Source organism: Microcaecilia unicolor, chromosome 9 (assembly GCF_901765095.1).
Source record: "Microcaecilia unicolor chromosome 9, aMicUni1.1, whole genome shotgun sequence".
In the NCBI taxonomy this organism is placed as follows: Eukaryota; Metazoa; Chordata; class Amphibia; order Gymnophiona; family Siphonopidae; genus Microcaecilia; species Microcaecilia unicolor.
This window is the reverse complement of record NC_044039.1, coordinates 7,380,577-7,452,665: the sequence shown is the minus strand read 5'-3', so window position 1 is coordinate 7,452,665 and position 72,089 is coordinate 7,380,577. Positions and strand designations below refer to the sequence as shown.

Below are 72,089 nucleotides of genomic sequence, written 5' to 3'. Positions count from 1 at the left end.
AAGGTGCAACCCTCCAAAAATAAGTCTTGCTGCAGTGTTCTGTAACACTAGTTTGTATTGAAACTTAACAGATATATCAGCGTAGAGGACATTGCGGTATAACCCCAGATAACATTGAAGCTTGAACCATTGTTTAAAATTGTTCTTTTTTAAAATATGAATGATTCAAAATAAAATAATAGAAGAGTTAAATGGCGAAAATAAAGTTTTTGGCTTCGCTTTGAGCCTAATTGATAATCCAACACCTATAAACGAAAAAAGTCTAACATCTGATGTTGCCTTCACCTGTAGAATCCATGAAACGTATCAAGTCGTGCACCTCAATAGTATCCAGGGAAAACAGTATCCTCACCCAACAAGAGGCCTTGCAGATGGGCTAGTATGCTTTGAAGGTCATGGGACACCTGAAAATAGAGCGAGGAGCAAGAAATAGTATAGCAAAATAAGAAAACAATGAAAAATGTACCAGCTACGCAAGGTAGTGGTTGTAAAAGGCCAATAGATGGCACTACTATACCACACAATCTCTCAGTAAGCATAAATATTCCATAGCGTAGATGAGTCTTGACAAATGCACAAGGTGATGTACATTGGAAAGAATGATGTGACTCATAGTCAACTGATGCTAGGATCCACCTTGGGGGATCAGCACACAAGAAAAGGATCTAGGTATTGTATAAAATATGCTGAAATCTGCTCAGTGTGCAGCGGGAGCCAGAAAGCAAACAGGATGCTATGAATTATTAGGAAAGGGATGGTAAATAATGCCTCTGTATCACTCCATGGTGCGACGTCACCTTGAGTACTGCGTTCAGTTCTGGTTGCCATATCTCAAAAAAGATATAGCGGAATTAAAGAAAAGGTTCAAAAAAGAGCGACCAAAATAATAAAGGTGATGGAACTCCTCCCATGTGAGGTCAGGCTAAAGAGGTTGGGACTCTTCAGCTTGGAAAAGAGATGGATGAGGGGAGATATGATTGAGGTCTACAAAATCCTGAGCGGTGTAGAACGAGTAGAAGTGGATCGATTTTTTTATGGTTTTCAAAAATACAAAGACTAGGGGACACTCAATGAAGTTACATGGAAACACTTTTAAAACAAATATTTTTTCACTCAACGAATAGTTAAGCTCTGGAACTCTTTGCCGGAGGATGTGGTAACAGCAGTTATCGTATCTGGGTTCAAATAAGGTTTGGATAATTTCTGAAGGAAAAGTCCATAGTCTGCTATTAAGACAAACACTTGCCCTGGACTTGTAGCATGGAGCGTTGCTACTCTTTGGGATTCCGGAATGCTGCCACAATGTGGGTTTCTCCCAGGTACTTGTGACTCGGATTGGCCACCGTTGGAAACAGGATATTGGGCTAGATGGACCATTGGTCTGACCCAGTATGGCTATTCTTATGTCTGGGCAATAGTGATTGATTTTTTAACAATAAGAAAATGAGGTTTATCGTGGGAGTGAAATGTGCAGTGCTCAGACCACTCTTTCATTCATTTATTCCATGTGTGCATAGTTGCCAAAACATATGACTGTGTTTTCTGTGGCCACATGCACATTTTCTTATTCAGGGATGAACTAAATCAGTGGTTTTCTGAGACTGTGAATTCAGTTAATACATGGTAAAACTTTGCTCTCGGGAGCCCTTCATAGACTGATGCAAAGTGTGCTATTGGCAAAAAGATAACAGTTAGTTTGAATCAGGAATAATCTGGTTATCAGCACCTACAATAGTAAAACATTAAAGGACATTTGATTGGCTTTCTTTACCAAAAGGCTTAAGTTTATGCAAGAGCGTTTGAACAAACTTTGATAAGCTTCTCATTAGTTCAGAACCTACCCCCACCTCTCCCTGGCAGCCTCTTGCAATGGAGTCCGATTCAAGTTACTAGGAAATGCCGAGGTTGGCTGCAGGTTTCATTTAGGACTATTCAGGTCACCAGGAAACGAAGTACCGTGTTTCCCCGAAAATAAGACACTGTCTTATATTAATTTTTGCCCCCCAAAATGCGCTAGGTCTTATTTTCAGGGGCTGTCTTATTTTTCGGGGAAACATCGGGGTTGGATCGGGGTTGGCCCGCTCGCCCTCCGTTGCTCCCAGAACTAACCTTAAATGCCTCCTTTCACCTTTGCAGCAAGCAGCAACAGGGCAAGCCACTCCTTCCTTCCGTGTCCCGCCCTCGCCTGATGTAACGTCCGTGAGGGCGGGGCACGGAAGGAAGGAGAGGTCTGCCCTGCTGCTGCTTGCTGCGAAGGTGAAAGGAGGCGTTTAAGGTTAGTTCCGGGAGTGACGGAGGGTGGGTAGAGGGGGGCCCGGCGACCTCAGGTGGGGGGGGCGGCCTTGTCTGGCTCTCGGCGGCCCTCCTTTCAAACAAAAATTTGCTAGGTCTTACTTTCGGGGGAGGCCTTATATCTACCAATTCAGGAAAACCTCTACTAGGTCTTATTTTCGGGGAAACAGGGTAGTTCCACAGTTTATTACTGTGCCTGACATGGCCATGTTTTGCCTAATGAGGCTGCATCAGGGGTCAGTTGAGGTTTGTAAAGCACAGGAACAGCATGAGAAAAGTCTTCCAACATAAAGGAATGAACTAACCACTATGTAAATGCCTCTCTCAGAAAATGAGGGCAGGGAACCCTAGCTGTCACTGAAACTTTCTTGTGCTTTGAAAACATCCACTGACTCCTGATGCAGCCTTGTTAGGCGAAAGGTGGTCATGTCAGGCACAGTAATAAACTGTGGAACTCATGTTTTTTTTTAATTTGTTGTATTTGTATCCCACGTTTTCCCACCTATTTGTAGACTCAATGTGGCTTACATAGTACCAGAGAGGCCATTGCAGGCTCCGGTGTGAACAAATACAGGGTGATGTTGTGGTAAGATCAAGTTCACATGGCACAGCTACATTAGGGAATCGGAGAACGGAAGAGTTGTGTTATGTCCATTACGTTCTTTAGTTTGGTTGTGTTGCAGAGATTAGGCATTTAAGTTGGATTGGTAGGGTCTGCCTTTTTAAACAGGTTGGTTTTTAGTGATTTCCGGAAGTTTAGGTGGTCATATGTCGTTTTCAAGGCTTTTGGTAATGCGTTCCACAGTTGTGTGCTTATGTAGGAAAAACTAGATGCGTAAGTTGTTTTGCATTTAAGTCCTTGGCAGCTTGGGTAGTGCAGATTTAGATAAGATCGTGTTGATTCGAATGTATTTCTAATTCATAAGTCGATCAAGTCTGTCATGTAACTCGGGGCTTCTCCGTAGATGATTTTGTGAACCAGGGTGCAGATTTTGAAGGCGATGCGTTCTTTGACTGGGAGCCAGTGTAGTTTTTCACGGAGGGGTTTTGCGCTTTCAAATCGCATTTTACCAAATATAAGCCTAGCTGCCGTGTTTTGAGCGGTCTGAAGTTTCTTTAAGGTTTGTTCTTTACATCCCGCATAAATTCCATTGCAGTAATCTAAGTGGCTTAGTACCATTGATTGTATCAGGTTGCGAAATGTTTCCCTCGGGAGGAATTGCTACACGCGTTTGAGTTTCCACCTTGAGTGGAACATTTTCTTTGTTGTGGATGCCACTTGGCTCTCTAGTGTTAAGTTACGGTCCATTGTAACGCCGAGGATTTTCAAGCTATCTGAGATAGGAAGGGTGTGATCTAGGGTGTTGATACTTGTGGGGATGTCGCACTGTGTTGTGATGAGAGGATGAGACAATGAGTTTTTTCTTTATTGAGTTTTAGTTGAAATGCATTTGCCCATGAATCCATGATGTTCAGGCCGAGCTTGATTTCGTTGGTGATTTCTGTCAGTTTGTAAGGAATGTATATTGTGACATCGTCTGCATATATGAAAGGGTTAAGGCCATGGTTGGATAAGGACTTGGCAAGTGGGGTCATCATTAAGTTGAATAGGATCGGTGATAGCGGTGATCCTTGCGGTACTTCACAGTCTGCTTTCCACGGTGATGGCTGGTTCGGGGGGGGGGGGGGAGGTGAGAAGGACTTGCAGTGGCAGCAGCGGAGTAGGGTGGGGGGAGCAGGGCCACGGTTTTGGTTTCTGCAGAAGATGCACAGGCATTTTCCAGTGCTAAATCCAAAACCAAAGCTGAAATTTAGTCGGCCTCTAGTTTATTTATTTTGGAAACTACATTGGTAATACCAAGCCCAGTGGGACTTTCTTTGTTTTTGGCTCCAGCTTCCTGAGCCATTGCACCTTTACTGCAAGGGGAAGAGGCTTGGCTTTATCTGACTCAGGAAAGAGCTCTCTGGCTAACAAAGCCCACTGCACCTGGACAGAGCAGGAAGGAAGTGCATCTCACAGAGCCCACACAGCTGCTGCATTTGCACCAAGTGAAAGCTGGAACAGAAAACTTGCTCAAAACTGATTCATACAAAGAAGCAAGGGGAGGAAGAGTAACAAGAGCAGTGGCGTAGTCACAGGTGGGCCTGGGTGGGCCAGGGCCCACCCACTTAGAGCTCAGGCCCACCCAACAGTAGCACACATTTAACGGTAGCTGGTGGGGATCTCAAGCTCTGCCAGCTGAAGCCTTCCTCCTAATGGTAACGAAAACGCTACTCTCCATGATACCGGCACCTGCGCCTGCTCAGTTTTCAGCGCATGCCTGCTGTAGACTGCCAAGGTGGAAAGAAGCATTTTCCTGCCAGCTGAGATATATTTTTGATGGTTGGGGGGGGGGAGAGAACACTTGGTGCCCACCCACCTCTTGCCTAGGCCCACCCAAAATCTGTTGTCTGGCTACGCCCCTGAACAAGAGAAACCCTGAAGAAAAGGAAAAGGCCAGCGGAAGGTCCCAGGAGAATCAACAGGACAGAGAACCTGAGTAACTGTGTGCCCATCGGGGCGTGAACCACCTACAAGGACTACAGGCTCAGAGAGCCCTACTACCTTATAGAGAAACCCACCAAAGACTAGAAGTGAAACTACTTTGATATGCTACTTCAATTCAATTCAAAGTGGGTCTTATATACCGCTGAAATCTCCTATCTAGGGTCCAGTGCGGTTTACAATTAGATTACTTGGCTGGTGACATTGTAGCAGAGTTTAAGCCTATAAGGGGAAAGAGAAAGGCATGTAACAGCTGAGTAAGAGCATCTCAGGGAGTAGGACGGAAGTGATTAATCGCATGAGGGTTCTGGGAATAGTTAGGTTTTTGGCTTCTTCCTGAAGCTAAGATAGTTGACAGTCCTGATGTCTGTAGGGAGAGAGTTCCAGAGGGAGGTTCCTAGCACAGGGAAGAGTGAGCTAAAATTCTTCAGAAATCGGATTCCCTTGTAAGAGTGAGAGGATAAGAGCAGTTGATCTGTATTGAAACTGGCTATCACTAATACACTAATACAGCACCAAGACTCATCTCTGGCAGATCACGTTTTGAGAGTGCAACTCCTCTCCGTGCAAGACTGCACTGGCTCCCAATCAAAGAACGTATCAATTTCAAAGCCCAGACTTTAATCCACAAGATAATACAAGGAGAATCTCCAAACTATATGATAAATCTGGTCGACCTTCCAGCAAGAAACATGTCTGTATCCTCACGAAAGTACCTCAACCTGCACTACCCCAGCTGTAAAGGTCTCAAGTACAAAACTTATTATGGATCCAATTTCTCCTTCCTGGGAAACCGTTTATGGAATGCTCTCCCTAGACCTATCCGAGCAATCCATGACCACCTACCATTCAGAAAAGCACTAAAAACCCATCTATTCAAACAAGCCTACCCAAAAGACCCAGATTAATCTCATGAACCCATCTACCTTACATATACTGAAGAGAAAACGACATTGACCCAGAATCTATCTCCCACCGTACCCTCCTCTCTCTGTCACCTTTCTCTACCTACCTACCCATCCATCCTTCTATTATGTTATACTTAATTTCCTACTTTACATAACAAAATTCTGTGTTACCTATTACTATGTAAGCCGCATTGAGCCTGCTTTTAGTGGGAAAGTGCGGGATACAAATATAATAAATAAATAATGTTGAAATGTTGATTAGGAGGGTGGATGATAATGTGAAAGACAATACAAGCAGCTTTGAACTTGACTAGACTGAAGGTGCCCCATGTTTTTTCTGGTTTATCCAAGTTTAAGTAAACCTTTTGGTTTAGAACTGCCACTTCTGGCCTCATGGACTGACTGAGGGGCCCATTTACTATGTGCGCCAAATTGGACTCACCACCCGGTTACCGCGTGGCCCTTGCGGTAATTTCAGTTTTGGTGCGTGTCCTCTATGCACGTCTGAAATATATTTTTTATTTTCTGGCGTGCATAACAGACGTCCGCAAAGCGGCATTTGACGCACACAGGTCATTACCACCCGGATTCTTTGCCGCAAGGTCAATGGCTGGCGGTAAAGTCATTCCTGAATCTTCACTTCCCTAGCTGTAAAGGACTAAAATACAGATTAACACATGCGTCCAGTTTTTCTTACATCAGCGCGCAGCTGTGGAGCGCATTGCCACTTGACTTGAAAACAATTTACGACCTAATCAACTTTCGTAAATCACTCAAGACTTATCTCTTCAACAAGGCAAACCACAACGATCCATAATAGGAACTGTAATGCATCTTACTTACCTGATATTCTGAATATTTTCTTTATATATCTGATTGCTTAATTCTATTATGTTATCCATGTTCTTTATGTAATACCGATTGTATCTTTTAATCTGGAATGGCGAATGCCATGACAGAACATTGTAAGCCACATTGAGCCTGCAAATAGGTGGGAAAATGTGGGATACAAATGCAACAAATAAATAAAAAAATAAATAAAGTCTCAGACCCAAAATGGGCGCGTGGGAATTTTGATTTTGACGCATGTCCATTTTCGGCAAAAAAAAAGGCCGTTTTTTACAGGCGCGCTAAAAAATGGATCGACACGCACCCAAAACCCACGCCTACACTACTGCAAGCCATTTTTCAGCGCACCTTTTTAAAAGGACTCCCTTAATGCTGAGTGAGTGGATTACTGAGCTAGTTGGCCTCCCAGTGAAGCTGGGCCCAGCCCTGTCCTCCCTACAAACAGTAACAAAACATATTAAATTAACCCACTTGATGCTCAGCCGGGCAAGAAAGGGTTAACATTGTGACTCTGGGCAAGTCACTTAACCTTCCATTGCCCCATGTAAGCTGCATTGAGCCTGCCATGAGTGGGAAAGCGCAGGGTACAAATGTAACAAAAATAAAATAGATACTATTGGAGATTCTACATGGAATGTTGCTACTATTGGAGATTCTACATGGAATGTTGCTATTCCATGTAGAAGGCTGTGCAGGCTTCTGTTTCTGTGAGTCTGACGTCCTGCACATACGTGCAGGACGTCAGACTCACAGAAGCAGAAGCCTGCGCGGCCACATTGGTGATCTGCAAGGGCCGACTTCTACATGGAATGTTGCTAGTGGAATAGCAACATTCCATGTAGAATCTCCAATAGTAGCAACAGTGGAGGAGTGGCCTAGTGGTTAGGGTGGTGGACTTTGGTCCTGGGGAACTGAGGAACTGAGTTCAATTCCCACTTCAGGCACAGGCAGCTCCTTGTGACTTTGAGCAAGTCACTTAACCCACCATTGCCCCATGTAAGCCGCATTGAGCCTGCCATGAGTGGGAAAGTGCAGGGTACAAATGTAACAAAAATAAAATAGATACTATTGGAGATTCTACATGGAATGTTGCTACTATTGGAGATTCTACATGGAATGTTGCTATTCCACTAGCAACATTCCATGTAGAAGGCTGCGCAGGCTTCTGTTTCTGTGAGTCTGACGTCCTGCATGTACGTGCAGGACGTCAGACTCACAGAAGCAGAAGCCTGCGCGGCCACATTGGTGATCTGCAAGGGCCGACTTCTACATGGAGTGTTGCTAGTGGAATAGCAACATTCCATGTAGAATCTCAAATAGTAGCAACAGTGGAGGAGTGGCCTAGTGGTTAGGGTGGTGGACCTTGGTCCTGAGGAACTGAGCTCGATTCCCACTTCAGGCACAGGCAGCTCCTTGTGACTCTGGGCAAATCACTTAACCCTCCATTGCCCCATGTAAGCCGCATTGAGCCTGCCATGAGTGGGATAGCGCAGGGTAGAAATGTAACAAAAATAAAATATATCTTAAAGTAAACAGGAAGCTGGGGAGACTTTAATAATCTAGAGAGGTGACACCGGTATTAGTAGTGCTTATATTCCTTCTAGGTCCCTTTTTGTTTGTTTCATTTTAATGTCAAAGGCTGAACAATCCTGATACTTTTGAAATTTCCTTTTAAGTGTCCTGACACTGTTTCTCTATTATGTGCTTATGTCTGAAAGAATCATTCCCGACTTCAATGTCTTAGCTGAATAAAAAACTCTGAGGATGAATCAGGAGCTATAAGGGAGCCAACAGGTTTGACCAGACTGAGTCAACCAGAGACTTCGCAAGGGTGTTGGCCAAGATCTTCAATTAACAAAAGTTGGCAATAATAACAGACAGAGTTATTATTTCACGTTTTGTTCTTGTGCCAAAAGACCGCTTGGAATTGGAGACTTTTGGGGAAAGCCCTTTAGTGCACTGCAGAGCAGCAGTTCATAGCGGAAGCTTCTGGAAAAATGAACTTCGACTATGAGCCGCTGCTCACACCGCATTAGCTCTGAGAAGAAGAGAGCTTTGAACACCCTACGGACTATTAGCATTAAATGTGTAAAGCCTGGCACACTTATGGACCCCTGACGCAGGCATGTAGGGTCATCTTGAGTGTCTGAATAATTTGGCATTTTTGGACATCATAATAAATCTTTGAACCCTGGTTATTTGTCACTTCTGCCCCTGGTTGACACTACTGTTCATCTTTTTTTATTTTTATTTATAGCAGTTTTAATTTTACAAGCACTAAAATAACTTGCCAGAAATACAGACAAAATAATACAAGAATTATTTCAATCAGGTAATTCTATACTCTTCCTTAGACCACAAAATAGGGAGAGTGAAACAAGATAAGGAGATCAATTAAACAACAGTAAACAAAGAAAACGTGGTATTAACCTGATTATCCCCAGTTATTATTTATCTGAATCATTATTCCACATTGATCGTCTGGTTGGCTTCTTCAAACCCCAAAACAGTGTATAAATTTATTTAATTGGAAACATACTTATTGTCCAATATTAGTGAAAATAATACAACTGATTTCATTTTTTTCTCTTTTAAAACCAGAAATTTAACAATACAAACACTTGAGTCTCTAATCCAATTCCCACTGATTAAGGTAATCCCAGTTTCACAGGCTTCATTTCTTTTGAACACATATACTAAGAGGAATCATTTCAGAGGAAAAAACTTTAGGAGTCATACCCGGGACTCTGGGAAAACAAGAATCTCGATATTAATCATCTGTAATAATATTCATTTTGTTCAAATATTTCTGGTCGATTATCATCTTCAAAATCTTAACCATTTCCTACTCCTGTAGAACTTCATTTGCCGTATCAATTTTTCATTCCCAAAGGATTTGATTAGATTATCCATGTGGCTCACTAATTAGATTATATCGGAAGCAAACTTATTTACTACCACCGTTAGGTCCTGGAGCGCCTTCCAGATGATATTCAATGTAACCTCCACGGGAGCTAAAAACTCCAAGCTGATAGCTCTTGCGGGTTTAGGAGTGGCACCGCCGACACGGGTTCAGCTGTAAACCACTTCCGTTTCAGCATACACTCCTAACTCACTCCTCCACTCCTTTGGACATGGTGGTTAAATGATTCGGGAGCGATGAAGTTGTTTCCAGGTCCAAGAGCGTCGACGCTCCTTTTCCAGCGCTAATCAAAGGACTCACCAACCCAGTCATCTGTGGGCAGCTCGTCACGCAGCGGTCCCACACTTGCTGCACAGGGGACAAAACCCGATTGTCCCCTTTCTACTGTTCATCTTTGTCTTTCTTTGAGGACCTCACTTTCTTTGCTTTCATCCATCGGGAAGCCATGACTGTAACAGAATTTAAATGTCTTAGAGAAGATTCATTTAGGTTTGTTTTTTTTGCCCTTGCAGGTTTGGCAATTATTTTCTGTGCACTGATTTTAACACAGTTGGACCTATTATAGGGGTTCTTTTACTAAGGTTAGCAGAAAAATGGCCTGCGGTAGTATAGGCGCAGGTTTTGGGCGCGTGCAGAATAATTTTTCAGCGCACCTGTTAAAAAAAGGCCTTTTTAAAATTTTCGCCGAAAATGGACAAGCAGCAAAATGAAAATTGCCGCGCATCCATTTTGGGTCTGAGATCTTACCGCCAGCCATTGACCTAGTGGTAACGTTTCACACGGGAACCGGGCAGTAATGACCTACATGTGCCAAATGCTACCTGGCACGCATCCTGGATGCGCAGCGAAAATGAAATTACCACAAGAGCCACACTACAGCGCTGCGTAACCCTAGTAGCGCTTTAGAAATGTTAAGTAGTAGTAGTAGTGGTAGCCATGCGGTAACTCCATTTTGGTGCGCATTGGGCATTGCGTAGACGCTTACGCGGCTTAGTAAAAGGGCCCCATAATGCTTTATTTTATTTATTTATTTATTATCACATTTATATCCCACATTTTCCTAACTGTGTCAGGCTCAATGTGGCTTACATCACACCGTCATGGCAAACGCCAGTCCAGTGAATTAAACTAATACAAGATATAACCTACATAAGAAATTGCGGAAAGGACAGGGAAGGAACAAAAGGAACTGGAAAACCAGGGGAAAAGAAGGAAGGGTGAGTGAGCCCAGAATTGTCATTAGATTGATGCCTGTCTAGAAGTGAGACACAGGTTGAGTCCTTGTGGTAGGCTCTTCCAAATAAGAAGGTCTTGAGAGATTTCCTGAAATTTAGATGGTTTTGGATGGATTTTAAGAGTTGGGCTGTCAGGTAAAAGTTTGAAGAATTTGCCGCACGTTCAAAATGCTGCTGCTGCTAAGTTCTTGATTTTTTTTTTAGGACCCAAGGATCATGTGTCTCCCATATGTTCCTCTCTCCATTGGCTTCCCATAACCAGTCTTACCCAATTTAAATGACTGATTTTAGGCTTTACAACATTGCTTCAGATGTGGCCTCTTATGGATAAGATAGTCATTCACCTGCTCATGCCTTGTGGTCTCAGGCCAGTCAGTTTTTCTACTTGTACAAGTTATATCTCCATCTGGGGTGAACATTTCACATATGATGCTTTGTAGAGAACTATGTTTCACTTTTCAGTGGAATACAATTTACCCATATGGAATGAATAAATGTGTTGAGTGGCTTTGTTGATATTGTTTTCTATTTGCTGGACGTGATTTCATCACCAGCGATGCCGGGCTTATTTAAGTTTGGCGTGTTTTTTTTTGTCAGTTGGTGTTGTTTAACACTGACTATGCCGTGATGTGGGCTTGGAGACTCCTCCGGTAGCCATGAGAGAGTCTCGGGTTTGATGGCTGAGCTTGGCTTCTGCTTCTCTGCCTGGCCAGGGGTTGGAAATGCAGCCACAGCAGGTTTGAAAATTTGATGATTATCATGGATTGTTTGTTAAATATTCTTTAAATTAATGAGAAGTTTTGTTTAATGCTGGGACATTAGTTACATATTAATGTCCAAATTCTATATATGGTGCCTAGAGTTATCTGCATTAAATTGGGCGTGTGCCCAATTTAACATGCATAACTTAATTGAACAATGAGCCAATCAGCACAGATAATTGATGATCACAACCAATTATCAGCACTAATTGGACCTAATTAGGATTTACACACATATCATCATATTCTATAATGATCTGCACATAAATCCTAATGCATCTAGGGGTCCTTGTACAAAGGCGCGCTGAAAATGGTTTGCGGTAGCGTAGGCGTGGGTTTTGGCCGTGCCGATCCATTTTTCAGTGCGCCTGTAAAAAAAGGCCTGGTCCCCCCCCCCCCCCCCCCGAAAACAGATGTGTGTTAAAATCAAAACTCTGACTCCTCTATTTTTCTACTGTTTGATTGCGACTCCTGCTATGTATAATTAATCTAAGAGAAATTTTGATTTAATTTTAAATTTAAGCGAGCCTTCTTCGGAGTAGCCCCCACACTCTGGAATGCATTGCCTGAAAGGCTCTGCCTAACGCAAGACTACTTCTACTTTAGGAAGCAGGTGAAAGCTTGGCTCTTTAACCAAGCCTTTAACGGAAGAAGTAACTAACTTGTTAGTCTCACTCACACACACAAGGATTGACTCGGGCTGCACATACTGCAGCGGGACATGTTTATCCACTCCTACCCTAGCTGAGATAATATTTAACCATCTCTCTGACCTCATGTGCAACTTTCTTCAAATCAATCACCTTACTTTCTAATTCTTCCTACTTTCTTACCCATCTATATGTTTCAACTTTGCCTTATCCTTCACTACCAATTAGAATGTTCTAGTACATATTACGTTGTCATTGCAAGCAGAATACCATGCCATACTTTGTATTGTTACTTGAATATTTTTACTGCTGTAATTGTCTATTGCTCATGTTTGATTTATTCTTACTGTACACCGCCTTGAGTGAATTCCTTCAAAAAGGCGATAAATAAATCCTACAGAAACATAGGATATTTCCTTATGTATAAAATTAGACCACAAGATATATTTATTCGAACAAAGAACCTGAACCCCCCAAAAAAAGCTGTCAAAAGAAAATACGCAATGCAGTGTTAGATTTTATTTTGAAACTGGAGTCAGAGTCGGTGCACTTTTTTTTTTATTTATTATTTATTCATTTAAACAATATTTACAAGAAACATCTTGCTTAGGAAAGTGTCATATAACTAGGAACTGTTATAAAAGGAAAATACTCTCAAAAACAAGCATATAAATCTATACACTTTCAAATTTATAAGACACTCAAGTCCATAATGGGAGATCCAAGATTTCAGGTAATCTAAGGGGAGAATTATAATATAGGAAAAAAGTTGCTGGGTAAATCCTTCTCTGCTAAGAAATTATACATTATTCTTTAAAGCTTCTCCATTTTAACTGAGGCTACTAATGCTGACAGATGTTCAGGTTCAGTAAATACATATTTCTTCCCCCCTAGCCTTACTATGCACTTGCAGGGGTACCTTAAAAAGAAGGCACCCCCCAAGTGCAGAATTTCTGGCTTAAGGAGTAAGAATTGTTTCCTCCGTCGACGTGTCTCCTTGCAGACATCAGGAAATAACAATATTTTGAGACCCAAAAAAGGGTTCTCTTTATTACGGAAAAAAAGGCGGAAGATCCAATTCTTATCAGGTAGTAGGGCGACAGTCGCTACCAAAGTAGCGGCTGTGACCAATTCAGAGTCAGAAGTCTCAAGCAAAAGAGAAACGTCAATAGGTTTTTCAGTCTCTTGATTCAAGTTCCTTTCTGGGACATAATAAACTTGGGGAAAGGGTGGAAAGTCCTTTTCCTGAACATTCAAATTTTCACGGAAATAACGTTTCAACATATCAAGAGGAAGAACATTTGGAATCCTAGGAAAGTTAACAAATCTCAGGTTATGATTTTTGGTATAATTGTCAAAAACCTCTGTTTTCCGCCTGAGATTAGTTACATCTTTTACCATCAAAGTTTGTAACGTTTCCATCTTCATAACCCTTTGATCAATTTTTTCCATTTTTTCATTTAAAACTTTAAACTCTTCCTCTTTTTTTTTCAGGTCACTTTCAATAGTCTTTACTCTTGGTAAAAACTCTTCAGTTTGCTTAAGAAAACATTGTCCCAGGTTGGACATTAAATCCCACAGAGTATCTAAAGTCACATTCTTTGGCTTGGCCACTAACTCTTTAGGAAGTTCAAACCTTACTGAAGACTGTAAATCTGCTGCACTTCGACCCTCAGTTTCTCTCTCCTCAATAAGTGGTGATGATATGGGCAAACTTCCCTCCATTCCTTCCCCCGATGGTGAAGACGCTTTTCCCCGAGGTTCTTCCGGGTCCCCTACTCCTTCCGAGGGAGACCCCGTCGGGTCAAAGAGGAAGGAACTGGCACCAAGCGGTTGAGGAGCAGGAGTGCGTGCAGCGGGGCTTAAAGTTGTTTCCAGTCTGGGGGAAGCCAATATCTCCCGTTCGCCGGCGTTCCCGATCGGAGGCGTTCCGCCTTCTTGTATAAGTTCCCATGGCCTCATGAATTGATCCAGAGGACCAGGTAACGGGGATGAATGCGGGGAAGCTCTGCCCGCGATTTTCCCTCGACGTTTAGGCATCGTAGGAGCGAGGTCTAAGGCGTCCTAGCAGGGCGCAGCCATCTTGGATCTGAGTCGGTGCACTTTTATTGACTCCAACTCCACCCGAAATTGCTTCCGACTTCAGTTCCTTCCACATTTGCTTCCAACTCCAATTCCTCAGCCCTGGCTGTGACTGGAGCCATCCACAGATTTCAGCGGTATTTATCTAGATAATGTTACTGAAGATCATTGCAGACCACCCCGGAGGAGCCAGGAGTTAGCTGGAGCCTGACAATGTGCAACACCCATATCCGGATAACTTAGGATAGAAAAACAGCTATGGTATTCAGATTGTTATACAGATAATGGCACTGATTTTCATCATTATCTAGATAACGCCAGCAGTTGCCATCAGACCTGGATTTTCATACCCATTCTATGCATATTGGCCGGCACAGAATATTATGGAATATGTTTATCCTTATTAAAATTGTAAGTGATGCACTGTTTAAATATTGATTTCCAGCATCTTCCTGGGATAGGTGACCACTCAAGGAAACCTCTTATCAAAGGGAAAAACCCCTTTGGTGGTGAGCCACTGGCAGACTGGCTGTTCACCCTGTCAACCAGCTCTTATCACCTCTCGCTTAGACTATTGCAACTTGCTTCTCACAGGTCTCCCACTTAGCCATCTCTCTCCTCTTCAATCTGTTCAAAATTCTGCTGCACGACTAATATTCCGCCAGTGTCATTATGCTCATATTAGCCCTCTTCTCAAGTCACTTCACTGGCTTCCTATCCGTTTCCGCATACAATTCAAACTCCTCTTATTGACCTATAAGTGCATTCACTCTGCAGCTCCTCAGTACCTCTCCACTCTCATCTCTCCCTACATTCCTCCCCGGGAACTCCGTTCACTGGGTAAATCTCTCTTATCTGCACCCTTCTCCTCCACCGCTAACTCCAGACTCCGTTCCTTTTATCTTGCTGCACCATATGCCTGGAATAGACTTCCTGAGCCGGTACGTCAAGCTCCATCTCTGGCCGTCTTCAAATCTAAGCTAAAAGCTCACCTTTTTAATGCTGCTTTTAACTCCTAACCCTTATTCACTTGTTCAGAACCCTTATTTTATCATCCTCACTTTAATATCCCCTTTTCTCTTTTTTGTCCTGTTTGTCTGTCCCGATTAGATTGCAAGCTCTGTCGAGCAGGGACTGTCTCTTCATGTTCAAGTGTACAGCGCTGCCTATGTCTAGTAGCGCTTTAGAAATGATAAGTGGTAGTAGTAGTGATGTCACTGGTAGGCGGATCCAGGTTTTCCAAGGTCTATTATGTTGCTGCTTGCAATCATGATTTTACAACAAAACTTGGCAAGACCTGTTGTGACACCTGAGCTTTTAAGGCGCTGGCAGCAACTTTTCCCCCATAGTACAAAGGGAGAACTTGTTTCAGACAATAAATAACATCGGTAAGGAGTAAACGGCCTCTTATCTGCCTCAGAGAGATCTCTCTCTCACTTTCTCTCTCTCTCTCTCTTTCTTTTTCTTTCCTCCTATTTCTTGCTGCTTCATTTGGTTTTCAGTTAGTTTCAACAAGACGTTTAAAGGCTGTCTCTTCCCTGGGGCTCAGAAGCCAGAGTTGGAATTTGAAGACAGCTCCAATCAGTTGAGAAAACCAGGGAAAAAAAACCCTGAAGATTTTGTTGGAGTGTGGCGATCCTGTAAAGAGCCCCTTGACTGGGAGACTGGATAACCCCTCACTCTGATCCTCACCCCTGCTCTCTTCCCTGACAGCACTGGTCGGTCTTATTCCCAAGGGGATCTTGATTTGGTTTGTGATTTTATTCTTTTTTTTTTTTTTTGGTTCTTGGTGGAATAAGCTCTCTCCGTTTTCTCCAATTCTGTGAAGATAAAAGGTCAGGCAATGCCCATGTCAGATGAACAAGATAGTGGGCTGGACAACCCTGGTTTCATGGTGAGTTAGAAGAGTGTTTTCTTATTTGAAAAGTGTTAATAATGTACAAATTGACAGATGACCCATTTTTAAAAGTTTTGGTCAGAGGAGCAGAAGGGATCTGGTTCTGTTATCTGTAACTCTGTACCTCCCTCCCATTACGATACCTTGTTGCCTCCATCCTAAAGCTGAAGCTTGCAGGACATCCACCCCAGGGGTGACTTCAGATGTGTAAATGTGAGGCACTATTTTAAACGATTTGTCCTGTTTGTCCTAATTAGATTGTAAGCTCTGTCGAGCAGGGACTGTGTCTTCATGTTCAATTGTACCACGCTGCATACGTCTAGTAGCGCTTTAGAAATGATAAGTAGTAGTAGTAGTCTTTGGGATTCCGGAATCTTTGCTACTCTTTGGGATTCCGGAATCTTTGCTGCTCTTTGGTATTCTGGAATCTTGCTACCATTTGGGATTCCGGAATCTTGCTACTGTTTGTCTGTTCTGATTAGATTGTAAGCTCTGTCAAGCAGGGACTGTCTCTTCATGTTCAATTGTACCACGCTGCATACGTCTAGTAGCATTATAGAAATGATAAGTAGTAGTAGTAGTAGCCTATCTGGATGCCATCTGGAGCAATGGTATTAAATACATTGGGGGGGTGGAGGGGGTCATTCTGTAACTGGGCACCTCCATTTGAGTACCTGAGACCACCCAGCAGGAGTCTATTCCTTAACAGAACCTGGGTGCCCAGAATTCCTTTTCAGAATACCAGTGTAACCCTGTATCAGCGGATCTTACATTTAGCTGCCCAGTGTCAGAGCCGTCATTAAGCTAATGTAATTGGAGGTACCAGAATGCGGCAGGGACATGCGTAAAGTTCTGGAAGTTATCCCCTAATTCTATATAGTAACATAGTAGATGATGGACCTTTGGTCTTTCCCAGTATGGCAATACTTATGTACTTTTTTGGAATCTTGCCAGATATTTGGGACCTGGATTGGCCACTGTTGGAAACAGGATGCTGGGCTTGATGGACCTTTGGTCTTTCCTAACTCCCCTCAACCTATCCCTATGTTACTACTCCTCATCTCAACCTATCTCTAATATAACCCTAGCTCCCCTCAACCTATCCCTGTGCTACTACTCCTCATCTCAACCTATCTCTAATATAACCCTAGCTCCCCTCAACCTATCCCTGTGCTACTACTCCTCATCTCAACCTATCTCTAATATAACCCTAGCTCCCCTCAACCTATCCCTGTGCTACTACTCCCCATCTCAACCTATCTCTAATATAGCCCTAGCTCCCCTCAACCTATCCCTGTGCTACTACTCCTCATCTCAACCCATCTCTAATATAACCCTAGCTCCCCTCAACCTATCACTGTACTACTACTCCTCATCTCAACTTATCTCTAATATAACCCTAGCTCCTCTCAACCTATCCCTGTGCTACTACTCCTCATCTCAACCTACCTAGCTACAATACTTATGTACAATACTTATGTACTTATGCTTAATTTTAAAAGTGATCCACTCTTTAGGACCAAGCTACATGGAAGATAGGGTTTGACTCTATGGAATTCAAAACAGAGAAAACCCCACAAGGGAGAGGTAAAAATATTAAACAAATAAGAGAGCAACCAATGGCAATCAAAAAAAAAAGGGGGGAATTGTAGTACAATAAGGAGAAATTTTTATAAAAGACATATACACCAATTTAAGGTTTCTTTATGTGACAACATGCACCCAATGTGCGCCAAAATGGAGTGACCGCCCGGCTACCGCGTGGCTCTTGGGGTCATTTCATTTTTGGCGCGCGTCCTATACACTTATTTTCAGCCACGTGCCAAGTGGCATTTGATGCACGTAGGTCATTACCGAGCCGGTTACTGCGTGAGACTTTACCGCTAGGTCAATGGCTGGTGGTAAGGTCTCAGACCCAAAATGGACGTGCGGCAATTTTGATTTTGCGGCACGTCCGTTTTCGGCCAAAATAAAAAGAAGGCCTTTTTTTACAGGTGCACTGAAAAATGGATTGGCACGCACCCAAAACCTGCGCCTACACTACCGCAAGCCATTTTTCACCGCACCTTTGTAAGACCCCTAAATTAGTCACCTTACTTTCTAACTCCTCTTACCCTCTTACCTATCTATATGTTCCATCTTTGCTTATATCCTTCACTGTCAATTAAAATGTTCTATTACGTATTGTGTTGACATTGTAAATAGTAACTATGCCACACTTTGTATTGTTATTTGAATATTTTTACTGCCGTAATTGTCTATTGCTCATGTCTGATTTATAATGTCACCAAAATTCATACTTTTCTTTCTGAGCACACTACCAGAACTCTTATCCACAACCTCTCGCTTAGACTATTGCAACTGGCTTCTCACAGGCCTCCCACTAAGCCATTTCTCTCCCTTTCAATCTCTTCAAAATTCTGCTGCACGACTTCTATTCCGCCAGTGTCGCTATGCTCATATTAACCCTCTTCTCAAGTCACTTCATTGGCTCCCTATTCATTTCCACATACAGTTCAAACTTCTCTTATTGACTTACAACTGCCTTCACTCTGCAGCTCCTCAATACCTCTTCACTCTTATCTCTCCCTACATTCCTCCCCGGGAACTCCGTTCACTGGGTAAATCTTTATTATCTGCACCCTTCTCCTCCACTGCTAACTCCAGACTCCGTTGTAAGAAATGTACTATGCCATACTTTGTATTGTTATTTGAATATTTTTACTGCTGTAATTGTCTATTGCTCATATTTGATGTATTCTTACTGTACACTGCCTTGAGTGAATTCCTTCAAAAAGGCAGTAAATAAATCCTAATAAATAAATAAAATAAACCACATTTAGCAGTTCTTTGGCAGCCGATACAGCTGCTTTAAGATGAGGAAAACATGTTCACTCCCCCGCCCCACACCCAACAGGTCCACAGACCACCAAGCTGTTATGTTCTGGATCAACTGTAGCCTTTTGACCTGTTTCAGCAACATACCCTAATAAACAGCATGAAAATAATCCAGGTGGATAATTATCAGTAACTGTGTAACTAATGCCAGATAACATGGCAGCTGCCTAATCTTCCGTTCACTGGCAAAATTCTCCCCACAAAGCCTCTGCACGTCAGCATCACCCCTAGGTCCCCAACTGCCTGACTCTCTTTTCAAAGCTCTTTGGACTTTGCTGATGAAGCAACACCGAGCCACACCCTGTAAGCACCCTACTGATGAAAGAGAATTTTCCCTACGCCTATCTTAAACTAGAAATGCTGTCTGCAAATCATTGGCAGATATGATATTGTACTTCCATTTCATTTTACATTTCAATGTTTGTTTTATATATTGCCTATAAAAAGATATCTCAGTGGTTTACAATATTAAAATCATAATTGAGGAGGAAACGGAGACGGGAAAGTGGTAGAACTAGAGGACATGAATTGAGGTTGAAGGAGAGCAGACTCAGGAGTAATATCAGGAAGTATTTTTCACGGAAAGGGTGGTGGATACGTGGAATGCCCTCCCGCGGGAGGTGGTGGAGATGAAAACAGTAATGGAATTCAAACACGCGTGGGATAAATACAAAGGAATCCTGTTTTGAAGGAATGGATCCACGGAATCTTAGCGGCAATTGGGTGGCGACGCTGGTAATTGGGAAGCAAAACCAGTGCTGGGCGGACTTCTATGGTCTACGCCCTGATCGTGACTGAATGGATATGGATGGGCTAGAGTGTAAATTTTAAGGGGCTTCAACATTAGCTTCAGAACTTAGTACAAAAACAGTACTGGGCAGACTTTTACGGTCTGTAGCCTGAGAAAGGCAAGGACAAATCAAACTCGGGTATACATATAAAGTATCACATACCATGTAAAATGAGTTTATCTTGTTGGGCAGACTGGATGGATCATTCAGGTCTTTATCTGCCGTTATTTACTATGTTACTCTTTGGGGTTCTACATGGAATGTTGCTACTAATAAGTGGCCTTATCAATTTTTGGAAATTACTGAAGACCTATCTCTTCAATAGAACATATCATAACGACCCATCACTTGAACTCTAGTACATTACTGTTTTAACTGTTATTTCATTATTGATCTTGTTATACCTAATGTTTTATTCCACTATGTTACTCATATTCTTTTGTTATTATTATACTGGTGTAATTCTTCTTTGTCATCTTGGATTTGTCCTCTTTGACTAAATCAATAACTGAAAAAATAAACAATTTCCAAGGTCCTGTAACGCAAAGGGCCCTGTTTACTAAGGTGCTTTTCGTGTTTTTAGCGCGCCTACACATAGCATGTGTGCTCCCATGTAGGCGCCTATACTACTACTACTACTTATCATTTCTATAGCGCTACTAGACGTACGCAGCGCTGTACACTTGAACATGAAGAGACAGTCCCTGCTCGACAGAGCTTACAATCTAATTAGGACAGACAAACAGGACAAATAAGGGATAAGGACAAAGAGTAGCAAGATTCCGGAATCTCAAAGAGTAGCAAGATTCTGGAATCCCAAAGAGTAGCAAGATTCTAGAAATCCAAAGAGTAGCAAAGATTCCGGAATCCCAAAGAGTAGCAAGATTCTGGAATCCCACTGTAGCAACATTCTGTGCGGAATCCCAAAGACCAGCAAGATTCCGGAATCCCAAAGACTACTACTACTAATTATCATTTCTATAGCGCTACTAGACGTACGCAGCGCTGTACACTTGAACATGAAGAGACAGTCCCTGCTCGACAGAGCTTACAATGTAATTAGGACAGACAAACAGGACAAACAAGAGATAAGGGAATATTAAAGTGAGGATGATAAAATAAGGGTTCTGAACAAGTGAATAAGGGTTAGGAGTTAAAAGCAGCATCAAAAAGGTGGGCTTTTAGCTTAGATTTGAAGACGGCCAGAGATGGAGCTTGACGTACCGGCTCAGGAGTCTATTCCAGGCATATGGTGCAGCAAGATAAAAAGAACGGAGTCTGGAGTTAGCATTGGAGGAGAAGGGATATATAGGGATATTGTAGGCATGTACGTGGTTAATGCGCGTTCATGGTTAACATGTGTTAAAAATGTTAACATGCATTAAAAATGCTAACGCGCCTATAACACTGCTTAGTAACAGCCTCTATGCTGTCTCCAGAATTCCATGCTGTTTGCAATTTGCAAGCTGTTCTGAACTTTCCAACACAGTTGAATCCAAGCAAGAATGCAAAACAACTGGAACGCAGTTAAGCGCCAATGTTATAGAATACCTGCATTTCTGCTCCTGTCATTAGTTGTGTGCGAGCATTTGCACCACCCTTTGGAGTGAAATGTGCTCTAAGCTAGTATTTCGCACAGAGCACCCTTTAAAAGAATACTAACTTAGCGTAGATTATCACTGCACCTAAGTTTGGGCATCATTTATTGAATCCCCCCCCATGAAGAAGTGGGTCTAATTGTCTGCTGTTTCCTTTCTTTTTTTATGGGAGATATTTGAAGTATTTCAGTTTATTACATTCATTCTTGGACTCTGCATTTATGGTGGACTAGATGTGAATAGTGGATGTCTTGTGTGTGTGTTTTAAAATTCTCATTCTGCAATGTATTTTGGTGCAAAGTGTTGATACCTGATTGACGTATTTGGAAAACTGATTAAAATAAAACGGAACGATGTAGCTGATGGCACGAAGCTTTCTTTCGTGTCCCATAAAAGACTGGGAGTGGAGGATGAGCCTAATTATTAGTGCAGTGGCCTGAGAACCTGGGGCAGTGGGTTCAATTCCCACTGCAGCTCCTTCTGACTCTGGGCAATAACATAGGCAACCGAGACCCCTCGGGCCTAAAATTTACTGCATTTACCACCATAACCCAATAAAGACATCACACATAGTATTTTGTTGACGTGGCACAACTTGGCCACAGCTTTTATTTTAGATACAAAACATCTCTAAACCCTGGGCATACCCAAGCCGCTTCAGCCTCTGGCTCATTACCCCCAGCCAAGTCCGCCGCCCTAGCAAGACTGGCCAATCGTGAACAGAGCTCCCCACCGCACAGCAAGGGGGTCGTACCGTAAGCGCAGCTACCAGCTGCCGAGCTAATACCATCCGGCTTGGGTACCCCGCCAAAGCTGCGACAATATATACCTGTGTACATCATAGTTATACTGGGGAGGGGGGGGGGGCTGGGCGCAGTCTGCTTGCCCTGGACACCGGAAGAGGTCGTGCGGGCTCCCTCCAGGGGCTTTTAACTCCTTTCGTAGCTCCTCCTTTTGCCAGCGGGGTACCCCTGGAGATGGGATCCTGCCCCCCTCGCCTCGCTCACTCCCCGCTGGACTCGGCGCGCATGGCCGTTGAGGCACGGCGCCATGTTATCTTCAGCTCCGTGCACCCGCGGGGCACTGCACCTTGCTTGTAACTGTATATAACATGTAAACCGCTTTGATTGTAACCATAAAAAGGTGGGATATCAAATTCCGTCCCCCTCCCCCCTTTGCATTTGAAAGTATGAGGAGGTGGATATAGAATTGCTGATCCGAGTGCTTGCTGTACAGACGGAGTCAGGACGATGCAGTCAGACAAAACATTCTAGACAATTATTTCCAGGAATTCAGCTGTACCTGCAAAAGCAAACCAAAGTCATGGGTCAGGTACTATTGAAGTCATCCTTCCTGTTACAATGAGATTTCCTTTGCCTGTTTAATTGTTATTTATATAATTAAGAGTCATTTGCTATAAATTCAATTACTGAACACAGAATGGACTGTAGAGATCAAACCATCAAATGAAATGACATAAAAATGACTCAGTATTAAGTGAAGCGTATGAAAAAATAAGAGCTTGAGGTGCTTGGCTTGAGCCATAATTATGTGAATAGTCTCACTGGTTAAGTTGTTCTTACTGGATGCTGTGTTATTGTTACCTCCAATTTACCATCTCTATTCATTTTCAGCTAGGTTCATGTATACTAATGTGCATTAATTAATGTATGTTATTCACCAAAGGTTTCATTTTATGCAATGGGGCCTATTTATTAACGTAGAGCCTCCTAGGTGGACCCTGTAAAGGTTGTGATCTGGGACCCGTCGGGTGGGTGGGTGGGGGGGGGGGGCTCTTCAAGGCCCTCACTCTTACTGTATCCAGTTACTGCACCTTGACCTTCTCTGTAGGGGTGCTCCCAGATATAAGTGCACTCCACACACACTCAAGTAAATATAACTCCAAATTTAGTAGGAAACTAACTGGGTCAAAGTTCAGAAACAGTCAATAATCAAGATGGATATTAGGTAGTTATCGTTTCTTCTACAGATGTACAGTAGGATAAATACATAACTACATAAGTACATAGTATTGCCATACTGGAACAGAATAAAGGTCCATCAAGCCCAGCATCCTGTTTCCAACAGTGGCCAATCCAGGTCACAAGTACCTGGCAAGATTCCAAAAAAGTACAGAACATTTTATGCTGCTTATCCCAGAAATAAGCAGTGGATTTTCCCCAAGTCAATGTAATAATGGTCTATGGACTTTTCCTTTAGGAAACCGTCCAGACCCTTTTTAAACCCCACTAAGCTAACTGCCTTTACCACATTCTCTGGCAACGAATTCCAGAGTTTAATTACACATTGAGTGAAGAAATATTTTCTCTGATTTATTTTAAATTTACTAGTTTGTAGCTTCATTACATGCCCCCTAGTCCTAGTATTTTTGGAAACAGTAAAGAAGCAATTCACATCTACCCATTCCACTCCACTCATTATTTTATAGACCTCTATCATATCTCCCCTCAGCCGTCTCTTCTCCAAGCTAAAGAGCCCTAGACTCTTCAGCCTTTCCTCATAAGCAAGTCGTCCCATCCCCTTTATCATTTTTGTCTCCCTTCTCTGCACCTTTTCTAATTCCACTATATCTTTTTTGAGATGTGGCGACCAGAATTTAACACAATATTCAAGGTGCGGTCGCACCATGGACCAATACAAAGGCATTATAATGTCCTCATTTTTGTTTTCCATTCCTTTCATAATAATACCTATCATTCTATTTGCCTTCTTAGCTGCTGCAGAACACTGAGCAGAAGGTTTCAACATACCATCAACGGTGACTTCTAGATCTCTTGGTCAGTGACTCCTAACGTGGAACCTTGCGTTACGTAGCTATAATTCGGGTTCCTCTTTCCCACATGCATCACTTTGCACTTGCTCACATTAACCATCATCTGCTATCATCGCTACTGGTTCATGTATGAAGCAGCAAAACATGACTATAATAGCTCGAGCGATTATACTGCATGTGTAAAGGTGTATTGTCATTTGATGCTATGTGAGAGCTAAAGAATATTCTGTCTCTCTCCTTTTGGTAATGGCGCTTGCTATTACGGCATAATGTAAGCCACATTGAGCTTGCAAAGAGGCAGGAAAATGTGGGATACAAATGCAATAAATAAATAAATAAATAAAGTGTTGAAAACATCCATATTGAAGAGACTCCTGAGGCAGGTCTTTGTGGCCGAAACACGATTTGTGTCAAGTCCATTGGATGTTTGAAATAAAACCTTTCTATGATCTACACATCATCTGTCTCTTAATTTTTGGTGTCACCTTCGCTGTGCTTTGCTTGCTTGCTTTGTGCGAGGGGCTTTGTTCTCCTGTTTTCATTGAAATAATAATCGAACGCATTTCCACAGAACAAATGAGGTTTTGCTTGCAAAAACGAGATCTGGGATTATTGCCCAATTTGTGTGGTTTAAAAGGGCTTTATTTGGGGGAAGGCAGGGTAATGAACAGCACATGTAATTGTGCAATTATTTATTGTTTCCAACAGGAAAAGATACGCCCAGAGAAAAACGGGCACAGTGCCTGGCAGTAAATTTCCCAGGGGAAATATCAAAGGAAAAGCTGAGGGGAATTTTGCTTTGATTACTAGCACAGACCCTAAAAGTCAAGGTACCTGTGCAGTGTCCACTTTTGATTTTACCCCCTGCATCTTAAAACCAAAAAGGCTCCACTAAGGATAGGAGAATTAAAAACCATTCAGAACACTGCGGTATGATTGATATTTGGTTTTAACCAAATACGATCATCTTTCCTCTTATTGCATTAAACTTCATTTGTTGCCCTTTCAGGCCAGAGTTCTGTTTAAATTGGCCTGTTTTCTTTATAAATGATTGTATGGTCTAGTCCCAAATGACTTATATTTGCACTTTCAGTTTGAAGTTTCTGCTAGATCCAGGAGGACCACCTGTAACTATTCTTAATCCAAGGGGAAAAAAAGAGATTAAGAATGCTAGAATTAAAAAAACGTTTAGCCGGCTTCCTAAAGGAAAAGTCCATAGACCATTATTAAAATGACTTGGGGAAAATCCACAGCTTAATTCTGGGATAAGCAGCATAAAATGCATTGAACGTTTTTGGGATCTGGCCAGGTATTTGTGACCTGGATTGGCCACTGTTGGAAACAGGATGCTGGGCTTGATGGACCTTTGGTCTGTCCCAGTGTGGCAATACTTATGTACTTGGGATTCTAAATGGAATCTTGCTACTCTTTGGGGTTCTACATGGAATGTTGCTACTCTTTGTTTTTCTGCGAGGTACTTGTGACCTGGATTGACCACTGTTGGAAACAGGATGCTGGGCTTGATGGACCTTTGGTCTGTCCCAGTGTGGCAATATTTATGTACTTGGGATTCTAAATGGAATCTTGCTACTCTCTGGGGTTCTAAATGGAATGTTGCTACACTTTGAAATTCTGCATGGAATCTTGTTATTCTTTAGAATTCTAGAATCTTGCTACTCTTTGGGGTTCTACATGGAACGTTGCTACTATTAGGGTTTCTGCCAGGTATTTGTGACCTGGATTGGCCACTGTTGGAAACAGGATGCTGGGCTTGATGGACCTTTGGTCTGTCCCAGTGTGGCAACACTTATGTACTTATGTAGAATTTAGCATTTCAAGCTGCTCTGTATTGGATAGAACTTGCTGCAGTAGCGTACCAAGCGCAGGGCGGTGGGGAGTGGTCTGCCCCGGGTGCACACTGCAAGGGGGTGCAGGGAGGAGCCAACGCTGCTGTCGACTCCGCCGGTTCCCTGCTACCTCTGATGTTACTTCCTGTTTCGGGGCAGGGAACCGGCGGAGCCAACAGCCACGTGACTGCTCCCTGCACCCCCCAGGAGGTAAGAGTGATGCTACACCGGGGAGGATGATGATGATGCGCCATGGGGGGTGCACAGCGGCAATCCACCCCAGGTGGCAGCCGACCTAGGAACACCCCTGATTTGCTGAAATATTCTCCTCCTCCCCCCATTGTTATATGATGTTTAGGAGACAGGTTAAGACCTTATTGTTTCAGAAATGTATTCTTTTAAAATAATGCTTACATTTAATTAGATTTCGTTATCTCTTTCAATAATATCCCGCTTTGAACTGTGAAATATTAGCAGGAAATAAGCTTGAAAGGTACGTTAAGCCCCTCTGTTTGTCTTCAGTTAGGTTTCTGGGCAAGTTCTCTCGGTTTAATTTTTGCTTTGCTGTTTCCTTGTTGTCCTTGCGACATTGCCGTTCTTGCTAAACCAGCTCAGTTCTGCCAAGCCTCTGAGCTCTGCTGCAACCTGCAGGACTTTCTGTGAGTGAGGCTAGCTCCGGGGGAAAATGGGCTAGATGCTTCCCAAAGGCTTTTTGTGTGTCTGTGGAGAAAAACGCTTAGGAGTCCTTTTACTGAGGTGCGGAAAGCACTAAAGCGTGCTTACCGCAGCTTCAAATGTATTTATTTTATTTTACGCATTTATATTACGCTTTAACCAAAGCGGGTTACAATTAAACATACATAATTAAAAGTTATGAAGGTACAAATAGACATTGAGTAACCCTTCAAACAAAGAAAAGAATCGTATCCTTCCAAGAAGGCCTTCACAAAACAATGGGTCTTCAAAAGTTTTTTTAAATTGCTGAACATTTTAGATACTCAGGCAGCTTATTCCACATTGTAAGGGCACTCAGAGGCATCCCATGGTAAGCTGCAAATGTTAGCCATGTTCTAAACATTTTAAAGTATATTTTAGCTGATGGGAGAGGGGGTGCCTGGGGGTGGAGAGTGAGCATTTCTGTACTAATCAGTAAGTGTATCGGTATTCCCTGCCGTGTGCTAACTGATTAGTGCATGAGCTCTTAACACCTTCAGAATAGGTGGCGGTAAGAGGTCACACACTAATTTTTGATAATGGCTGTGTGCTAATGGCAAGGTGAGAACAAAGGAGGAGCTAACCCTCACGAAACCGTGAGCAGTAAGTACAAAAGCGAGGTGAATCCAAGGAGGATATCAAAGAGTCTTTATTGTAAGCTAGTAAAAAAGGCCTTTTCTGACACAAATGAAACGGGTGCTAGCAAGGTTTTCCTCGGAGTGTGTTTGAGAGAGTGTGTGTGAGAGTGACTCTGTGAGAGAGAGTGAATGTGGGAGTGTGTGTGTGTGACAGAGAGAGAGTGAGACTGGGTGCAAGTGTGTCTGTGAGAGAGAGAGAGAGAGTGTGTGTGAGAATGAGAGTGTGTGCCAGGGGCCCCCCCTCCCTCCGAGTTCCAGGGTTGTTTCCCCCTCCCTCCCTCCGAGTTCCAGGGTCATCCCCTTCCTCCCTCCCTCTGAGTTCCAGGGTCGTCACCTCCCTCCCTCCCTCCGAGTTTCAGGGTCGTCCCTCCCTCCGAGTTTCAGGGTCCCCCCTCCCTCTGAATTCCAGGGTCATCCCCTCCCTCCCTCCCTCCCTCCGAGTTTCAGGGTCTCCCTCCCTCCCTCCCTCCTCCTCCAAGTTTCAGGGTCTCCTTCCGAGTTTCAGGGTTGTCCCCTCCCTCCCTCCCTCCGAGAGTTCTTCCCGCTGCGCTACGGGCGCCTGATGAGCCGGTGGTGGGTGCGGCTCCTGATCGCCGCGGCCTGGCTGCTGCCACCTGCCCTGCTTTTTCCCATCGCCTTCCCTGGCAGCGCCATGATCCGCGTCTACTTCTCGCGGGCCTCGCTGCTCTGTAACCCGGACTACGCCAGCAACGTGCCCTACTCGCTGCTGCTGATGGCGCTCATCTTCTTACCCTGCTCGGCCATCGTCACCATGACCAATGGGCGCCTTTTTTCGCAGGTTCTGATGTTGACATCATAATGGCTATGGTGACATCAGCCTGTGCTACGGAGCCTAGCACACCAACTCCAAAGAAGTCACGAACACAGGCAGCAAGACCCATAGAACGTTGGAGGTGAGAATTATTATATAGGATAAGCTGAAAAAAGTCCAGACAGGGCTGTGTTTTGGCACAACGGGCCTGCCTCAGGGGTCCAGTAAATCTCTATCGTTATGGCGAAACATCTAATGAAAGAGTGTTGTCAACACCCAAGTCCTTGAATCCTCAATGCAACACAAAAGCTGAGCTGCCAAAGTATCGTAAATTTGTGAGAGAGTATAGGAGAATTCACTATGAGCTGCACCTGCAGCAGAGCCGACAAACGGCTCGTTACTTCATCTGTCTCCTTAAAATACTCCCAATAGTTTTTTATGAAATTTTTTTTCTATAATATTACACCGATAGTGAATTTCAATAATAGTACAAAGAGTTTTATCAAATTTAGTAGAGAAGACACTTTCCAAATCAATATAACAAACAGTTCTGTCCCAGCACCTCCCACTTATCTTGGTTATGCACGGCAGTAGCGTCCAACAGACATCCCCATTTTGGAAGCTCTTTCTTCAGGGACGTGGGGTGCTAAATGCTTGAAAACTGCAACTGTACTTCAAAATCTTCCACTGAACTACATTATGTCATTGGGATTGGTATTTTGGTTTTGATTTTGGCAGTTATATTTATCTCTCCCTTGGTGAGGTTCCTTCTAGTTTTGAAGTGGTTTGATTTTTCACTCCCTGAAAAGGCAATTATCCACATTAGCTGTTTGACAAGACAATGAGCACTCAGGAACTGTTAAGGTGACACAGTGCTAAACAGCTCATGTCATTTAGGGGTTAAAGACTAGCTTGAATTTGAAACAGGAAGTCTGCATGTTCTCTATAAGTACAATAACCTGCTCCTGGTGGTCTTTCCTTGACCTGTGGCCTTGTATAGTAGGGTACAGGCAGGGCTTTTTTTGAGGGGGTACTTGGGGGTACTGAGTACCGGCACCTTTTCCATTGCCTGTTATCAATAGAAATCAAACAAAATAAAACATGGAAAAGAAAATAAGATGATACCTTTTTTATTGGACATAACTTAATACATTTCTTGATTAGCTTTCGAAGGTTGCCCTTCTTCGTCAGATCAGAAATAAGCAAATGTGGTAGCAGATAGTATATATAAGAGAAACATCAAAGCATTACTTTGACAGTCTGACAGAGTGGGAGGGTGGGGGTATGCATGGGGACATCAAAGCATTTCATTGATATTCTAACAGGATGGGTGTTGGTAGGTGAGAGGAGGGTAATAAACATTGCCTGTTAAAATTGGCCCATGGTCCCCAAGTTTTAATGAAAGAGCTCAGGCTGTACACACCAATTCTGCCTTGTCATAGATTCTGTGACTGGTTGCAGTGGGGGGGGGGGGGCCTGGCTATTGTGGGGTGGGTCCCTCAATGATCACCCCACCCCTGAAGGGGTGGACTGGCATTTGAGTACCGGCACCTTTTTTGCTATACAAAATGCACTGGGTATAGGTTTCCTTTACTGCTCATCCTTTCGTAAATTGCTCTGTTCTTCATTATTTATTTTATTTTTGTTACATTTGTACCCCGCGCTTTCCCACTCATGGCAGGCTCAATGCAGCTTATATATTGTATATAGGTACTTATTTGTACCTAGGGGCAATGGAGGGTTAAGTGACTTGCCCAGAGTCACAAGGAGCTGCCTGTGCCTGAAGTGGGAATCAAACTCAGTTCCTCAGGACCAAAGTCCACCACCCTAACCACTAGGCCACTCCTCCACTGTTGCTACTATTTGAGATTCTACATGGAATGTTGCTATTCCACTAGCAACATTCCATGTAGAAGTCAGCCCTTGCAGATCACCAATGTGGCCGCGCAGGCTTCTGCTTCTGTGAGTCTGACGTCCTGCACCTACATGCAGGACGTCAGACTCACAGAAACAGAAGCCTGCGCAGCCTGGAATAACAACATTCCATGTAGAATCTCCAATAGTAGCAACATTCCATTTAGAATCTCCAATAGTATCTATTTTATTTTTGTTACATTTGTACCCTGCGCTTTCCCACTCATGGCAGGCTCAATGCGGCTTACAAGGGGCAATGGAGGGTTAAGTGACTTGCCCAGAGTCACAAGGAGCTGCCTGTGCCTGAAGTGGGAATCAAACTCAGTTCCTCAGTTCCCCAGGACCAGAGTCCACCACCCTAACCACTAGGCCACTCCTCTACTCTATCAGACCATTCCTCTCATTGTTTCCCCAGATAGAAGATGCAAGTAACCACTGCTGCACTGTCCCTGAATTCAATATCAACAGCATCGAGGACCAAAAAGCAAATAAGGCGCCAACAAAAAGCAGAAAGCGGAACCAGCTGGCATACACTGTTACGGACGTTCCTCCCTGGTATCTGTGCATCCTTCTTGGTGCTCAGGTAAGATGGGGAAAGGCAAGGAGAAGGGAGGGTGGCAAAGAGCAATGAGCATCGCCCAGTATTATTTGCACTTCAGGACTTCATTTTCTCTGCAAAAGGTCATCTTCAAACTTGCTCCCATGGCACCTGTCACCTTTTGTCATAAGTACATAAGTAATGCCACACTGGGAAAAGACCAAGGGTCCATCGAGCCCAGCATCCTGTCCACGACAGCAGCCAATCCAGGCCAAGGGCACCTGGCAAGCTTCCCAAACGTACAAACATTCTATACATGTTATTCCTGGAATTGTGGATTTTTCCCAAGTCCATTTAGTAGCGGTTTATGGACTTGTCCTTTAGGAAACCGTCTAACCCCTTTTTAAACTCTGCTAAGCTAACCGCCTTGTCACTAGAGATGTGAATCAAAGGAGGACAACAGAAGAAAAAAAATACATTTCAGAAGTAGCTGCATAGTTCTTCTTTACTGAGAAAAATATTCTTTTAAAATGTACCCGGCCACATGGTAAAACAGTAAGATCATAATTTACAGGAAGGCAACCATGGGCTCTTTACAGTCATTTTTATAAGGGACAGAATGAACCAATAACAGCATTGAGTGACATTTATGCAGAGCATGACTGTAAATAAGTGGACCAGTTCAGAGTCAGAGAATTCTCTTCCCTCGTGTGCTGCATATCTCTGGCAAATGGGGCCGTTTAAGTAGAAACCCAGCACCAAAGAGAGGACAGTCTCTTCCTGACTGAGAACCTGTATAATATGTTTGCTTTTGCTATACAAATGTAGGGACAGAATGAACCAATAACAGCATTGAGTGACATTTATGCAGAGCATGACTGTAAATAAATGGACCAGTTCAGAGTCAGAGAATTCTCTTCCCTCGTGTGCTGCATATCTCTGGCAAATGGGGCCGTTTAAGTAGAAACCCAGCACCAAAGAGAGGACAGTCTCTTCCTGACTGAGAACCTGTATAATATGTTTGCTTTTGCTATACAAATGCAGGGTACAAATGTAACAAAAATAAAATAGATACTATTGGAGATTCTAAATGGAATGTTGCTACTATTGGAGATTCTACATGGAATGTTGTTATTCCAGGCTGCTTTTGCTATACCACATTATCAAAGCAGCTTACAATCGGAGAAAATTTTTCTTCACTCAACATGTAATTGAACTCTGGAATTTGTTGCCAGAGAATGTAAAGGCGGTTAGCTTAGTGGGGTTTTAAAAAGGTTTGGACAGCTTCCTAAAGGAAAAGGCCATAGGCCATTATTAAAATGGGGAAAATCCACTGTTTATTTCTAGGATAAGCAGCATAAAATGTTTTGTACTTTTTTGGGATCTTGCCAGGTATTGGTGACCTGGATTGGCCACGTTTGGAAACAGGATGCTGGGCTTGATGGACTTTCGGTCTGTCCCAGTATGGCAATACTTATGTACTTATGAAATACATACAATTTAGTTTTGTAGAACAAGAAACACAAAAAGTTTCTGCCACTTGAAGGACCAGCCACCACCTGCTGAGATAGTTTGGGACAAAGGATAAGGATACTGTATCTTGTCCAAGTCAGTTTCTATTGTCTCCCTTTTTCATTCTTTACCATCTTAAGAGATGAATTATGCTTAGTTGTTTAGGATTTACCTCTTTGCAGTTGACCTGCCTCCAACAGGATTCCCCCCCCCCCCACCCCCCGCCTCCAGTGGAGAATCAATGCTTTTCTGTTAATCTGTGCACCAAGGTGATTGTAGTCTAAGGAATCTTCACCGATACATATCTGATTTTGTCTTGAAGCAGTGTTTGGCCTGGTTTGTCATGTGATGTGTGATAATATGGCAGGAAGAGGTCACAGAAGCAAGATGTGATGCTGCACTGGAGAGCCTGATGTGTGGATTTGTCGCACAATATAATGTTTTTACTGGAGGAAATGGAGAAGACCAGGGGACAACATTTGCAGTTTAAAAAAGCCCAAAAGATGTACCCAGTAGAAGCATGCAGCACAGTGGCGTAGCCACCGGTGGGCCTGGGTGGGCCAGGGCCCACCTACTTAGGGCTCAGGCCCGCCCAACAGTAGCACACATTTAGCGGTAGCTGGTCGGGATCCCAAGCTCCGCCAGCTGAAGACATCCCCCTGATAGTAATTAAAACGCTGCTCTCCACGATACTGGCATGTGCATGCTCAGTTTTCAGTGCATGCCTACTGCAGACTGCCAAGGTGGAAAGAAGCGTTTTCCTGCCAGCTCAGATATTTTTCTGGTGGGGGGTGGGAAGAACACTTGGTGCCCACCCATTTCTTGCCTATGCTCACCCAAAATCTGTTGTCTGGCTACGCCCCTGATGCAGCAAAAGGACTTTTTCATGCCAGCAAATTCAAGCTTGGCTCCGCTCTCCTGCAGCTCTGTCCAGAGTGCTCTGTGTGGATGGATATGGCTGAAACATCAGTAAGAGATTCTCCTATCAAATTTCAGCCAAATTCCCAGTATATGCATATAGAGAGAAATAGAGAAGGCAGTGGAATGGATATTTACTACTGATGAAATAAGGGCAGGGAAAGGGATTTGATATGCTGCCTTTCTTTGGTTGCAATCAAAGAGGTTTACATATTACATACAGATACAGTACATGGTTGAGTGACTTGCCCAGAGTCGCAAGGAGCTGCAGTGGGAAATCAAGCCATTCTCCTGGTTCTCAAGCCACTGCACTAACCATTAGGCTACTCCTCCACCTAAAATGAGAAATGCAATATTGATTTTTGTAAAGAAACAGGGACTATTAGAACCAGGGCTTTTTTTGAGGGGGTACTTGGGGGGTACTGAGTACTGGCACCTCTTCCATTGTCTGCTAAAATTGACCCCTGACCCCCAAGTTTTAATGAAAGAACTCAGGCTCAACACACCGAGTCTGCCTTGTCATAGATTCTGTGACTGGTTGCAGGGGGCCTGGTTATTGTAGGGTGGGTTCCTGAGTGATCACCCCACCCCCTGAAGGGTGGCCAGGCATTTGAGGACCGGCATCTCTTTTGCTAGAAAAAACGCACTGATTAGAACTGACCATCAGAATCTGCCAGGCAATAAAGAGATGAGTGTGGTGGCGTTTAATAATTATTAGGAAGATGGATATCTGAGCATGTTGTCGCCTGAGAAGAATGTGGAGGTTACGCTGCTCTACTTCACATGTTATAAACTCTGTGTTATCATACATGGGACGCATAGTTGAAATTTGCCTGTTTTGCAGAGGTCAGCTATGGGATATCACCTTTGCTAATAATCAACCCTCAGTTGATGGAAGGCTGAGCTCTCTCATCCCCACAGTTTGCTGTCGGTTAAGCAAGACTTTTTTTTAATCTCGTTATACTGAAATGCAGCTCAGCAGTTCTCAAGAATTTTCAATGCGTGTTTAGCATGTTAATCTATATCATTATCATTATGGTTTATGGTTTACTGGTGAGTCACAAAATATAAGTAGAGAAGAGAAAGTGGAGGAGTGGCCCAGTGGTTAGGGTGGTGGACTTTGGTTCTGAGGAACTGAGTTCGATTCCCACTTCAGGCACAGGCAGCTCGTTGTGACTCTGGGCAAGTCACTTAACCCTCCATTGCCCCATGTAAGCCGCATTGAGCCTGCCATGAGTGGGAAAGCGCAGGGTACAAATGTAACAAAATTAAAATAGATACTATTGGAGATTCTACATGGAATGTTGCTGATATTGGAGATTCTACATGGAATGCTGCTATTCCACTAGCAACATTCCATGTAGAAGGCTGCGCAGGCTTCTGTTTCTGTGAGTCTGACGTCAGACTCACAGAAGCAGAAGCCTGCGCGGCCACATTGGTGATCTGCAAGGGCCGACTTCTACATGGAATGTTGCTAGTGGAATAGCAACATTCCATGTAGAATCTCAAATAGTAGCAACAGTGAAGGAGTGGCCTAGTGGTTAGGGTGGTGGACTTTGGTCCTGAGGAACTGAGTTCAATTCCCACTTCAGGCACAGGCAGCTCCTTGTGACTCTGGGCAAGTCACTTAACCCTCCATTGCCCCATGTAAGCCGCATTGAGCCTGCCATGAGTGGGAAAGCGCAGGGTACAAATGTAACAAAAATAAAATAGATACTATTGGAGATTCTACATGGAATGTTGCTACTATTGGAGATTCTACATGGAATGTTGCTATTCCACTAGCAACATTCCATGTACTCTTGTTGGGCAGACTGGATGGACCATGCAGGTCTTTTTCTGCCATCATCTACTATGTATGTATGTTACTCAGAAACAGAAGCCTGCGCAGCCTTCTACATGGAATGTTGCTAGTGGAATAGCAACATTCCATGTAGAATCTCCAATAGTAGCAACATTCCATGTAGAATCTCCAATAGTATCTATTTTATTTTTGTTACATTTGTACCCTGCGCTTTCCCACTCATGGCAGGCTCAATGCGGCTTACATGGGGCAATGGAGAGTTAAGTGACTTGCCCAGAGTCACAAGGAGCTGCCTGTGCCTGAAGTGGGAATCAAACTCAGTTCCTCAGTTCCCCAGGACCAGAGTCCACCACCCTAACCACTAGGCCACTCCTCCACAGTGCTGTACAATTTAATACAGAAGGGCAGTCCCTGCTCAAAGAGCTTACAATCTAATGGACAAATGTACAGTCAGTCAAGTAGGGGCAGTCAAATTGGGGCAGTCTAGATTTCCTGAAAGGTATAAAGGTTAGGTGCCGAAAGCAACATTGAAGAGGTGGGCCTTGAGCAAGGATTTGAAGATGGGTAGGGAGGGGGCTTGGCGTAGGGGCTCAGGAAGTTTGTTACAGGCATAGGGCGAGGCAGAATGGGCGGAGCCTGGAGTTGGCGGTGGTGGAGAAGGGTACTGAGAGGAGGGATTTGTCCTGTGAGCGGAGGTTTCGGGCGGGAACGTAAGGGGAGATGAGGGTAGAGAGGTAATGAGGGGCTGCAGACTGAGTGCATTTGTAGGTAAGAAGGAGAAGCTTGAACTGTATGCAGTATCTGATCGGAAGCCAGTGAAGTGACCTGAGGAGAGGGGTGATATGAATATGATATGATGTGTCTCCTCCTTTTCTTGTCTTCAGCACTACTTGACAGCTTTGGGCGGGATTGTGGCCATCCCTCTGATCTTGTCCAAGGAGCTATGTCTGCAGCACGACCCCCTGACCCAGAGCCACCTCATCAGCACCATCTTCTTTGTCTCAGGGATTTGCACCCTTCTTCAGGTCACATTTGGGGTCAGGTAAGTGAAAGCAAAACTACAGTAAAATTGCCTTCCCCACCCATCCAGGCAGGCCCCAAAGAACTATGATTTTTAACGTAGCCAAGAGGCAGGGCATTACTGGAATGGAGGAGTAGCTTAGTGCGATGGTTCCAAAACCTGGTCCTGGAGGCACCCCAGCCAGTCGGGTTCTCAGGATACCCACAATGATTATTTGTGAGAGAGATTTGCATGCACTGCCTTCACTGCATGCAAATCTCTCATGAATATTCATTGTGGATATCTTGGAAACCTGACTGGCTGGGGGGTGTTACCGCACAGTTAGCACAAAACGAACGTGAAATGCTTTAGCGCGTTCTGCATTAGGCCATTTTTGCGGCATTGGGAACGAGTTAGCGCCTAACGCAGCTTAGTAAAAAAGCCTCTGGGGCAAGAAATATCTACTGTGACTGAATGTAACTTCCCTTGAACTATGAATCAAAAAAAAAGGTATGAGGTAAAGACTAATTAAATCCAGCTCAGGATCCAGCATGTAGTTTGAATCCAAAGGCCATGTGATTATTTTCTGTAATTATAGTAGAGGAGTGTGGTAGCTGTGTTAGTCCACTCTTAATGTTATCAATAGAAATCAAACAAAATAAAACATGGAAAAGAAAATAAGATGATACCTTTTTTATTGGACATAACTTAATACATTTCTTGATTAGCTTTCGAAGGTTGCCCTTCTTCGTCAGATCGGAAATAAGCAAATGTGCTAGCTGACAGTGTATATAAGTGAAAACATTCAAGCATTACTATGACTGAAAAGGAACAGAAGGGCACACTTCCCTGTAATTTATCCAGTTGCAAACTATGCCAAAATATTTCACAGGACCCCACAGTCATCCACAAAGGAAAGATATTCAACATAAAGGAATCTTTCACTTGCTCATCTTCCAATGTGGTATATATCATTCAGTGTAAAAAATGTAACAAAGGATGCTATATTGGAGAAACAGGCCAGATGCTTAAGACAAGATTCAATTTACATAAACATCACATGAACAATACAGCCAGTAGGGCCCCCACCCCGGTGGGACAGCACTTCACAGAACCAGGACACTGTACCAGTGATTTCACAGTGAGAATACTGAAAGGTAACTTTAAAACCATACAAGAACGTAAGACCTTTGAAGTCAGAATGATTGAATATTTTAACACCCAACAGAAAGGACTTAACAAGGACCTGGGGTTCCTAACCCATTATAAACCATAAAGCTGTATGTCTCTGTTGATCACCCCACCCCTCACCTATCCACACCCATCCTGTTAGAATATCAATGATATGCTTTGATGTCCCCATGCATACCTCCGACCCACCCCCATCCTCCCACCCTGTCAGACTGTCATAGTAATGCTTGAATGTTTTCACTTATATACACTGTCAGCTAGCACATTTGCTTATTTCCGATCTGAGGAAGAAGGGCAACCTTTGAAAGCTAATCAAGAAATGTATTAAGTTATGTCCAATAAAAAAAGGTATCATCTTATTTTCTTTTCCATGTTTTATTTTGTTTGATTTCTATAGATTCTACATGGAATGTTGCTATTCCACTAGCAACATTCCATGTAGAAGTCAGCCCTTGTAGATCACCAATGTGGCCGCGCAGGCTTCTGCTTCTGTGAGTCTGACGTCCTGCACATACGTGCAGGACGTCAGACTCACAGAAGCAGAAGTCTGCGCAGCCTTCTACATGGAATGTTGCTAGTGGAATAGCAACATTCCATGTAGAATGTCCAATAGTAGCAACATTCCATGTAGAATCTCCAATAGTAGCAACATTCCATGTAGAATCTCCAATGGTATCTATTTTACTGTCATAGTAATGCTTGAATGTTTTCACTTATATACACTGTCAGCTAGCACATTTGCTTATTTCCGATCTGAGGAAGAAGGGCGACCTTCGAAAGCTAATCAAGAAATGTATTAAGTTATGTCCAATAAAAAAGGTATCATCTTATTTTCTTTTCCATGTTTTATTTTGTTTGATTTCTATAGATTCTACATGGAATGTTGCTATTCCACTAGCAACATTCCATGTAGAAGTCAGCCCTTGCAGATCACCAATGTGGCCGCGCAGGCTTCTGCTTCTGTGAGTCTGACGTCCTGCACGTACGTGCAGGACGTCAGACTCACAGAAACAGAAGCCTGCGCAGCCTTCTACATGGAATGTTGCTAGTGGAATAGCAACATTCCATGTAGAATGTCCAATAGTAGCAACATTCCATGTAGAATCTCCAATAGTAGCAACATTCCATGTAGAATCTCCAATGGTATCTATTTTACTGTCATAGTAATGCTTGAATGTTTTCACTTATATACACTGTCAGCTAGCACATTTGCTTATTTCCGATCTGAGGAAGAAGGGCGACCTTCGAAAGCTAATCAAGAAATGTATTAAGTTATGTCCAATAAAAAAGGTATCATCTTATTTTCTTTTCCATGTTTTATTTTGTTTGATTTCTATAGATTCTACATGGAATGTTGCTATTCCACTAGCAACATTCCATGTAGAAGTCAGCCCTTGCAGATCACCAATGTGGCCGCGCAGGCTTCTGCTTCTGTGAGTCTGACGTCCTGCACGTACGTGCAGGACGTCAGACTCACAGAAACAGAAGCCTGCGCAGCCTTCTACATGGAATGTTGCTAGTGGAATAGCAACATTCCATGTAGAATGTCCAATAGTAGCAACATTCCATGTAGAATCTCCAATAGTAGCAACATTCCATGTAGAATCTCCAATGGTATCTATTTTACTGTCATAGTAATGCTTGAATGTTTTCACTTATATACACTGTCAGCTAGCACATTTGCTTATTTCCGATCTGAGGAAGAAGGGCAACCTGTAATTATAGTCAACGCCCAGCAGTCCTGAGACAGAACTACAGTAGAGGACTGATACAGAGATTCTGATGATAAACTACTAGATGGGATTTCTTCCTGTCTGTAGACCTTCATCTGGTTCTGCCTGGGTCACAGGTTCTGCCTCATTATTGTTCACCTTCTTTCCTTCCAGCATCGAACCCAATTCCAGTTCTTGTTTTGGAATGTTTTGAAAAAAAAAAAAAAAAACCCCGGGAAGACAAAGGTGTCCTTTCATTCAATGCTCACTTTCCTAGTTAAAGGGACATTTTAATTATTTAGGGATTAGTAATCCATCAAGAGAAGATACTACTAGACTGACTAGGGACTTTCCTTCCTCTGACCAACGCGGGCTTACCGCCCGCTATACAGGAAGTACCACCGGGCTACCGCCGCAGCCCAACAGTACTTCCCACCCCTAGCGCGCCATCAATACAAAAATGTATTTAGTTTTGTAGCGACGGAGTGCGCCCCACAGTAATCAGGCAGTGCTGCAGGCTGCCCGGTTACCGCCAGGTTAACGCAGGAGCTCTTACCGCCAACTCAATGGGTGGCAGTAAGGGCTCCCCCCCCCAAAAAAAATAGCTGCATGGCAAGTGCTTTACTTGCCACATGGCCATTTCCTGCAGGAAGGCGAGACATCTCTTTTACCAGCTGCGGTAAAAGGGGGCCTCGGTGTGCGTGTAAAACAGTGGCATAGCTACGTGGGGCCAGGGGGGCCTAGGGCCCCGTAGATTTGGCCCTGGACCCCCCTGCCAATGACCTGCCGCCAACCCGCCATTGCCGTCACCTGCCTTTGCTGGCGGGGGACCCCAACCCCCGCCAGCCGAGGTCCTCTTCTCGCAAAAGGCTTCCTTCTGTTTCTGACGTCCTGCCGAGCCGAGAGGGTCGGCGGCAGGGGGGGCAAAGTTGTTGGTGGTGGCGGCGACGGCAATGGTGGGGGGGGGGGAGCGGTGGCGCTGGAGGGGGGCTAAAATGTGCCCCCTCACCTCAGGCTCTGGACCCCCCTCCCACCGAAGTCTGGCTACACCCCTGGTGTAAAACACACGCCGACGCCAGCCCCCTCTTGCCGCAGCTTGGTAAAAGGGGCCCTCAGATTTTTTTTACCTGGGGCAATGGAGGGTTAAGTGACTTTCCCAAGGTCACAAGGAGCTGCAGTAGGAATCAAACCCAAGTAACCACGATCAAAGCCCACTGCACTAACTATTAGGCCAGTCCTGCCACCGAGAAGCTGGGATCTCCCGCTGAGTGGCCTCCCCTTCCAGCAGCAGCAGGAAAGGCCTTCCTAAAATGTCATCTGCTACTGCTGCTGGTCCCGTGGCAGGAGGGAATGATGTTTTAGGAAGGAATCTACTGCTGCCGCTGGTGCTGCTGTAGGTGGGGTTGGGTGGAGTTGTGAGTGGGCGGGGCAGGTCCTAAATCTCCCGCATAGGAGGTCGGCCCCCTTGGCAGCTCTGCTATTGTCCTTTCTGTTTTCAGGTTACCGATTCTTCAAGGTGGAACATTTGCATTCTTGACACCCACTCTGTCCATGCTGTCCCTCCCTATGTGGAGATGCCCTGAGTGGACGCAGAACGCCAGCCTAGTGAATTCCACTTCACCGGAGTTTATTGATGTCTGGCAGTCAAGGATGAGAGAGGTAATCTGTGTTTTCTTTCATAAATGTAAGGCAAAGCAGCTCGATGACCCAGTAAGTAGCAGGTGATGTTTGTGGTTGGGTTCTGAGTACAAGAGCACTGGGACTGCAGGGCTCTGCCTCGCTTTCTGTCTGTATATTTACTAAGTAATAAATTCAAAACAAACCAGAGAAAATATTTCTTCACGCAATGCATAATTAAACTCTGGAATTTGTTGCCAGAAAATGTGGTAAAATCAGTTAACTTAGCAGGGTTAAAAAAAAAGGGTTTGGATAATTTCCTAAATGAAAAGTCCATAAACCACTATTAAGATGGACTTGGGAAAATCCAAAGCTTATTTCTAGGATAAGCAGTATAAAATTAGTTTTTACTGTTTTGGGATCTTGCCAGGTACTTGTGACCTGGATTGGAAATAGGATACTGGTCTTGATGGACATTCGGTCTGTCCCAGTATGGCAATACTTATGTCAGGCTCTACTACATAATTTTGAATAAATAAAGACGAGGTATCTGCATAAGAGACCATAGAACAAAATAGCAAAAAAACTGTAGATCACTATAGAGGTATATTGGTGGATTCTGTGGGATACAATATTTGAAATATCTGGGGGGGTGCCCTCAATTGGTAGCTCCCAGACCTGAAAAGGTAATATCTGCACTGACAAGGATTCAGCTGTATATCAGAGCTATGAACAGGACCCCAGCATTCGATAAACTCAGAGCATCTCAGATCAGAAGGAACAACATAGGCAAAGCTGAGATTGAGATTGTAGCACCAGAAAAATGTATGGCAGTGATACTCACCGAGATCATATTTTTCAGACCATCCATAATTAATGTAAATGAGATATATTTGCATGCAATAGCATGAGAGCCAAGGGCAAATGTACTCACTCTGCTGCTCCCCAGTATCTCTCCACACTCGTCCTTCCCTACACCCCTTCCCGTGCACTCCGCTCCATGGATAAATCCTTCTTATCTGTTCCCTTCTCCACTAATGCCAACTCCAGACTTCGCGCCTTCTGTCTCGCTGCACCCTACGCCTGGAATAAACTTCCTGAGCCCCTACGTCTTGCCCCATCCTTGGCCACCTTTAAATCTAGACTGAAAGCCCACCTCTTTAACATCGCTTTTGACTCGTGACCACCTGCCTCCACCTACCCTCCTCCTTCCTCTACACAATAATTGATTTGATTTGTTTACTTTATTTTTTGTCTATTAGATTGTAAGCTCTTTGAGCAGGGACTGTCTTTCTTCTATGTTTGTGCAGCGCTGCGTATGCCTTGTAGCGCTATAGAAATGCTAAATAGTAGTAGTAGTAGTAGTAGGGAACCTGGATCCTTCTACTTTTGGCTCAGACCCTCCCCCAACACCCACCCCCCCAACACCCACCCACAGCCAGTGAGACCACATGACAACAAGAGGACATGAAATGAGATTGAATGGGGGCAGACTCAAGAAAAATGTCAGGAAGTATTTTTTCACGGAGAGAGTAGTGGATGTTTGGAATGCCCTCCCGCGGGAGGTGGTGGAAATGAAAACGGTAACGGAATTCAAACATGCGTGGGATAAGCATAAAGGAATCCTGTTCAGAAGGAATGGATCCTAAGGAGCTTAGCCGAGATTGGGTGGAACAGCCAGTGGCGGGAGGCGGAGATGGTGCTGGGCAGACTTATACGGTCTGTGCCAGAACCGGTGGTGGGAGGCGGGGCTGGTGGTTGGGAGGCGGGGTTAGTGCTGGGCAGACTTATACGGTCTATGCCAGAGCCAGTGGTGGGAGGCGGGGCTGGTGGTTGGGAGGCGGGGATAGTGCTGGGCAGACTTATACGGTCTGTGCCAGAACCGGTGGTGGGAGGCGGGGCTGGTGGTTGGGAGGCGGGGATAGTGCTGGGCAGACTTATACGGTCTGTGCCAGAACCGGTGGTGGGAGGCGGGGCTAGTGGTTGGGAGGCGGGGATAGTGCTGGGCAGACTTATACGGTTTGTGCCCTGAAAAGGACAGGTACAAATCAAGGTAAGGTATACACAAAAAGTAGCACATGTGAGTTTATCTTGTTGGGCAGACTGGATGGACCGTGCAGGTCTTTTTCTGCCGTCATCTACTATGTTACTATGTTACTTCAGTGGTAGCAGGAAGGCCAACAGATAAGACAAGCAGGAAGCATGCGGTTTTAGTATCTAAGAATGCTGAAGGCTTGCCTTGTTCCCACCCATTCTGAAACAGGACCTCTGTGTGGGAGAGAGTGGAGACATGACAGGCCTTCAGCGTTCATTGGTACCGAAGCCCCGTGTCTACGTGTTTTTGCTCCTGGCCTTCCTGCTGCACCTGACATGGCACAAAAGCTGTAGAGGCAAAGAATTAGGGAAGGAGTACAGAGTTATGATGGACCAGCAGGTCGGGGAGAGCAACATAGGATGCTGAACTATGGGGGGATAAAAGAGCACGGAGATGCTGGACTGTCATAAGGTGAAAAGAGGAGAGAGGGGGAGATGCTGGATCATGGGGGTAGAGGGGAAGGCAGAAAAGATGGGAAGATGGGCAGAAGAGAACAAACACAAAGCCAAAAGGGGGTTCACAATATCCACAAAAATTCAACAGCACAAAACTCAGGGTAAGATGCTCCAATAAACAATTGTTTATTGGAGCATCTTGCCCTGAGTTTGGACTGATCTCTTGAAGTTGGTTTCTTTTCCACTTTCTTTTGTGCTGCAGAAGAGAACAAAAGCATTGCCATACTAGGACAGACCTAAGATCCATCAAGCCAATAGTGGCCGATCCAGGTCACAAGTCCAGGTCACACCTCAACCCACTCTCCCTGGTTCACACCCCCTTGCAATTATGCACTCTGGAATTTGCACACACATGTTATAGAATAGCAACTAAGGCCAGCTGCACACGTTACTGCCAATTAAGACGAATTATAGCCAATAATTGGTCATTAATGCCAATTAGTAGTTAATTACGCTGTTAAGTTATCTAAGCAACTGACACTATTCTATCTCTTGCACGTGCAACCTTGTGCAACGGGGCACGGCTTTCTAGAATTAGGGGGCATGTGTGTGCTTCTGTTTTGAAAATTCAGCAAATTCCGCAAAGTGAGAAGTGCGCAGACACTTTTCACCCGCAGCGGCAGCTATAAAATTGAGAAAGCTTCTTAGTTCCACTGCTTTTAGGATTGGATCCTCTCTGAGTTGTTGAATATATTTGCTGGTATGTGTAGCGGGGTTTGTGATGTTGTTGTAATACCCCCTGGTTTTCAGGATATCCGCAATGAATATGCATGAAAGAGATTTGCATACCCTGCCTCCATTGCATGCAAATGTCTTTCATGGATATCCTGAAAACCTGATCGGCAAGGGGTACTCCAGGACCGACTTGGGAAACACATACATAAAATACATCACGCACATGTAGAAACTAGACATGACTAAAATTATCCTCTTGCCCTCTGATATTCAGTACTATTTATTGGCCAGAATGGTTGCTAATTACTTAACCAGGTATGGGATTGAAACAATAAGCCTGGTGTTGGATATCATTCAATTCTTAATGTCACCAAAACAAACTCTGGAAAGGGTACACAGTCACCAAACATCATTGCACATGCCCTTCCTTCCTTCCATTTACAATGCGAGTTAAATACTCGGAATGTTATATAATGTAAAAATTTATAGGAGAATGAAACTTATCTTGATTGGCGATGTGCGCTGACTGTGGCACCTCCAGACACCATAAAACTAGTGCTTTGTGATTAAAATTCTGACTCCATAATAATCCCCAACGTGGAGCCACGTTTCACTTCAAAGCTTTTTCAAGGGAATTAATCTTCAATCTATCAAGAAACAGGGGAGATATCTAAATATGCTCCTCCCTGCTAACCAGCTAAATAGCGCTTAACCGGCTATCCGCCGATATTCAGTGGGGGATAACCGACTATTCCCCCTGAATATGCACGGTTAGCGCCTTGCAGATAGCCGGTTATATCGCCTGATATAGCTGGATAACTGCCGGTTTTTAAAGCCAGTTTAGCGGCCATATTTGGCTGCGTGAAAACGTGGCCAGTTTAAAGATAACTGGCTAAGTCTGAATATCGACTTAGCTGGTTATCTTTAACCAGATATTCAATGACGGTCACCAGAAATAGCCTGGCATTGAATTACTTGGCTCAGCACCAACCATGGGAATTTAACCAGTCTACCTCCTGCGGTCTTTAATATCTGCCCCTGAGACTCGATCAGATTTAAAAACTCAAGAGTAAAAGGAAAATGGGCAACAGTCGCTTGATATGACTTTTTTTAACTCTTGTAATATGTTTTTTTTTAATTAAATTCTCTCTCTTTCTCTCTCTCTAGCTTCAGGGCGCAATCATGGTGGCTTCCTGTTTCCAGATATTCGTAGGATTTTCTGGTCTGATTGGATTTCTAATGCGCTTTATCGGCCCTTTAACAATCGCCCCAACCATAACTCTAATTGCTCTGCCACTCTTCGAGACTGCAGGCAACGATGCTGGAACACACTGGGGAATCGCAGCCTTGTAAGTTTGGGGTAGATCTCCTGTTGATTAATAAAGAGATAAGAGTGCATTATAACATTACTAGCCGTTGAGCCCGTGAAAACGGGCTACTTTTGGAATGGGGGGGTTTCCGAGCCCCCCCCCCGGATTCGCCGCCGCCGCCGCCCCTCCACCCGGCCCGAGCAGCACTGTGAACTTACATCACCACGCAGCAGCAGGCACATCAGCAAAGCTGCCGTCAGGGCGGGCTTCCTTCTCTGGCTGTGTCCCGCCCTCGTGTGACGTAACGTCGGCAAGGGCGGGACAAAGGCAGAGAAGGAAGCCCAACGGCAGCTTTGCTGATGTGCGTGCTGCTGCGTGGTGATGTAAGTTCACAGTGCTCGGGCCAGATGGAGGGGCGGCGGCGACTCCGGGGGAGGGGGAGCGGTTCCGACGTCTGCAGCATGCCAGTAGAGACTTCCCTCTCTGTCCCGCCCCATCATCACGTATTGAAGCGGGGGCGGGGCAGAGAGGGAAGTCTCTACTGCGTATTTGCGAGTGAGTACGGTCACTCGCCGTTTATATGTTTGATGGGAGGCGAGAAAGCCAATTGGCCATGTGAATTACCAGTCATGATAGCATTTGTCCTACAAATTTAATTCAGTGCTGAGTTCAGTCCTAAAAGCTGAATTGTATAGTAAACAATTAAGAAAGTATGACCTGTAGCCTGATTTTGCTGATCAGTTAATGTCATAAGTAGATGCCTAGGAAGCATTTGCCTAAGAAAAGATGGCTGAAATGGGATGTTCAATAGCAAATGTAACAGGGTAGCACAATGTACCTTCTTATGCATTGGCAGGAAGAACATTCTGGGTCCCTGCTTCAGCGTGGTGCCCTGCATGTATACTCGCCCCCGGGGGTCACCCTCAGGCTCAGCGCATCAGCTAAACAAATGGCTGAAAAGTTGGTTGGCCGCTTGATAGCTTAAGGGATGATTGTGGCCTGAGCTTCCATACAGGGGTTTCAGATCTTTGTGGGGCTTCATACATGTTTTTTCCTCTCTATCCATTTTTCATAGGAAGGGGCATCTGGCTTCAAAAACCTTCACCATTAGAACATTGCATGTAGACTGCTCTATAAACCAAACCGTTTTGACCATATAACACCTTTACTGATTGAGCAACATTGGCAGAATCCAGTTTGAGATTCTCCTTTCGGCGCATAAATCTTTCTATTCTGGTTGCCCAGTTTATTTATTTAACCACTTTATGCCATATCAATCATTACGGTCCTTGGATTCCAATCTTCTTGTGGTGCCCATCCTTCAGGAAATTATAATGCCGTTGTATCGCTCCATGGTGCGACCGCACCTTGAGTATTGTGTTCAATTCTGGTCGCCGCATCTCAAGAAAGATATAGTAGAATTGGAAAAGGTGCAGCGAAGGGCGACTAAAATGATAGCGGGGATGGGACGACTTCCCTATGAAGAAAGACTAAGGAGGCTAGGGCTATACAGCTTGGAGAAGAGACGGCTGAGGGGAGACATGATAGAGGTATATAAAATGATGAGGGGAGTGGAACAGGTGGACGTGAAGCGTCTGTTCACGCTTTCCAAAAATACTAGGACTAGGGGGCATGCGATGAAACTACAGTGTAGTAAATTTAAAACAAATCGGAGAAAGGTTTTCTTCACCCAACGTGTAATTAAACTCTGGAATTCGTTGCCGGAGAAAGTGGTGAAGGCGGTTAGCTTAGCAGAGTTTAAAAAGGGGTTGGATGGTTTCCTAAAGGACAAGTCCATAAACCGCTACTAAACGGTCTTGGAAAAATCCAAAATTCCAGGAATAACATGTATAGAATGTTTGTACGTTTGGGAAGCTTGCCAGGTGCCCTTGGCCTGGATTGGCCGCTGTCGTGGACAAGATGCTGGGCTCGATGGACCCTTGGTCTTTTCCCAGTATGGCATTACTTATGTACTTATGTACTTATGTAAATTGGTATTTCAGTCATCACGTTCATCTGCTTTTGATTGTTTGGTCCCATATCTTTGCAACCAACTCCCTATCACCCTGCGTTCTGACCCTTCTTACAGGAGGTTTACACCTGTTTTTAATGACCCGGTTGTTTAACAGAAGTTTCTCGCTTTGACTTTTTCACTTACTTGTTTGATCCCCTTGTGCTCTGTGTTGTGTTTTAATTTGCATTATGGTATTGGTAATTATATTGTGCTATTCATTACTCCCTCCTTATGTGTTATGTCGGTGGGGGTGCAAAGACCATGCAGTTCCAGTGCTGGTAATGTTTAATATAACGCCGACACGGGGACATAGCCTTGAAACAGACAAACGGCGAAACACGATGTCATGTCGGACAAGAGAGCCCCTTGACAAGAAAGTCATTTTAAGTTAAGTACCAACCCATAGTAAATGCGTTTGCTTGAAAACTGCAGAGCAATTGAATACCTAAGGGTTAACAAAAATTGTTTAAAAAATAAAAGTTATAAAACCAGCAATAGAAACAACAAAGTAAATGAAAAAGATTTTCTTTAGAAGACCGGTGGCGAGTGGAGAGTGGTACGCAAAAAATGTTAAGTGTACCATAGCTCCGTAAAACTGAGGTCTTCGGAAAATTAGCAGAGATCTATAAATGCCAATATCCACAAACCCACTAATAAGAATTACTCAAGTGTTGTGAAAAGGGATTTGTGTTAAATATATGAGCGTTAGTGTGTTTATTAATATTAAGAACAACCATAATCTACAGAGGGTGAAGTGTGGAGACATTTTTTTTCTTCTGTGGATTACAAAGTAACAAACAAGGCCATTTGGTGGCCAGCACAAGCAAACAAGTTAAGCGCCCACTTCTTCCCCCTTTCTGGCCTGGTAATTGAAAGACAATGATAATCGAACGGGGCGCCCAAGTTTTCCTGAGGACGTCCTCGCAGGACGTCCCGGCGAAGGGGTGGGGGAACCCGTATTATCGAAACAAGATGGGTGCCCAAATCTCAACATTTAGGTCGACCTTAGAGATGGTTGTCCCCAATTTTCGGCCATAATGGAAACCGAGGACGCCCATCTCAGAATAGTCAGAAACTACCAAATCCAAGTCATTTGGTCGTGGGAGGAGCTAGCATTCGTAGTGCACTGGTCCCCCTGACATGCCAGGACACCAACCAGGTACCCTAGGGGGCATTGCAGTGGACTTCAGAAATTGCTCCCAGGTGAATAGCTCCCTTACCTTAGGAGCTGAGCCCCCCCCCAAAAAAACCCCAAACCCACTACTCACAACTGTACAACACTACCATAGCCCTAAGGGGTGAAGGGGGGCACCTACATGTGGGTACAGTGGGTTTCTGGTGGGTTTTGAAGGGCTCACATTTACCACCACAAGTGTAACAGGTAGTGGGGGGGATGGGCCTGGGTCCGCCTGCCTGAAGTGCACTGCACCCACTAAAACTGCTCCAGGGACCTGCATACTGCTGTCAGGGAGCTGGGTATGACATCTGAGGCTGGCAAAAAATATTTTAAAAGGTTTTTTTTAGGGTGGGATGAGGTTAGTGACCACTGGGGGAGTAAGGGGAGGTCATCCCCGATTTCCTCCAGTGGTCATCTAGTCAGTTTGGGCACCTTTTTGAGGCTTGGTCGCAAGAAAAAATGGACCAAGTAAAGTCGGCCAAGTGCTCGTCAGGGACGCCCTTCTTTTTTCCATTATCGGCCGAGGACACCCATGTGTTAAGCACGGCCCAGTCCCGCCTTCGCTATGCTTCCGACGCGCCCCCGTGAAATTTTGTCATCCCTGCGACAGAAAGAAGTTGAGGGCGCCCAAAATCGGCTTTCAATTATGCCAATTTGGGCAACCCTGGGAGAAGGACGCCCATCTCCCAATTTGTGTCGAAAGATGGGCGCCCTTCTCTTTCGAAAATAAGCAGTGACATTCCTGGGGGGGGCGGTGGGGGCGGTCCGCCCCGGGTGCACGCTGCTGGGGGGGGGGGGGTCCGCACGCCTGTCTGCTCCGCTCGTTCCTTGCTTCCTCTGCCCTGGAACAGGTTACTTCCTGTTCCGGGGCAGAGGGAGCATGGAACGAGCGAAGCAGACAGGTGCGCGGCACCCCCCCCCCCCCCCAGCAGGTAAAAATGCACCCGGGGGGGTGTCCTTTCGCCGGGGGAAGGTGTGTCCTTTCGCCGGGGGGGGGGGGGTATCGGCGATCCGCCCCGGGTGTCAGCCACCCTAGGATCGCCACTGAAAATAAGCCTGAATGAGTCATGGAGTGCACTGTTTTCGATAAGTGTGTTCAAAGAGGCCAGTTGGAAACTGTTAGGCTGCAGCAGGTTTCCATCTGTTGAGAAATAATTACCATGTGAAAGGGACAAAGCAACTGACAGGGAAGCAGACAGACAAGTTTCTTCTAGCCTGAAGGGATAGGAAAGGAGAATGACATAATGCAAGGTGAGAACTGGATTTTGACCCTTTGAAGTGAGATAAGGATTTATTTTTATTTATTGCATTTGTATCCCACATTTTCCCACCTATTTGCAGGCTCAATGTGGTTTACAGAGTTTGTTATGACATTGTCATTCCATGATATCACATACACTTAGTATTGTATAGAGATTAAGTAAGGGAAGAGAGAAGGAAGGTGTTAGGCAGGATAGTATGGAAGGTGGACTTTAGAGATTGGAAGGATTGGTGAGGTAGTTTTGTGAGGCTATGGGTTCTCTTTGTAGGCTTTGTTGAAGAGATGTGTCTTCAAAGATTTGCGGAAGTTAGTTATTTCGTCAATAGCTTTCAGGGCTGTAGGTAATGCATTCCACAGCTGCGTGCACATGTAAGAGAAGGTGTTGGCGTGTATCAGCTTGTATTTTAGTCCTTTACAGCTGGGGAAGTGCAGATTGAGAAATTTGCGGGATGATCTTGTGGCGTTCCTGGGAGGCAAGTCCACGAGGTTTAGCATGTAGATTGGGGCGTCTGCATGAATGATTTTGTGTACAATCGTGCAGATCTTGAACGCAATGCGTTCCTTGAGTGGGAGCCAGTGAAGTTTCTCTCTTAGGGGTTTTGCACTTTCGTATTTGGTTTTTTCCAAATATGAGTCTGGCGGCGGTATTCTGGGTTGTTTAACAAAAGGACTGAAATGTATCTTTTAAGGAAATGCAATATTTTTTTATGTACCTTTTGGCAATTGTCCCAAACAAATGACATATCCTATATGATGTATTCCTGGGAAAAAAACCAGTTCTTTGCACTTTGGGCTGAGAAACCCTTTATAAATGCCTGGTCTGAAAGGCAGAGGGGTCGCTGACCAGCTTCCTTAGTTTGTCTCAGCATTCTAAGGAATAGGTGACATGGCAGCTCCCTTTCCTTTATATTCCCTCACTACCCTGCTTTTTTATTGGCTGCTACTAATTTCTTATTATTTCTTATTTTTCACATTCTTGGGTAAGAATAAACTTTATTAATGTGAGAAGCTTCTTTTGTTTATAGTTGTTTTTGGTACTTATCAGGCCGGTGGTCCTAAGAAATCAGAGTTGGGGAATTTGTATGGGTGAGGTGCTGGGTTTTTGGTTCCGAGACCCAGGACCAACAGGCCCAAACAGTTATTGAGTTTTATTTCCCCCATCGTTATTAAATGTGTCCTGTTCCACATTGCAAACCACATTGATACTTTTTGTGACCCTGCAGTATAACAAATTTTACAAATCCTATATAATAATTCTCACCTCCAACATTCTATGCGTCTGCCTGCCTGTGTCCATAACTTTCTTCACAGATGGGCTCCGAAGCCCGGAGGGTTGGCGGCGGGAAGGGGGGCTCGCGAGGGTCACGGCAGGGGGGGTCCAGGGGTCAGGAACTCTGAGGGTGGGTCGGGAAATCGGAGGAAGGGGGGTCTGCACATCGTAGGGAGGGGGCAGGGAGGTGGGGTCTGGAACTTGGAGAGAGGGAGGTGGGGTCTGGAACTCGGAGAACGGGAGGGGTCTGGAGGAGGGGGTCTGGAATTCGGAGGGAGGGGTCTGGAACTGGGGGGAGGGGGGTTTGGATCTCAGGGGGAGGGAGGGAGGGGGTCTGGAACATGGAGGAGGGGACGAGAGGGGAGGAGGGGGGAAAATGCACCACCTGTACAAAAACCTTTTTAAAAAACGGGGGGACAACCCTGGAACTCGGAGGGAGGGAGGGGGGATAACGACCCTGGAACACGGAGGAAGGGGGGGACACTGGAACTGGGTGGGAGGGAGGGGCCCCAGGCACACACACTCTCTCTCTCACAGACACACTCGCAGCCACACACACTCACAGATTCACTCTCTCTCTCACACACAGTCACTCTCACACACATTCTCTCAAACTTACACACTCCAAGGAAAACCTTGCTAGTGCCCGTTTCATTTGTGTCAGAAACGGGCCTTTTTTACTAGTAAATAAATACTGACAGAGGAAGACCAGCATGGCCGCTGAGCCTGCCCAGAAAAGTTGTTGGAGTTATAAGCTACTGCACAATGCTGCTTACTGTCCCAAGCTGTTCCTAGAACTTTCCATCCTGACTGCACTGCATGTTCTCTTCTCATTCTAGGACTGCCTGCCTGATTATCCTGTTCTCTCAGTACCTCCGAAATGTGCCAGTCCCAGTCCCAACGTACAGCAAAGCGAAGAAGTGCCGGTCCTTCAAAGTCTACCTCTTCCAGATCTTCCCTGTGAGTGGCTGCCGAGTCGTAGAGGAGGGACAGGGGCAGCCTGACCATTAGGCCACCTGAGACGGGGGCCTCAGGCAGCACTCGAGCGGCATCTCAGGGGAGGCGACTTCGTGGCGTTTTACCTCGTCACAGTGACATTCCAAACCCGGCAGCGATTCCCATACACTGCCCTGCCTCCACCGGCACCCACCTCTTCCCTTTACGGTGGCCTCCTGAAGTAACTTCCTGTTTTGCTCAGGCAGCCGCACGAAAGGGAAGAGGTGGGTTCCAGCAGCAATATTCGAGGTGCAGTCGCACCATGAACCAATACAAAGACATTATAAAGTCCTCATTTTTGTTTTCCATTCCTTTCCTAAAGAGCCTAACATTCAGTTTACTTTCTTAGCTGCTGCCGCTGTAAGCAGAGGGTTTCAATGTATCGTCAACGACGACATCTAGATCCCTTTCTTTGTCTGTGACTCCTAACGTGGAACCTTGCATGACATAGCTATAATTCAGGTTCCTCTTTCCCACATGCATCACTTTGCACTTGCTCACATTAAACGTTATCTGCCATTTGGATGCCCAGTCTCCCAGTCTTGTAAGGTCCTCTTGTAATTAGGTACTTAGGTACTTTGAAATGTAACGTGAACAAATGAAAATGATGAATGTGAATGCTAGAAATGTTTTGCTGAAAATCAGTCTGCATACACAAATTTGCCGAATTTAAGTTTAAGTAACAGTTCAAGGTGTTTGAAATGTCTGCCGTTTGTTGTGACACAAACACAGGGATATTCTGTTTTGTCTGTCCTGATTAGATTGTAAGCTCTGTCGAGCAGACACTGTCTCTTACATGTTCAGTGTACAGTGCTGTGCAGGGGTTTAGGCAGACCTCGGCGAGAGGGGGGGGGCTAAAGCCCGAAGTGGGGGGGCACTGTTTAGCCACCTCTCCCTGCCGTCGACCCCCCCCCCCCGCCGCCGCAACTGCAAACCCCCCCCCCCGCCGCCGCCCGCCTGTCCCCGCCACCGCATCAGCTACCTTGTTTGCTGGCGGTGGTACCCAATCCCCTCCAGCCGAAGAGTCTTCTTCAGCACCGGTCGACTCCGGCGCCTTCGTTGTGCGATCATGTGTTTCTGATGCCTTACGTCCTGCACGGGGCTACATGCACGGTGCAGGACGTAAGGCATCAGAAACAGATGATCACACAACGAAGGCGCCGGAGTCGACCGGCGCTGAAGAAGACTCTTCGGCTAGCGGGGGTTGGGGACCCCTGCCAGCAAACAAGGTACCTGATGATGCGGCGGCGGCGGGGGGGGGGGGGATGGGGGGGCGGGGGGGGCAGCGATGGGGGGGTCAGATGTAGAGGGGGCCAGGGCGTAATCTGTGGGGACCCATGCCCCCGTGGCCCCATGTAGCTACGCCACTGGTGCTGTGTACATCTCGTAACGCTATAGAAATGATAAGTAGTAGTGGTAGTAATTTTCTTTTTGGCACCGACTATTTGAAATAACCCTTCCTTATAATCTCAGATTGGATTCTAATTATAAGAGGTTTAAATCAGTACTAAAAACATGTATTTTGAGCAAGCCTACAGAGTTTGTTTCTGAATACAAAATGAGCTACAGTGGGGGAAATAAGTATTTGATCCCTTGCTGATTTTGTAAGTTTGCCCACTGACAAAGACATGAGCAGCCCATAATTGAAGGGTAGGTTATTGGTAACAGTGAGAGATAGCACATCACAAATTAAATCCGGAAAATCACATTGTGGAAAGTATATGAATTTATTTGCATTCTGCAGAGGGAAATAAGTATTTGATCCCCCACCAACCAGTAAGAGATCTGGCCCCTACAGACCAGGTAGATGCTCCAAATCAACTCGTTACCTGCATGACAGACAGCTGTCGGCAATGGTCACCTGTATGAAAGACACCTGTCCACAGACTCAGTGAATCAGTCAGACTCTAACCTCTACAAAATGGCCAAGAGCAAGGAGCTGTCTAAGGATGTCAGGGACAAGATCATACACCTGCACAAGGCTGGAATGGGCTACAAAACCATCAGTAAGACGCTGGGCGAGAAGGAGACAACTGTTGGTGCCATAGTAAGAAAATGGAAGAAGTACAAAATGACTGTCAATCGACAAAGATCTGGGGCTCCACGCAAAATCTCACCTCGTGGGGTATCCTTGATCATGAGGAAGGTTAGAAATCAGCCTACAACTACAAGGGGGGAACTTGTCAATGATCTCAAGGCAGCTGGGACCACTGTCACCACGAAAACCATTGGTAACACATTACGACATAACGGATTGCAATCCTGCAGTGCCCGCAAGGTCCCCCTGCTCCGGAAGGCACATGTGACGGCCCGTCTGAAGTTTGCCAGTGAACACCTGGATGATGCCGAGAGTGATTGGGAGAAGGTGCTGTGGTCAGATGAGACAAAAATTGAGCTCTTTGGCATGAACTCAACTCGCCGTGTTTGGAGGAAGAGAAATGCTGCCTATGACCCAAAGAACACCGTCCCCACTGTCAAGCATGGAGGTGGAAATGTTATGTTTTGGGGGTGTTTCTCTGCTAAGGGCACAGGACTACTTCACCGCATCAATGGGAGAATGGATGGGGCCATGTACCGTACAATTCTGAGTGACAACCTCCTTCCCTCCGCCAGGGCCTTAAAAATGGGTCGTGGCTGGGTCTTCCAGCACGACAATGACCCAAAACATACAGCCAAGGCAACAAAGGAGTGGCTCAGGAAGAAGCACATTAGGGTCATGGAGTGGCCTAGCCAGTCACCAGACCTTATTCCCATTGAAAACTTATGGAGGGAGCTGAAGCTGCGAGTTGCCAAGCGACAGCCCAGAACTCTTAATGATTTAGAGATGATCTGCAAAGAGGAGTGGACCAAAATTCCTCCTGACATGTGTGCAAACCTCATCATCAACTACAGAAGACGTCTGACCGCTGTGCTTGCCAACAAGGGTTTTGCCACCAAGTATTAGGTCTTGTTTGCCAGAGGGATTAAATACTTATTTCCCTCTGCAGAATGCAAATAAATTCATATACTTTCCACAATGTGATTTTCCGGATTTAATTTGTGATGTGCTATCTCTCACTGTTACCAATAACCTACCCTTCAATTATGGGCTGCTCATGTCTTTGTCAGTGGGCAAACTTACAAAATCAGCAAGGGATCAAATACTTATTTCCCCCACTGTATGTTTACTTTCCCTGGGTGCAATGTACGTGACTGGGGATAACAGAATCGGGGGGAGAGATGAAGCTGCATTCGAGGTCACAGTCAGGAGAGAAGCAGTTTGGGGTCACAGAGTCCAAGGAAAGCCAGATGTGAATTTGTAGCTTTGACAGAGGGTGAAGAATGTGTGCATACACTCACAAGGCTTTATTTGTATAATTGGACAGGTACTTTTTGGGATCTCCATCTCCTGGATCCTTTGCTATGCGCTGACTGTTTATGATGTTTTCCCCACTGATCCCCAGAGATATGGACACGGGGCTCGCACGGACGTGAAAGGAGCGGTTGTCTACCAAGCCCCATGGTTCCGTTTCCCTTACCCAGGTATGGTGCACTAGAACTGGTTCTGATCTATTGGGGATCAATCATTTGCAGTCCTTCTTTGATTTTTTCACTCAACGAATAGTTAACCTCTGGAACTCTTTGCTGGAGGAGATGGTAACAGTGGTTAGCGTATCTGGGTTTAAAAAAGATTTGGACAAATTCCTGGAGGAAAAATCCATAGTCTGCTATTGAGACAGACATGGGAAGCAACTGCTTGCCCTGGGATTTGTAGTATGGAATGTTGCTACTCTTTCAAATTCTGCATGGAATCTTGTCACTCTTTAGGATTCCAGAATCTTGCTATTCTTTGGGATTCTACATGGAATGTTGCTACGTTTTGAGATTCTGCATCATAGAATCTTGTTACTCTTTAGGATTCCAGAACCTTGCTATTCTTTGGGGTTCTACATGGAATATTGCTACTCTGAGATTCTGCATGGAATCTTGCTATCTTTGGGGTTCTGCACGGAATATTGCTACTCTTTGAGATTCTGCGTCATAGAATCTTGTCACTCTTTAGGATTCCAGAATCTTGCTATTCTTTGGGGTTCTACATGGAATATTGCTACTCTGAGATTCTGCATGGAATCTTGCTATCTTTGAGGGTTCTGCACGGAATGTTGCTACTCTTTGAGATTCTGCATGGAATCTTATCACTCTTTAGGATTCCAGAATCTTGCTATTCTTTGGGGTTCTACTTGGAATGTTGCCACGATTTGGGTTTCTGCCAGGTACTTGTGACCTGGTTTGGCCACTGTTGGAAAGAAGATACTGGGCTAGATGGACCATTGGTCTGACCTAGTATGGCTACTCTTATGTTCTTATGAGTGGAATGTTGCTACTCTTTGAGATTGTATGTGGAATCTTGGTTCTCTTTGGGGTTCTACATGGAATGTTGCTACGTTTTGAGATTCTGCATCATAGAATCTTGTTACTCTTTAGGATTCCAGAACCTTGCTATTCTTTGGGGTTCTACATGGAATATTGCTACTCTGAGATTCTGCATGGAATCTTGCTATCTTTGGGGTTCTGCACGGAATGTTGCTACTCTTTGAGATTCTGCATGGAATCTTGTCACTCTTTAGGATTCCAGAACCTTGCTATTCTTTGGGGTTCTACATGGAATATTGCTACTCTGAGATTCTGCATGGAATCTTGCTATCTTTGGGGTTCTGCACGGAATGTTGCTACTCTTTGAGATTCTGCATGGAATCTTGTCACTCTTTAGGATTCCAGAACCTTGCTATTCTTTGGGATTCTACATGGAATGTTGCTACGTTTTGAGATTCTGCATCATAGAATCTTGTTACTCTTTAGGATTCCAGAACCTTGCTATTCTTTGGGGTTCTACATGGAATATTGCTACTCTGAGATTCTGCATGGAATCTTGCTATCTTTGGGGTTCTGCACGGAATGTTGCTACTCTTTGAGATTCTGCGTCATAGAATCTTGTCACTCTTTAGGATTCCAGAATCTTGCTATTCTTTGGGGTTCTACATGGAATATTGCTAATTTGAGATTCTGCATGGAATCTTGCTATCTTTGGGGTTCTGCACGGAATGTTGCTACTCTTTGAGATTCTGCATGGAATCTTATCACTCTTTAGGATTCCAGAATCTTGCTATTCTTTGGGGTTCTACATGGAATATTGCTAATTTGAGATTCTGCATGGAATCTTGCTATCTTTGGGGTTCTGCACGGAATGTTGCTACTCTTTGAGATTCTGCATGGAATCTTATCACTCTTTAGGATTCCAGAATCTTGCTATTCTTTGGGGTTCTACTTGGAATGTTGCCACGATTTGGGTTTCTGCCAGGTACTTGTGACCTGGTTTGGCCACTGTTGGAAAGAAGATACTGGGCTAGATGGACCATTGGTCTGACCTAGTATGGCTACTCTTATGTTCTTATGATTTCTGCTTTCAAGTGTTTCTTAATTTAATGACTGTGGCAAGAAGTCTCTGCAAGAAATGCATTACTACCTTATGCTTCTTCTTTTTTTTCTTTACATATGATTTTGAGAGATGCAACACAATGACAATGATTTAACTATAATTCAGACTGACAATCATCTTTATAGCAGAGAAAACAGGGTCATGACAGAACAAGACATAAGCTATAGTCAATTGGGGAGACAGACATCACAGATTGAAAAGTGCACATTCGGGGGGGTGGAGGGGAGGCTATAAGCTAGGTGCTCACATGTGCACCTACATTACTTGCCACTCATACACTTGTAAATACCATGCTCAATGTGCAGCAGCGGCTAAGAAAACAAATAGAATGTTAAGAATGTCACGATTTACATCCCGTTCAAACGTGATCTAAACGAAATCACCAATGAGATCAACCAAAGCCTCCAAATCATGCACTCCTGGGCGGATGCATTCCAACTGAAACTCAACGCAGAAAAAACACAATGTCAAGTACTCACCTCACAACACAACACAAACAGCTGCTCCACCATAACCACACCATACTGTTCTCTTCCCGTCTCACAAAATCTGAAAATTCTTGGAGTTACCATTGATCGAAACCTCACACTCGATGCTCACGTGAAGAATACGACGAAAAAGATGTTCCACTCCATATGGAAACTCAAGAGAGTAAAACCTTTCTTCCCGAGACATATCTTCCGTACCTTGGTACAGTCAATGGTAATAAGTCATCTGGACTCTTGCAACGCACTGTACGCTGGCTCCAAAGAACAGACTATCAAAAAACTCCAAACAGCCCAGAATACTGCCGCCAGACTCATATTTGGAAAAACTAAATATGAAAGTGCAAAACCTCTAAGAGAGAAGCTTCACTGGCTCCCACTCAAGGAACGCATTGCGTTCAAGATCTGCACGATTGTACACAAAATCATTCACGCAGACGCCCTAATCTACATGCTAAACCTTGTGGACCTGCCTCCCAGAAACGCCATAAGATCATCCCGCAAATTTCTCAATCTGCACTTTCCCAGCTGTAAAGGACTAAAATACAAGCTGACACACGCCACCACCTTCTCTTACATGAGCATGCAGTTGTGGAATGCATTACCTACAGCCCTGAGAACCATTGACAAAATAACTAACTTTCGCAAATCTTTGAAGACACATCTCTTCAATAAGGCCTACAAAGAGAACCCATAACCTATAAAACTTCCTACCAGCACACCCAGCTTTTAAAGCCCACCTTCTATACTATCCTGCCTAACACCCTCCTTTCACTACCCTTCTGAATCTTTGTACATTACGAATTTTATCTGACATCCTGGAATGACTATGTCATAACAAAACTCTGTAAGCCACATTGAGCCTGCAAACAGGTGGGAAAATGTGGGATACAAATGCAATAAATAAATAAAATAAATAAATAATGGAAAGCAAAAATGAGAATGTTATAATGATTTTTGTATCACTCCATGGTGTGACTGAACATCAAATATTGTACAATTCTCAGAAAAGATATGGCAGAATTAGAAAGGGTACAGAGAAGGGCGACGAAAATGATAAAGGGGATGGGACAACTTCCCTATGAGGAAAGGCTAAAGTCATGTTGCGTTCTACAGTATAGATTTATTGTATATTCATGAGTTAAAAGGTGTCTTTTCACAAAAACTGAGGAAAAGAATTCTAAAGAAAAGCAGATTCTTAACTGGCGACAACACTGTTCAAATGCCCATATTGTCTCACTTCCTCAAGATGAAATACAAGTTGAAAAGATGCTCAGGTGTTGCCAGCTTTACTTTAAAGGCAAGTTTGTACCCGTAAGAGACTCTGAGGTCTTTTCTCCTTAAGTAAAAACGAAGCAAAGAGAAAACGGAGTCATTTTTTTCTCTTTAAAGTAAAGTTGGCAACACATGAGCGTCTTTTCAAATGATATTTCATACTGTTTTAAGCACATGGGGGTATGGTTGCATGATGATTGTGGTGGTTCGCTTCCTCAAGGGGCAGGGTCCCATTCACAACACACGGCCTAAAGATCCCACTGCAGGGTAGTCGGAAAGTGCAGTGGGTTAATGTTACTGGATTTTAATATCTTCTGGATATTAATATCTTTAATATCAGAAGCTTAGCCGAGATTGGGTGGCGGAGCCAGTGGTGGGAGGTGGGGCTGGTGGGAGGCGGGGCTAGTGCTGGGCAGACTTCTACGGTCTGTGCCCTGAAAATGACAGATACAAATCAAGGTAAGGTATACATATAAAGTTGCACATATGAGTTTATCTTGTTGGGCAGACTGGATGGACCGTACAGGTCTTTCTCTGTCATCATCTACTGTGTTACCGTGTTACTACTATGTTACTATGTTTTTGCAGGCCAGTGGGGACTTCCAACCATCAGCCTGGCAGGGGTGTTTGGCATCCTAGCTGGCGTCATTTCGTCCATGGTGGAATCTGTAGGTGATTATTATGCTTGCGCTAGACTCTCTGGAGCCCCACCTCCTCCAAAGCACGCAATCAACCGCGGCATTGGCATTGAAGGTATTGGCTGTCTGCTGGCCGGAGCCTGGGGTACCGGGAATGGCACAACCTCCTACAGTGAGAATGTGGGAGCCCTGGGAATTACTAAGGTAATTACTATGTCATTAGCAAATGGCTGAAAGATATGCAAAAGTTGATTCTCCAGTATGACTCCAAGAGAATGTTCCATATTAGCATGACTACTTCAAGATTTTCTCCTTTTTGGCAATTGAAATATGTTGAAACAGCATGTGGTCCAGGTCCAGTGATTCAAAAGTGTATAATAAAATGTAATTTTTATCCTGTATCCAAAAATGTTACAGTTACTGGCACTGTGCCATCTTGACTTGCCATAAAGTATCACTCTAAGACTCCTTTTCCATTCTAGGGGTAATAAGATAGTGCACTTATACAATGACGTAGTTACAGGTGAGCCTGGGTAGGTACAGGCCCTCTCTGAATCCCTCCCTTTCCTGGTTTTTCTCAGCAACTTCGTGAGCAGTAGCAGCGATGCACATCCCCTGCCTGTGCCAGCCCTGCAGGCTTCCCTCTGCCAAGTCCCGCCCTCACTGACATCATTTCCTGTTTCCTTTCTAGTGAGACACAGTAGAAGGAAGCAGGTGCAAATGTATGTCGCTGTTGCTGCCCATGAAGATCCTAAGGTAGACGAGGGAGGGGGGGGGGGTGGTAGGGGGTTGCTGGGCTGCAGGTGGGGAGCAAATGCCGAATCTGGGGGTTGAGGAGGAAAGTTGCTTTGGAAGACCCATTCATCTTAACTATGGGCTTATCCAAAACGACATGCCTGGCTACACCACTGCCAGAGAGTGCCTGATAGGTCTATTTTATGAAGGAGCATAGGTGCCTGCCTTCCTGTGTAGACTGTTGGTTAATAGGGTACAAATGGTCCACCCAGTGGTGGTCTGGAGCAGGCTCTCAGGGGCTCACAAAAGTTGTTTGTTAAATTTTTAAGAATTTTGAGAGTCGGTTGTTAAAGTGGACCCTTCCAGGGCTGCCAAGAGCCGGAGCCAGGCCCGGGACAAGGCCGCCCCCGGCCCCCCCACCCGAGGTCGCCGCCCACCCGAGATCGCCGGGCCCCCCCCGCTGCCCACCCACCCAAGGTCGCCAGGCCCTCCCTCCACCCGCTACCGGGCCGGGCCCTCGGAACTAACCTTAAGCCGCCTTTCACCTTCACAGCAAGCAGCGGCAGGGCAGACCTCTCCTCCTTCCTTCCGTGCCCCGCCCTCGTGGACGTTACGTCAGGCGAGGGCAGGACACGGAAGGAAGGAGTGGCCTGCCCTGCTGCTGCTTGCTGCGAAGTGAGAGGAGGCTTAAGGTTAGTTCCGGGAGCGACGGAGGGCGAGCCAGGCGGCAGCGCCAGGCCCCCTGGAGGCCCGGGCCCGGGGACTTTTGTCCTCTGTGTCCCCCCCTCTCGGTGGCCCTGGACCCTTCCCATGGCTATTTTAACAAAGGGCTCCCAAAATGTGGGCTCAGGCCCCCTCCTAAATTCTCTTTTACTTTGCTGGGGGGATGCTGAGCCCTGCCAGCCAAGTAAATAGACTGCTGCTGCTCCCCGCTCCTTGTTTTCAGCTCTGAGCAGCAGGCTGGGACTTCTCGTGCAAGATGGATTTGTAGATGGTGTTGCTGTAGTTGGGTAGCTGGAGTAGTAAGTAGCTCCTGGTGCCTGGGTCGCATTCCTTGGAGATAGTTTGATCAGGTCTAGCATGTAGTCGGAAGCCATACGAAATAATATTTTGAAAATCAAGGTGCTAGTCTTTGGAACCAGTGTTGTTGCAAGTAGTGGGGTTACTCTGTCGTATTTTGACTTTTTGATTATTAGTCTTGCTGCTGTGGTTTAGACAGTTTGCAATGATTTTGGCAACCTACATATGCTGCGTTGCAATAGTCTAGTTGTGCTAATATCAGAGATTGGACTATGAGACGGAATGATTTTGGGGAGGAAATAGTCTCTGATCCTTCTCAGTTTCCATAAGATTTTAAAGCTTTTTGCTGTCACTGATTTTCGAGAGATAGGTGTTTGTCAAGAATGATTCCTAATATTTTTAGTTGTGGTTCATTATTTTGTTTGGTTGATTGTTAGAGTTTGGTATGGCGTGGGATAGCGTGGGCTAGATAGAACCAGTATTTTGGTTTTTATCTCGATTTAGTTTAAGTTTGAAAACTTTGGCCCATTCTTCCATGAGGTCAGTTCCTTCTTTTGCCTTACCTGATATCTCTGTGATATTTTTTTGATTGGTGCATAGATTGTGACATCAGCAGTGCCGTTCCTAGGGGGGCTGACACCTGGGGCGGATCGCCAATGCGCCCCACCCCCCGGGTGCAGCGCGACCTCCCCCCCCCCCCCGGGTGCCCGCCGCTGGGGGGGGGGGGGTGCAGCGCGCCTGTCCGCTTCCTTCGTTTCCATGCTCCCTCTGCCCCGGAACAGGAAGTAACCTGTTCCGGGGCAGAGGGAGCACAGAACGAATGTAGCGGACAGGCGCACGACACCCCCCCCCCCCAGCGGCATGCACCCGGGTCGGACCGCACCCCCCCCCCCCCCTTGGTACGCCACTGGACATCAGCATAGATATATGGATTGAATCCCATTTTCTCCAGTTTCTTTCCAAGTGGTAGATAGGATTTAGCCTCTTCTCGGGGAAATGCCTGGCCTTACTGCTTCCTGCTTAGTTTATTTAATTTATTGGGATTTATTAATCACCTTTATGAAGAGAGATTTCCCCTAGATCTTATGGTCCCCACCTGTAGAACCAAACGGAAGCACTCTTGCCCCACCTAATGGTTACATTTTGTATTGCATCTATCTTAAAGGGCCACTCACTACAAGCATCACCCACAGCTATATGTTATGAGCAGGATTACTGTAGATTTTACCCAGAGAGTTCTGCTATCTTTTTCTCCTTCCTCTACTGTTTGCAGGTGGGAAGCCGGATGGTTATCATAGCTGCTGGAATCCTGATGATTCTGTCTGGCATATTTAGCAAAATCGGTGCTGTTTTTGCCACAATCCCAACGCCTGTGATTGGAGGAATGTTTCTAGTGATGTTCGGGATCATTGCTGCTGTTGGCATCTCCAACCTTCAGGTAATTCACTTGTCCCCAGGATTGCTTCACTTGATGCAGTGAACTGGCTGAGTTTAGAAGCAGCAGCTCAATGAGAAGGACTGACACCTAGTGGTTAAACTGGAGATATTCCTCTAAAGATGGAAGTTGGCGGTGAATTAGCTGCATTCTTGCATCACCCCAAAACAGGGGTTCTGAGCCCAGTCCTCAGAACAACCAGGCCAATCTGGTCTTCAAGACACCCACAATCAATATGCATGGAATAAATTTGCATGCACTGCCTCCATTGTATGCAAATCTATCTCATGCATATCCGTTGGGGGTATCCTGGAAACCTCTGACAGGCTACATAAGTACAAAGGTATTGCCACACTGGGTCAGACCAAAGGTCCATCAAGCCCAGCATCCTGTTTCCAACAGTGGCCAATCCAGGTCAGAAATACCTGGCAAAGATCCCATAAAAGTTCAATACATTTTATGCTGCTTATCCCAGAAATAAGCAGTGGATTTTCCCCAAGTCATTTTAATAATGGTCGAAACCTGTTTTAAACCCCGCTAAGTTAACCGCCTTTACCACATTTTCTGGCAACGAATTCCAGAGTTTAATTACACATTGAGTGCAGAAACATTTTCTCCAATTCGTTTTAAATTTACTACTTTGTAGCTTCATTCCATGCCCCCTAGTCCTAGTATTTTTGGAAAAAGTAAACAAACGATTCATGTCTGGATGTGTTATGTGGACTGGGTTAAGAACCCCTGTATTAAAGGTTTTAGTCCGTGTACTCATTTCAGAGGAAACTTTGCTGAAGTAGACTATGGTTGTGTGTAGTAGGCCTCTGTGTATTTTATCAGGGGCATTTTTGAAAGAGAAGGGTGCCCATCTTCCGACACAAATCAGGAGATGGGCATCCTCTCAGGGTTGCCCAAATCGGCATAATCGAAAGCCGATTTTGGGCGCCCTCAACTACAGTCCGTCGCAGGGACGACCAAAGTTCACGGGGGCGTGTCGGAGGCGTAGCGAAGGCGGGACTGGGGTGTGCTTAAGAGATGGGCGTCCTCGACCGATAATGGAAAAAAGGGCATCCCTGACAAACATTTGGTCGACTTTACTTGTTCCATTTTTTTTCACGACAGCCTCAAAAAGGTGCCCGAACTGACCAGATGACCACCAGAGGGAATCTGGGATGACCTCCCCTTACTCCCCCAGTGGTCACCATCCCCCTCCCACCCTAAAATATATATATATTTTTTGCCAGCCTTTATGCCAGCCTTAAATGTCATTAGCTCCATGATACCAGTATGCAGGTCCCTGGAGAAGTTTTAGTGGGTACTGCAGTGCACTTCAGGCAGGCGGACCCAGGCCCATCCCCCCCCCCATCTGTTACACTTGTGGCGGTAAATGTGAGTCCTTCAAAACCCACCCGAAACCCACTGTACCCACATCTAGGTGCCCCCCATCATCCATAAGGGCTATGTTAGTGGTGTACAGTTGTGGGGAATAGGTTTGGGGGGGGGGGGTTGGGGGGCTCAGCACCGAAGGTAAGGGAGCTATGCACCTGGGAGCAATTTGTGAAGTCCACTGCAGTGCCCCCTAGGGTGCCCGGTTGGTGTCCTGGCATGTCAGGGGGACCAGTGCACTATGAATGTTGGCTCCTGCCACGACCAAATGGCTTGGATTTGGTCGTTTTTGAGATGGGCGTCCTTGGTTTCCATTATCGCCGAAAACTGGGGACGACCATCTCTAAGGTCGACCATCTCAACATTTAGGTCGACCATCTCTAAGGTCGACCTAAATGTTGAGATTTGGGCGTCCCCGACCGTATTATCGAAACAAAAGATGGACGCCCGTCTTGTTTCGATATTAGCGGCTTCCCCGCCCCTTCACGGGGCCGTCCTGCGGGGACGCCCTCAGGAAAACTTGGGCGCCCCTTTCGATTATGCCCTTCCATGTGTTCATGTCTGAGTGCTTATACTGTGTTTGGGTGGGTTCATACCCTGGTGCATTTGGATATAGCTGTGTGTTATCTCATACTACCCCTCTCCTCAAGTCGCTTCACTGGCTCCCTCTCCGTTTTCACATCATGTTCAAACTTCTTCTACTAACCTATAAATGTACTCACTCTGCTGCTCCCCAGTATCTCTCCACACTCGTCCTTCCCTACACCCCTTCCCGTGCACTCCGCTCCATGGATAAATCCTTCTTATCTGTTCCCTTCTCCACTACTGCCAACTCCAGACTTCGCGCCTTCTGTCTCGCTGCACCCTACGCCTGGAATAAACTTCCTGAGCCCCTACGTCTTGCCCCATCCTTGGCCACCTTTAAATCTAGACTGAAAGCCCACCTCTTTAACATTGCTTTTGACTCGTAACCACTCGCCTCCACCTACCCTCCTCTCTTCCTTCCCGTTCACATTAATTGATTTGATTTGCTTACTTTATTTATTTTTTGTCTATTAGATTGTAAGCTCTTTGAGCAGGGACTGTCTTTCTTCTATGTTTGTGCAGCGCTGCGTACGCCTTGTAGCGCTATAGAAATGCTAAATAGTAGCAGTAGTAGTAGTAATCTCATACAGATGCCTGTGTGTCACTGTGTAGTTACTGCAAATGCTGGGGAGTTCTCTAACGCTGGATCATTTTTCCCCTCTAGTTTGTTGATATGAACTCTTCTAGAAATATATTTATCACTGGATTTTCTATATTTTCGGGACTTGCCATTCCTGGCTGGGTACACAAGAATTCCAAATATCTGGAAACAGGTAGGAAAACCAGCAAGATGCTAGATTTGATCAGCAATGTAGACTTTGTGGCAGCTTAAAATATATATTTTTTGTCCCATCTCACTTATCCACGTTCTTAGCCTCTAAAGCAGGCTTGTCTAACCTTCTTTTATTGGATGCCACATTTTATATTTTGTAACATTCGGAGGCCCGAACATGCACCATCATATTTTGCCACGTTTTATGAAATAGTGGTAAAATACAAAAGTGCATTGCCCCCCTCTCCCCACAGCCTTCATCCAGTCTCTCTCTCTCTCTTTCTCTCTCATGTACCCCCTCGTCTTTACCCACTCTCTTTCCTGTCATCTGGTTTCAGCTGCAGAGCGGGAATCCTGCTTCCCCACCGTGACACAGCTCTCTGCAAGCTTGCTGGAAGTTCGAGTTGGTGTCATAGTTTGAAGTCTCAGAAGACTGGGAACTGCAAGACCCATCTGAAGTTCTGGTACCACATAGCTCAAACTTACAGCCAGCCCAGTAATTGTGAGGAAGCAGGAATCCCGCCATGAGCACCAACCTTTCTGCCAACCTTCTGAGGGCCAGAAAAAAAAGTACTTGTTGGGCTGGATAGTGGCCCGTGGGCTGTAGGTTGCACATGAATGCTCTAAAGATTAGTTGCGAGAGGTGCCGAGGCTTTCTCTGATGTGGTTGCTTCTTGAAATAGCTCTCATATTATAGGTATTCTTGAACTTTGGATGAATGCCATTTTCCTTTTCCTTTAGTATTCTTGGTCGTTAACCTGTATAATAATAAACCTTTGAAATCTTGGATCTCTATTGTAGTGGACTGTATGGGAAGTTAAGAGGATTTCTGCCTGGAAATAACTACTACTACTACTTATCATTTCTATAGCGCTACTAGACGTACGCAGACCCTGCTCGACAGAGCTTACTATCTAATTAGGACAGACAAACAGGACAAATAAGGGATAAGGACAAAGAGTAGCAAGATTCCGGAATCCCAAAGAGTAGCAAAGATTCCGGAATCCCAAAGAGTACTACTACTACTACTTATCATTTCTATAGCGCTACTAGACGTACGCAGCGCTGTACACTTGACCATGAAGAGACAGTCCCTGCTCGACAGAGCTTACAATCTAATTAGGACAGACAAACAGGACAAATAAGGGATAAGGACAAAGAGTAGCAAAGATTCCGGAATCCCAAAGAGTAGCAAGATTCCGGAATCCCAAAGAGTAGCAAGATTCCGGAATCCCAAAGAGTAGCAAAGATTCCAGAATCCCAAAGAGTAGCAAGATTCCAGAATCCCCTATTGCTGTCCTGGGATGTCAGGGGGACCATTCTACTAAAAATGCTGGCTCCTCCTATGTCCCAATGGCTTGATTTTGGACGTTTTGCACTTGGACGGTTTTCTTTCAAAAAATGGCCCCAAAACAAAAACGCCCATAGTATTTTCAAACACAAAAGATAGATGTCTATCTTTTTCGAAAATTACCTTCTTTCCTGGTCTGAATTTGGACGTTTTTGTAAAACCTCCAAATTCTGATTTAGCCGTTCTATCAAAAATGCCCCGCCACATGAACATGACAGATGTCTCCATTCCTAGCCAACAAGATGTGGGACACATTACTGTATTTCTTGTAATTTTATTTATTTATTTATTTAGGAATTACACAACTTGATCAAGTGATCCTGGTGCTTTTAACCACTGGCATGTTTGTGGGTGGTTTCTTTGGATTTCTGCTGGATAACACCATTCCAGGTACGCTTCCCCTCTACATCAGCAGTAATCTGGGAGTCTGCGTCAAACCTGAAACTAGCAGGCTGCTATAAAATGATATTGCATGGCCGTAACATATCTGCAGTGCAATTGACAGTACAAGAGTTCATTGCAATGACAATAGCGATGACAGTACAGATTGGTTGCAAATTCTAAGAAAATGACCTTTACTTTCTGTCTTACTCTAGGAACTAAGGAAGAGCGAGGAATCCTGGCCTGGAGGAAGGACTCTGGGGACGAGTTTGATGATATTTTGGATGCTGGAGAAGTCTACAGTTTTCCATTTGGGATTGGCAACAAATGTTGTACTAATTCCTGGCTCCGTTATCTACCGTTTTGCCCAACATCCACATCCCAAGGCCCTCAGACACAGGATATAAGCACTGCTCTGTAGAACAGATACAACTTCAACACAGAGTTGGACACAAAGCACTGACATAAACTGGACATTGCCCATTGTGGGCCCCAGCTGAGATGCATTCATTAAAGCGATGCCTATTCTGGAGAGCTCTAAGTACCAAGATTTAATACTATTATTTATAAAGAAGCTGAAATAAAATTGTGAGTTTTCAGGCAGGCTTGGCCACGCTTGAAATCTGCTCCTTACACAGGAGAGTGTGGTCTCTGGAAGCTGATGGACTAGAGGATCCGAGGCTGCATGGTTTTACCTGACGTAAGTCTTATCAGACCAATCTGATCAATCTCTTTGGGTGACCAGAGAGCTGGATCGGTGGAGAGTGCTAGACATTGCATAATTAGATTTCAGCAAGACCTTTGACACTGTTCCACATCGATAACATATAAACTGAGCACCTTTGGTATGAGCCCTAAAGCAATAGACTGGTAAAGTGGGAGACAACAAAGGCTACCGATACTGTTTATAGGGCCCTCCCTTCTTGCCTCTAAAGGGAGCTGAACAGAAGAGACTAGAAAAAGCAAGCCTTTCTAACCGAGAGACTAGGCCGGGCCCGGGGCAAGGCCGCCTCCCGTGGCTCCCCCTCCCGCTGCAGTCCGCGGTCTCACCTGCCTGCCTCCACAGCTCCGGGCCCCCTTCATTCAAAGCGGCAGTCACAGATCGCGTCTCTTCTGGCCTTCCCTCCCTGTGTCCCGCCCTCGTCTGATGTAACTTCCGGTTTCCGCGAGGGCGGGACACAGGGAGGGAAGGCCAGAAGAGAGGCGATCTGCGACTGCCTCTTTGAATGAAGGGGGCCCGGAGCCGTGGAGGCAGGCAGGTGAGACCGGGGACTGCAGCGCCGGCAGCCGGGCCCCCCTTGGAGGCCTGGGCCCGGGGAATTTTGCCATCCCTACCCCCCCCCCCCCCTCAATGGCCCTATTTCTCACAAAGGGAAAACACTTGAAGAGTTCAGTTCTTTCTGTTTTATAATAATGCTAAATTTTATTAGAGTAAATAAATGATTACAATAAAAATTCTTTTATCCCAGTATTATAGAAAATTGAATTCTTATTTATATCAGTCCAAATTTCAGTATAAGGAAAATAAAATCAATCTCTCCCTCTCGCCCTCCCTCTTTCTTTCTCTCTCTGTCTTTCTTTCTCTCTCTCTCTCTCTCTCAGTTTTCCCTTCGGAAGATGTCAGACTACTGAAGCTTAGTTTTGTCCAATCACTTTAATGCCTTATAATTTCTCTCTTACTTATCTGGTATTCTTCAACTCTGACCTCTAAGGTCACCTTCACATAATTCTGTTTCTTTGGTATTTTTCTCAAATATTCATCATTTGCTCTTTGTAACTCCAAATCTCCCTGAATATCTTAACACTCATGTTTCCTTCACTGAAAATGTCCCCCTGTGTTATGTATAAGCCTGTTTGACACAAATAAACAGACAGAGTTTGTTAAAGTTTATAGCCCATTACAAGAGGTTAAGCAAGCCTGTCTATAGTCTGTGAGAAAACCAAGACTACTACATAAGAAAAAGGAATGTTAAACACAGGGGCGTAGCCAGACACCCAAGTTTGGGTGGGCCTGGACCCAAGGTGGGTGGGCAGAACTCCGCCTTGTCCTACAAGTGATTTGGTTTCTCCCTCTCGCCTGCATGCCATAAGGTCTTTCAAACATCCCCTCTCCCCCGTATACCTTTTAAATAGCAGATTTTCACTGGCAGCAAACAGTTGTTGGGAGATTTTGACTGGTGGGGCTTGGGGTCCCTGCCAGCCACATTATAGGTATGCTGCTACTTGGTGGGCCTGGGCCCACCCCGGCCCACCCTTGGCTACGCCACTGGTTATACAAGGCTGACTGATTTGAAAAACCAAACAGCTCTATACAGTACTGGTAAATGGAGTTCATTGAAAGGAAAATGGGGGGGGGGGGGGGGTGCCAGTGGTGTGCCACAGGGATCAGCCCTCAGTTCAGTTTTTTGCTTACCATAAGCTTTTCTACAAATCATACCAAAATCTGCAAGAGGGTAGATACATGGAAAGTGTGGATAATAAGGAGGAATCGGGTGAAGCCAAGGTCTCCAAACTTATCAAGAGAAAGGCCACACAGGCCATTTCAAATCATAGAAAGGGACGGGGGGTGGGGGGAGGGCATATTGGAGTTTGCTAAGTGGGGTGAAGTTCTTGAGAACAGGGTTTGTGGGTGACGGTATCTGATGATCTTCAAGTGGCCAAATAGGTAATTAAGGCAATGGTTAAAAAAAAAATTGGAAGGATGCTTGGGTGCATACAGAGATCAATATCCAGCAGGAAGAAAGAGGTGAAAGTGCCTCTGCATAAGTCTCTGGTGAGACCTCATTTAAAGGACTGTGTACAATTCCAGAGACTGCACTTTCAACAGGATAACAGGATGGAGTCAACGGTCAAAATCAGAATCCATGTTTAAAGCAGTGGTGTCGCTACGGGGAGGGGGGGGGGTTTACGGGGGCCTGGACCCCCCCAAATTGGCTCTGGGGCCCCCGGTTTGGCTGGTGGGAACTAGCACGGCGGTTCTGCAGTAGCCCGACGGTAGTTCTGGGTGGGTGTATGCCAACCCTTTAGTAAAAGAGCCCTCAGGAGACGTAGTAGTCCACGTGGGCCAGGATACAGCACACAGGGAGGTCTAAACATCAGCGGAAGGCCAGGAGCAGCAGCCAAGATGGTAGAGAAGGTCTAGACAGATGGGGAGATTGGGGGGGGGGGGGGGGGGGGGGAAAGAGAGAGACTGGTGGTAGTACATGAAGCTCTCTCATGATGCTGTGAAATGAAGCAGCCTTACGCCATAATAACCATAAACAAGTTTCTTTTAATTTTATCTAGGCAGGAACATTAAAAATAGTTTTTACATAAAACGCTTTTTGTACAAATTATGTTATTTCAAACATGCGGAGTACAGTTTCACCTTACAGAGTGAATTAATGCTTGGGATGGGCCAGATTATTTTGGGAAGATTACACATACGCAATATCCACCATAATCTCTTTGCTTCTTTGGTACAGTTTCTTTACCGTTCCCTATCTCACTGTTACCGGTCACGTGAACGAGACGGAAAACAATCAGCATATATGAAAAGAGACGAGATAACTTTGCCCAGTGTGGGATTCCCATGCTCAACTTTAAAAAAAACAAAAAACTCCTATCTACCACTTACCAGGCAGAACCTCGAGAGACCCTGTCAGAGGAAGTTAAAATCAAACCCCCTAAAAACTGAATCATGTTAGTAGCACTTACTTAACATCACTTAAATTTACTATTTTTTTTTGGTCCTTAATTTACTCCTAAAAATGTGAGAGCTTTGGGGCTGGGCAGCGTCATGCTGCGACAGTCGATGTTTCATTACAACCGCGGTAGGCAGAAACTCAAATTCTGCCACAGCTGATAAATAAATTGATCTGGTTGCTGATTTAATACGTATTATCGCTGCTGGTGCAGCCTGGCCCAGATCACACCTGCAAAGAGATGCCTGAGAATCTTAAAACCAGAGAGTAAGACGCAATGAAAGGCATGAACAGCGACACCTAACTCAGGCCGTCTTTTACTAAGGCGCACTCATGTTTTTAGCAGGTGCAAAAATTGTGGGCGCGCTAAACATTACAGACGCCCGTAGGAATGCATTGGCCTCTCTAACATTTAGCGTGCCCCAGGGGCGTAGCCAGACTTTGGCGGGAGGGGGGTCCAGAGCCTGAGGTGAGGGGGCACATTTTAGCCCCCTCCCCCGGGCGCCACTGACCCCCTCCGCCACCACCAACTTTGCCCCCCCCCCCCCGCCAACAACCCTCTCGACCCCCCTCCCGCCGCCAACCCGCCATTGCCTACCTTTGCTAGTGGGGGACCCCAACCCCCGCCAGCCGAGGTCCTCTTCTTCCCGCAAAAGGCTTCCTTCTGTTTCTGACGTCCTGCCTTTTGCGGGAAGAAGAGGACCTCGGCTGGCGGGGGTTGGGGTCCCCCGCCAGCAAAGGTAGGCAATGGCGGGGGGGGGGGTCGAAAGAGTCGTCGGCAGGGAGGTCCAGGACCAAATCTATGGGGGCCCAGGCCCCATGTAGCTATGCCACTGGTGTGCCCACAATTTTAGTGCTCGCCAAAAATGTGAGCGCGCCTTAGTAAAAGACCCTCAAAGTTTTATGTTTTCCATTCTCACTTTACCACCCTTAACAGTGTCCCTCTAAACCGCGATTCTTTTCCCCATTTTTAATACCCCAACAGCACAGTTCTTTGAGCTATAACGCAAGCCAAACTCACCCTGGAAGGAAGCCACCTACAAATGCGAACACTGCTTTGACGGCTAATGTTTGACTGAACAGTGGTCAAGAACATTTTATAAATAAAAATATAAATATATTTAAAAAAGCACTCGTTATTAGTCTAGAGCAGGAGTTCCAAATCCAGTCCTCGGGTCACAACCAGCCAGTCAAGGTTTTCAGGATACTCACAATGAATA

At 45.0% G+C, this 72,089-nt stretch overlaps 1 protein-coding gene and 1 long non-coding RNA gene across 3 annotated transcripts in view; one reads left to right on the top strand and one right to left on the bottom strand.

Moving 5' to 3' along the window:
• Positions 1 to 1,741, bottom strand: part of LOC115478186 — a 21,675-nt gene extending 19,934 nt beyond the window's left edge. The window contains exon 1 of the long non-coding RNA XR_003943458.1: positions 1,731 to 1,741. This is a non-coding gene — a long non-coding RNA (uncharacterized LOC115478186). The remainder of the gene's footprint in view (positions 1 to 1,730) is intronic.
• Positions 1,742 to 15,544: 13,803 nt separating this feature from the next.
• On the top strand, positions 15,545 to 68,225 carry LOC115478171 (solute carrier family 23 member 2-like). 2 transcript variants are annotated; one of them, XM_030215435.1, is made up of 12 exons: positions 15,545 to 16,139; positions 30,524 to 30,691; positions 35,765 to 35,922; positions 40,283 to 40,442; positions 44,793 to 44,974; positions 51,497 to 51,617; positions 55,019 to 55,175; positions 59,478 to 59,731; positions 62,556 to 62,720; positions 65,347 to 65,455; positions 67,100 to 67,195; positions 67,402 to 68,225. In XM_030215435.1, the coding sequence occupies exons 1-12, from the start codon at positions 16,089 to 16,091 to the stop codon at positions 67,605 to 67,607; spliced, it is 1,827 nt and encodes a 608-aa protein (XP_030071295.1). In that variant the 5' UTR covers positions 15,545 to 16,088; the 3' UTR covers positions 67,608 to 68,225. The 2 variants fall into 2 exon arrangements, with proteins under 2 accessions (XP_030071295.1, XP_030071296.1); XM_030215436.1 differs by lacking the exon at positions 30,524 to 30,691.
• Positions 68,226 to 72,089: the final 3,864 nt, after the last annotated feature.

Bases quoted from the DNA above. Each gene is read 5' to 3' on its own strand.
- LOC115478171 (XM_030215435.1), top strand. From the start codon at position 16,089: ATGCCCATGTCAGATGAACAAGATAGTGGGCTGGACAACCCTGGTTTC. The intron at 44,975-51,496 runs GTAAGTTTGGGG...TTCTCATTCTAG, and splicing joins CACTGGGGAATCGCAGCCTT to GACTGCCTGCCTGATTATCC. The intron at 59,732-62,555 runs GTAATTACTATG...TACTGTTTGCAG, and splicing joins GAGCCCTGGGAATTACTAAG to GTGGGAAGCCGGATGGTTAT.